General features: G+C 31.5%; 8 protein-coding genes and 1 pseudogene across 8 annotated transcripts in view; 7 read left to right on the plus strand and 2 right to left on the minus strand.

Annotated features, from left to right (window-relative positions):
* Nucleotides 1-3,139: 3,139 nt before the first annotated feature.
* LOC110625047 (30S ribosomal protein 2, chloroplastic) lies at nt 3,140-6,099 on the plus strand. Its single transcript, XM_021770543.2, has 4 exons — nt 3,140-3,567; nt 4,440-4,541; nt 4,666-4,965; nt 5,790-6,099. The coding sequence occupies exons 1-4, from the start codon at nt 3,235-3,237 to the stop codon at nt 5,826-5,828; spliced, it is 774 nt and encodes a 257-aa protein (XP_021626235.1). The 5' UTR covers nt 3,140-3,234; the 3' UTR covers nt 5,829-6,099.
* A 686-nt stretch (nt 6,100-6,785) lies between these two features.
* LOC110625048 (thioredoxin-like protein Clot) lies at nt 6,786-8,355 on the minus strand. The gene is made up of 2 exons (XM_021770545.2): nt 8,109-8,355; nt 6,786-7,191 (listed from the first exon to the last, which is right to left on the minus strand). Exons 1-2 carry the CDS (start codon nt 8,251-8,253, stop codon nt 6,938-6,940), a joined length of 399 nt encoding a protein of 132 aa, XP_021626237.1. The 5' UTR covers nt 8,254-8,355; the 3' UTR covers nt 6,786-6,937.
* An 18,723-nt stretch (nt 8,356-27,078) lies between these two features.
* On the plus strand, nt 27,079-30,447 carry LOC110624361 (S-adenosyl-L-methionine-dependent uroporphyrinogen III methyltransferase, chloroplastic). The gene is made up of 5 exons (XM_021769456.2): nt 27,079-27,780; nt 28,197-28,274; nt 28,365-28,434; nt 29,181-29,458; nt 29,923-30,447. Exons 1-5 carry the CDS (start codon nt 27,211-27,213, stop codon nt 30,070-30,072), a joined length of 1,146 nt encoding a protein of 381 aa, XP_021625148.2. The 5' UTR covers nt 27,079-27,210; the 3' UTR covers nt 30,073-30,447.
* Nucleotides 30,448-33,726: 3,279 nt separating this feature from the next.
* Nucleotides 33,727-39,016, plus strand: LOC110625046 (linoleate 13S-lipoxygenase 2-1, chloroplastic). Its single transcript, XM_021770542.2, has 9 exons — nt 33,727-34,173; nt 35,849-36,123; nt 36,235-36,472; nt 36,581-36,904; nt 36,987-37,072; nt 37,172-37,282; nt 37,379-37,680; nt 37,763-38,029; nt 38,115-39,016. Exons 1-9 carry the CDS (start codon nt 33,813-33,815, stop codon nt 38,872-38,874), a joined length of 2,724 nt encoding a protein of 907 aa, XP_021626234.1. The 5' UTR covers nt 33,727-33,812; the 3' UTR covers nt 38,875-39,016.
* A 3,007-nt stretch (nt 39,017-42,023) lies between these two features.
* Nucleotides 42,024-44,823, plus strand: LOC110624362 (annotated as a pseudogene).
* A 10,131-nt stretch (nt 44,824-54,954) lies between these two features.
* Nucleotides 54,955-58,604, plus strand: LOC110624569 (linoleate 13S-lipoxygenase 2-1, chloroplastic). The gene is made up of 9 exons (XM_021769766.2): nt 54,955-55,366; nt 55,454-55,731; nt 55,826-56,063; nt 56,143-56,457; nt 56,540-56,625; nt 56,722-56,838; nt 56,919-57,223; nt 57,331-57,597; nt 57,700-58,604. The coding sequence occupies exons 1-9, from the start codon at nt 55,003-55,005 to the stop codon at nt 58,457-58,459; spliced, it is 2,730 nt and encodes a 909-aa protein (XP_021625458.1). The 5' UTR covers nt 54,955-55,002; the 3' UTR covers nt 58,460-58,604.
* A 5,289-nt stretch (nt 58,605-63,893) lies between these two features.
* Nucleotides 63,894-67,584, plus strand: LOC110624547 (linoleate 13S-lipoxygenase 2-1, chloroplastic). The gene is made up of 9 exons (XM_021769742.2): nt 63,894-64,371; nt 64,458-64,732; nt 64,815-65,052; nt 65,134-65,448; nt 65,533-65,618; nt 65,719-65,835; nt 65,914-66,218; nt 66,332-66,598; nt 66,703-67,584. The coding sequence occupies exons 1-9, from the start codon at nt 64,008-64,010 to the stop codon at nt 67,460-67,462; spliced, it is 2,727 nt and encodes a 908-aa protein (XP_021625434.1). The 5' UTR covers nt 63,894-64,007; the 3' UTR covers nt 67,463-67,584.
* Nucleotides 67,500-68,878, plus strand: LOC110624363 (lipoxygenase 7, chloroplastic-like). The gene is made up of 3 exons (XM_043960751.1): nt 67,500-67,504; nt 68,294-68,560; nt 68,657-68,878. Exons 1-3 carry the CDS (start codon nt 67,500-67,502, stop codon nt 68,766-68,768), a joined length of 384 nt encoding a protein of 127 aa, XP_043816686.1. The 3' UTR covers nt 68,769-68,878.
* Nucleotides 68,879-70,343: 1,465 nt separating this feature from the next.
* Nucleotides 70,344-71,358, minus strand: part of LOC110624064 (O-fucosyltransferase 20) — a 4,495-nt gene continuing 3,480 nt past the window's right edge. Inside the window, exons 5-6 of the mRNA XM_021769139.2 lie at nt 71,296-71,358; nt 70,344-70,996 (exon numbers count right to left, since the gene is read on the minus strand). The exon at nt 71,296-71,358 is cut by the window's right edge and continues 196 nt beyond it. Of these exons, the coding sequence (XP_021624831.1) occupies nt 70,760-70,996; nt 71,296-71,358 (300 nt within the window). The 3' untranslated portion in view covers nt 70,344-70,759. The remainder of the gene's footprint in view (nt 70,997-71,295) is intronic.

Raw genomic sequence — 71,358 nt, forward strand, 5'->3', positions numbered from 1 at the left:
GTAGTTGTGACTTTTATAAGTGACTCATCGTCTTTCTGCTGCTAAATGGTTTGTTAAGAGTTTTTATGACGATTTTAGTATGGAATTAGTAAGGAATTGAACAATCTCTGGTTGTAAAAACTCTTCAAGATATTCGCAGTGAATATATACCGTTAATAGTCTTTTTTATTGAAACAAAAAGTTATGGTACATATATTAACAAAGAATTGTGTTGTTAGAGTTATAGTACATAATAATAGACTCAGTGGGACAAGCAAGAGGTTTATCATTATGGGAAAATGATTATGTTTTATTAACCACTCGTATAGTGTCCCAATGTTTTATCGATTGTATCGTATAAAAAGCTAATACAGACTATCAATAGCATATGACTTTTGTATATGGCTATACTGACAGAGGTAGCAAAGCTACTTTATGAATAGATTTATAGCGGCTTAATACATTGTCGAATCTTCTATGGTGCTGTATTGGGGACTTTAATGCCATTAGATGCCAATTTGATAAGGTAGAGGGTTGCGAAGTCCGATTTTCTCAAACAACAAGGTTTGATAACTTTATTCAATTTTATGCTCTTCTTGAATTGGCTTGGAAAGGTGCGTCTTTTACCTAGTTCAATAAGCATTTTGGTGATCAAAATTCAGCAATGTTTAGATTGTACTCTAGTTATTACAGTTTGGTTACAACACTTTCCTTATGCTCACGTCATTCATGAAACTTTATTGGAATCAGACCACCATCCCTTAATTTTGTTCCTTGACTCTGCTTTTACCACTAAGCATAAGTTTTTGTTTCGATTTGAATCTAAATGGCTAGCACACTCTCACTGCAGTGAAGTGATTCAGCAAGCCTGGACAACTCCTTATCGTGGTTTTTCTTTTGCTCGTAAGTTACAGGCATATCGATCTAAGCTTAGTGGTTAGCATCAAACTCATTTTAGTCGAACCAAGCATAACTTGCACGATCTTCAACAACAGTTGGAAGATATTTATGCTCGGCCTTCTGATCTCATAATACAACTATTGAGGCTCACTTGCTTGCTAAGATCCATGAATTATGGCATTGTGATGAGTTGTATTGGAAACAACGCTCTCGAATACAATGGTTGCAGGAAGGGGATAGAAATACCCGATTTTTCCACTTATCTACCATTCAATGTTGTCAGTATAATCATATTGAGCGCCTTCAGACACCATCAGGTGATTGGATAGAGTGAGTCGCGACTCTTCACTCTTTTATTAGAAATTACTTTTGCCAACTCTACACTGTTGGCTCTCTTTAGGGCTGTGATTAGGTTTTAAATCATATTCCTTCCTGGTTACTCCGGAGCTTAATGCAAAATTGTTACCTCCTATCTCTGATGAGGAAGTGCGTATGGCTGTCTTCAACTAGGAGGTAATAAAACACCAGGACCTAATGGTTTCTTTGGCGTTTTTTATCAGCATAATTGGTGTGTTGTGGGGTCATCTCTTTGTCGTGTTGTACATAGCTTTTATAAAACAGGTTATTTGCTTAAGGAGTTTACAAGATTAATATAGTCCTTATTCCGAAGTGCTATAATCCTATTGGAATTCACCGGTTTCAATCTATTAGCCTATGCAATTTTGTTTATAAGGTTATTTCGAAGATCATTATTAATAGGTTAAAGTCATGGATACATTCTCTCATCCCTGTAGATCAAACTGCTTTTGTCCTTAGTAGGGCTATTCAGGATAATCTTGTAATTGCTCATAAGGTATTTCATTGTCTAAAAACATCTAGAAGTCGATTGTATTCAATGGCTTTGAAACTTGACATCTATAAGGCTTATGACCAGGTGGACCGGTGCTTTTTGCATATAGTGCTTCTCAAAATGGGTTTTTCTACGTAATAGATACATATAATTTTGCTATGCATATTGACTGTTAGTTTTTCTATTTTAATTAATGATGTTCCTTCTTCTCCTTTTATCCCTTCTCAAGGTATCAGGTAAGGAGATCCTCAGTCGCCATATTTATTTTTGTTTACTCTTTCATACTTATTATCTTTAGCATATGCTTGAGGTCTCCTTCATGGCATTAAAGTATCTCGATATGCTCCAGTAATCACTGATATACTGTTTGCAGATGATCCTTTGTTGTTTGCACTAGCATCTCGAGATGAGGCGAGTGCTTTGTTGCACATATTATATCTTATACTGCTGCTACTGGTCAATCTATTAATTTTTAGAAGTTGCGTATCTTATTCAGTAATTGTACACCATTGAATTTGTGGCAGGATATTTTATCATGGTTTTCTACAAATGAGGTTGCTTCTTCTGATAGATATTTGGGCTTGTCAGTGTTGTTGGAACGATCGCATCAGCAAACTTTGGCAACAGTGGAGGATCGAATACGCTCAAAGACTTAGTCATGGAAGCATAAGCTACTATCACATGTTGGACGTGCTGCAATGCTTCCATTGATGTTGGCTGGTATCTCTACTTATTTAATGTCAGAGTGTAAACGTTATAAGAGATAATAATAAGGAATTCTCAGACTCTATATTAGAATGTGTTAACAACATCATCCCACTACAAGATCTTATTAATCGAGTATAGAAATAATAAAAAAACATATGTCCTAAGATTTTATATTCAGACTAATGAAGAGGACACCAAAGTCCTCTAAATAACATCTTTTGACTAAAATAGTCAATATTGATAAAGTATTATAAAGAGAGCCTTAAAGAAAATATTTTAATTTTATCATCTTTGATAGGAGAAGTATGAACGATGTTGAAAAGTATTAATTTGGCTTTTATTTTTGGTTTATCAACTATTATTTATGAAACAAATTTATAAATTTTGTATAATACTGTTAGATATTTTTCAGGTTCCTATCATGAAAAATGAAAATATCAGTGACATTTATATTGCATATTAGCTCCTATTTACAACAAATTTCATTTCGCTATCTTTCCTGCAACTTTTATTGCAATATTTTGCTGCATTAAACATTCTTGTAATGCAAGTTTTTTACTGTTAAATTTTTTTTTTCAGAATAAGTTAATTTTTTTTAAAATAATTATTTTTTAAAGTAGATATCAATTAAATATAAAGTTTTATAATTTCATTTTTATTTGAAAATAAAATAATTTTAAAATAAATTGTCACGTAGGATACTGAGATAATAAGATAAACCTCATCCTTCGTCCCCTCTCCCCGCCCCGCCTGTAAACCCCCTCCTCTTCCCTTTCCTCTTTGCACGAAAGCTAGATATGAAAATGACGACAATTGCATCTTTACCATCATCAATACCCACAACCTCAAAGTTGACTCTTTTAACAAACCCATCAAAACCCACTGTCCAAATCCTCAAGCAAACGAACCCTTTTCATAATTTCCCCAAGTTTACACATTTGCATATAGTTCTAAAACCCAGAGTCCTAAAGAGGTCCTTTGCAGTAGCAGAAGAGACAGCACCAGTTGCTCCGCTTGACCCTTCTTCGGAGGCTGCCAGGAGGCTGTACATTGGTAACATTCCAAGGACTCTGGATAACGAGGAGCTCAAAAAAATTGTTGAAGAACATGGTGCTGTGGAAAAAGCTGAGGTATTTGGTTATAACATGTTATTCTAATTGTTTTTTCGTAGAATAATATTATCTCAATTTGGTGGATTTTGTGTAAGAAATTATGAGTTTGGTCCTGGTGCTTTATGTTTTTGCCTTGATGTTGCTAGGATTGTGGACTGAATCTGTCAAATTGCTTTACTAATGATTTTTCTTTCTGTATTATTTTTCTGAAATATGAATTTAAAGAAAAACAGTGATTTTGAACTAATCTGTGTTCTCTCAGATGTATTTTTGTTATACTATAGATATGTTATTTTGTGGAAAAGAATTTAGGATTTTCTGTTTTGATTAATCCAAAAAATCAATGGGGTGTTATGTTTAGGAATGATAACCTAAAAATTTTGCGATTGTGTTAAAAATGTCTAATATCCAGTTCTTTGTAAATATCAAGTGCTAATTTGCTTTATGCTTTTATTTTTTCCATTAGTGGTTTAAAACCAGTAATGCTGGCAAAATTTGATAGAGATGCTTAAATGTCGTAATAAGAATGATTGGTATTTTACTTGTCCTTTGTTTATATATCTCTCGGCTACAACCTTTTTGTATGATTAGATAGAACAAATGATGCTGCTTCTCCAATTAGGTCTTAATTTGCTAGACCATTTCAATTTGTTTATATCTATGTAAGAAGAGATGCAAAGGGAAGGGATTATTATTATCATTTCAAGAATTCTAGTCATAATGGGTGAAATTTGAAGTTCCAAACCAAATTCCAACTTGACATGATAATTAGCAGGTAGTATTTCAGCGAGGATTGAGGTTCTAAATTCTGAATATATAATCTTGCCAAGATAGTCTGGTGATGAAAATTGAGATAATTCATTAATCATCTTCTCTTGTTTTCTTTATAGGTTATGTATGATAAGTACTCTGGTAGGAGCCGTCGATTTGCATTTGTAACAATGAAAACTGTTGAAGATGCAAATGCTGCAATCGAGAAACTGAATGGCACGGTAAGCTTTGTGTATATTAGAAGTACAAGAAGATATGATGTCATTGCTGATGATCGATTGCTTTGCTTCTTTAGATCGTTGCATAGCAATAGACTAACCAGATATATTTGGCTTTAATTTGCAGGAAATCGGAGGACGTGAGATTAAAGTAAACATTACAGAGAAACCTTTGCTATCAATTGATCTGTCCCTTCTCCAGGTTGAGGAATCTCAATTCATTGACAGTCCTCATAAAGTTTATGTTGGAAATCTTGCTAAAACAGTAACAACAGAAATGCTCAAGAACTTCTTTTCTGAGAAGGGAAAGGTTCTTAGTGCAAAAGTTTCAAGAGTTCCAGGGACCTCAAAATCTAGTGGATACGGGTTTGTTACATTCTCTTCGGATGAGGACGTAGAAGCTGCCATCTCATCTTTAAATAATTCTGTAAGTTTTTGCTGAGAGAGGTTAAATAGACGATTAAGCATGGAAATCTGTACACATGCACTCATATTCAGTTTGATAAATAAACTTGCAGTCATGCTTTCTTGTTTTTGCCATGGATTCATGCATGCTTCTCATTTTCACACACTTTGTCTTTTGATTTCTGTCAAATTGTGTTAGGAGACCCAGCCTCAACAAGATCCAGCTACAAGTGACAGCTAATGCTGCCACGTGTTGCTGCTAGGTTTCAATTGTCATTTTCTCAAGTTGTTAATTGTTGTCGTATTTTCAAGAGTATATTTTCAAGAGTCATGTAATTAGTGATTAAGCTATGTTCTTAGTAGTTAACCCATGATGTAAATAGTGTAAGTTAATGTTGCTTTTCCTTGGTGAAAAGAAGGAGATCCTTCATGTTGCTTAGTGATTCCCTGTTTTTAGGAGATGCTTATGTCTCCCTCTTATATTTAAGTGCAAAATCTCGATAAAAAGATTGAGAAAATTTTTCAAAATTTTTTGAGTATTTCAACTCAAGAGTTCAGCTTCTCTCTAGAGCATGTTCCATTGCAACCATAGGTTGCACAAAGAAAATTTCGTCATCAGAAAATTCCAGCAATATATCCATAACTCGATCCATTTTTAAGACCCTAACAAATTGCCATGTGTATTTTTCTTCCATAATATGCATTTTCCTTGTAGCATTTATGTGAATTAGTAGCTTCATCTACTGGCTGTTCACACATGGAGATGTTTGCTCACTTCTTTTCTTGTTGTCTATTTTGGTTATCATTCAGCTATTTCATTTCTCTGATGCTAAATTCTCATTGCAGTTGCTGGAAGGCCAACAAATTCGCGTAAACAAGACCTAATTTAGTTTGTAGCAACCTGGACATGGAGAACAGAGTACTTTGTGTCCATCACATTGAAATTTAAGGCAGTCTTTTGCTAATTAAATCTTTAGAAATGTACATTTCTCTGGTGACCATTATCATATGTTCTGTTTGTATCCTAGTTCTGTCATTGTTTTTGGCCAAAGTTCATTGCTTGAAAGCAAATTCACGCTTTAGAAAGTTGGAGCCTGAGAACTGGCTCTTATGTTTATAATGATGCTTCAAAATGAGGTAAACTATTCAAACTTTAGGGAGACTTAGCCTGTTTATGTGGGTTTTTGAGTTTAAATTAGTTGATTTGAGCTTAGTGAATCATGAACATGCCTGGTGTGGTTGGTGAAAAAAGCAGTTTTTTTTTTTGGCAAAGAAAAAACAGTTTGGTGAATTCCTAAGTTTTTTCGACATCAATTGACAATTGATACGTATTGGAAGGAACTCAGGATTTGAGTTGCAAGTTCATGCTTGATTATTTCTGCATTTAGCCGCATAAACAGTGCTCTTATCCCAAGTTCTCATCAATGAAATGATATGTTTTTAGTTTTCACATGTAATTACCATTTCAAAACAAAAGACATTAATACAGTTACAGTAAGAAATGCTTGCATGTTCTTCCCATCTTCTATATAGGAATTTAAGCACTTAGCTATTTGTGAGTTGCTCAAATTCAACTCAAAATAATAAATGCGAGTCGAGGTCAAGTAAGCATGACAAGTTGGTGACTCTGAGTTCATGCTCGATTGCTTTCACTGAAAGCACAGGCTACTAGCAAAAGCAAGATGCTTCTAAAGCTAGAATCCTCACTAAGCTTCTGTTTTTTCCCAAGTAATGAATTTTCTCAAACATCCCCTCTTATAACAAAGAGAGAACATTCTAGAATATCTCTAGCTGAGCAAGTAGTTTCGTTTTGCATTTTGAAATCGTCAACATAGTACCATCTTCACAGTCCAATAAGCTATAATCCATTGAAATATATCAGATTCATACATCTTTGATGCTTAAACTCAACATTATTAGCAAGCTTTGCTTACGAAACAGGCAAACAGTTCTACAGTATATAAGATTTCCAACTATCTTAGAGGAAGGATGACTTATTTGCTAGAAACAAGGGCATCAATTTTGTCCTCGAGGTGTGCTTCATAGTCCTCAAGGCGACCTTTGATTGCATCATTCTCCCAGCTGACTAGTGTAGGAACTCCAGTGAGCTTGAACTTTGAGTCCACCCTCCATGGATGCTGAGGATTTCTCCAGGTTGGTCTATCCCCAACATAAGCTCGCAGGAGTACAATGTTATCTGATGATGCTTCCAGCTTCTTGTTAATGACAGGTTCAGCTCTTACACAGTCTGGATAGAGATGTAAAAAGACAACAGATAATTTACATATTGCAATGAGTTCACCATTGTTGAGATCTTCAAACCAAGCACACTTAACAAAGCACAGAAATTTCATATTGCTTTCACGTCCTTCGAAAATGAAAATGCACTTCATTGATAAGATAACATCATGAAAGGGACTGTAGTGAAGTGAAAAGATCGAATCAAACAACATAGACTTACAACTAAAACATTAAACCATTGTTCATATCTCGAATCAAAACAAAGAACCAGGAAGGATCTACATTGTAAGGGGATTATAGTTTCACCAAACACACTTAGGTATCAACCTTGCAGCAATTTCATATCAACAGGCATCAATGAGCTTTAGCTCCGTGGTACTACAGCTTGGTCCAGAGTTCAGTGAAGTCCAAATGAATAAAGAAAGAAGGGTGCACACACCACATGCCATTCCAAATAAATATGCTTATTTCAACAATTGCACCACCTGCAGTTCGAACAGTTGCAGATACATCACACAGAGCACAAACTTCCACCTTGAAAGCAATTTCAAGAGGAATCTTAACTATCATTCCCCCTTTCAATTCCATTTGCTTCAACAGTGAGAGCAATCATCCAAGCAATTAGGGCACCAACTTATAAAATACCATCAATTCTTTAAACTCTATTCAAAGAAAACTCTATCTCACGAGCTTTTTTGCCCCTTTCAAGGGGCATAAACAAACAAACACCCATAAACATACAACACAGAATTATAGCTCAGTGAAGAGTATAACAAATAAATCCCAGCACAAAAGCAAAACCCATATAAAAAAAATTCAAAAGAAATAACTTTGACAGAAGTTATAATAATGAGTGATCTTTTTGATCCATTATGAACTAAAAGAGATATATTTTTTCCGCTATCAAAATAGGGAAGAACATACCGGGGCACCAGCTGAGATTAGTAGATGGGTCATTATCTGCCAAGAAAAGGATCAAATTAGCTTTGTTTTGTGGTGCCTCCGATTTGAACTTCTCAAACACGCCGTCGAAGGTTGATACGGTGGCATCCAGCAACTTCAGAGGCATTTTCTCGGTTTCGCAAAAGAAGGATAGATTAGTGAGAGGGAAAATGTACCTCAGCAGAAAATGAAGGCAAGAGATAAGAGAATGGGTCGTCGAAATGTCCGATATGCCATTCCGTGTGGAATTTATTTGTATTTATGCTACATTTGTTCCATAAAAAATTATTTTGCAAGAATTTTTTTTATATTTTTTTATATTTACAGTATTTAGAAAAAAAATTAATTAATAAAAAATATTTTATTGATTAAAATAAAAATTAAATTATTAACTAAAAAATTAAGTTGGAGATTTGTTGATACTTATTATGACATGGAGTTCACGCTTCACTAAAATATACCTAAATATAATTAGGTTCTAAGTCTTTAAAATAAGCTAATAAGTGATGCTTTATTATTAATAATAATTACTCTCTATTTTATAATTTTTATCTATTTTTTAAATTTTTTCTAGACTATAGTAATATATAAATTAAATATTATAATTTAATTTAATTTTATCTTATTTTTTAAAAAAATTTCTAAAATATCTCTTAATATTTAATAAAACTTAATATATTTAAGATGGTTATAATTGGACAATTAATAAAAAAAAATTATATTTCTTCACATGTGTGATGTTGTTGAAATTATATTGATGACGTGGCTGGAATGAAATTGTGTTGTGGTTGGCTAGAACTTGCAAGAGAGGAAACGTGAGGTGGTAGTGGGTGCCCACGACAACACTCCAGTGTTCAAGTCAGTATTTTGAAGAACAGAGAGAATGCAATAGATTATTTCAAATTTGAGTAGTGTTAGAGATAATATATCTTTGTCTTTGTAATTCTCTTCCTTTTATATTGTAAGAGGCAGAGATAAGTATGATATCTTTCTGATAATTCGATGGTAATGTGGCCGTCTGCTTGATATAGGACATCATCAGCCAACAAGTGGAAATACCATGATTACAGGATAATAGAGATATGTTGGATTGTCCTTGACAATGGTAACCTCGTGTCGAGGCTCACCTTGATGAGGGAAGGGTAAGTCTTTTGGTGATGACCCGTGTGTTTGCGGTGTCCGGATCTTGCTTTTTCGGAATAGACTGTCTTTCCTATGTGTTTGGTCCTTGTCACGTGGCCCTACATCATAGTGACAACTTGTGGCTTTCCTTGAGGAGATGTTATGTAACATCAAATGTCCTCCCGTTAGTTTTCGATTCTTTAGATTCGACGGAGGTATCTCTTATCGATGTCTGGGGCACGTGGCTCCTCAAGGTTAGTTTCTAGTTGCTCATGTCGTTTCGCCTAACTAGCCTTTCCATAATCACTGTTATGTTTATCATGCCGCATTTAAAACTCACTGTCAAAATCGTCCTATAAAAGCCCTTTATCTTCTTCAAATATTACTTTTGTTTTCTGTAATTTTTTAGAGAGATTTACTCCACAGCTTCCTTCCCACTTCTATTCCTTACAGTCTCACTTTTCTTACGATAATTTAGTTTTCCTTTTTCTTTAACATGAACAAGAACACTTCTTCTTCCCTTAGCAGGATTTCTGTCTCTAGTTCCTCTCCTGATGGCCCCATCCAAGCGCCACCCTTATTGTTCCTTTGAGGGAGGCTCTAGAGAATGAGGGTGGTCTACTCAGTGATACCCAGTCTGACTTCTTGGAGCGTGACATGGATCGTTTGCACGATACTTACCGTATTCCTCGAGAGTCTTTCTGAAATTTTGCTCCTTTTTCCTATTTCCGTGCTAATGACTTGATCCCTATCGAAGACACTATCATTGTCTTCGAAAAGCAGTTGAAAGCTGGCCTTCGCTTCCCCCTAGACCCTTTCTTCGTGGAGGTCCTCCGGTTTCACAAGCTTTTTATTGCCCAACTTCATCCCAATGGCTAGAGAATCTTGATGGCTTTTCAGTTTGTATATCTTAACAATCACATTGAACCTAGTGTAGCACTTTTCTTCTAGCTATACCAACTAGGTACTCATAAAAATGAGAAATTCTGGTACTTTAGTAGTTGAAAGCACTTGAACATTTTTTACCGGATGCCTTCTTATTTGAAGTAGTGAAAGAATAAATTTTTTGACCTCCATCATCAGATGCCGGGGGGTTTTGGGCATCTTCAAACCAGTTGACATTATTGGGTGGAGTTGAAAAGGGATGGGGTTCATCCGAGGAGAGAGCAGGACGAAACTTTAGCCTTTTTCCTAGCAATGGCTAAAGTCCTAAAGAAAATTGACATTGCCCAAGCAATGAGGAACACCATTTTATCCTAGCAGAGTCATCTACCGGCAAACCAAATCTGCGATTCTCACTTGCCCAATTTTTGCAGCCTTTCTGCAAGCATTCCCCTGGCTCGGGATTAGGGTACTTCTCTTTCTCTCTTTTTTATTTTTTGAACTGCTTTTCTTACTTACTTTTTCTTTTATTTGTAGATATGGTCAGGACAACCAGATTCACCGAGGCAGTACGTACTGCTTGTAAGGGCAAGACTGTTGCTGTTGGGGTTTCTAGTACTCCTGCTAAGCGTGCTCGCTCTTCAAAAATGGTGATTGTACTTCCTCCTCATGGTCCCCAACCTACGGCCGAGGAGTTGACACCCTTTCAGCTTAAATCTTTAGCCCCAGGTGCTTCTGCTTCTGTCCCAGCTCCTGAACTCTCTGTTGTTGTCCCTTCTCCCTTTGTTCCTGCCTTTACGAGCATGGAGGTCGAGTCTTCTTGGTCTACAGGCATTCAGCGCTTGGCCTTGGCACTAAACCGGGCGCCCTCACTCCTTGATGACCCTTCTCTAGGTCTCCTGCTAATCAAAAGCTCCCTAAGGCCCCTAGATCGTCGCCACTTTAATGAGATTGAGATGAAAGAGTTGTTTGTTAACGCCATTCATTCTGCACTTGAGGGTCCCTATATGGCCAAAGAGTGTTTTAAAGCCTTAAGTTGGGAGTTTGATGCGACTCATAGGGGGCTCTTGACTGAGGAATGTTCAAGCTTGAAGGCCCAAGTTGCCGAAGTTGAAGGCACTATGAAGGAGACCCTGGAGTCAGTGGACAAGCTTCAGGCTGATCTTGACGCTGCCCTTACTTCTAACTTGGGCCTTGAGGGTCAGGCTAAAGCTGTCAAGGATCAAGTGGCCCTATTGTAGTGCTAGGCCTTAGAGCTGCAAGCTCAAATTGAGGAGGCATGGGCTGCCTTTACCAAGGTTGCTAAGCTCGAGGTGGAACTTAAGGAGACAGTGGCCCAGGGTAGGGAGATGTTTATTCAAGGCCAGGATTCAGTGAGGAATGAGTTGATGAAGTGTTTTCCTTTTAAGAATTTCTCCTGGATAGATGACATCCTTTCTAAGGAAGAAAATGAGGGTGAAGAAGAGCATTTTGAAGATACTCTCACCGAAGAGGAGCGTGATGAAGATGTTGCCTCCAATCGAAATTGGGCAGATGAGAATTTCTCCTGTTAATGTAATAGATGTTGAAAATATCAATATAATGGAGACTTGGGCAGATGAGCCTAATGACCTTGCCCTTTTGTAACTTTTTATAATTTTAATGAGAATATTTTGCCCTTATTTTCGTTAAGCGTTTATACTTTCTGCAAATAACCTCTTTTGAAAAATTTGCTCAAAGGGCTACCACCCGTCCATGACGGTTGGTCACGGGTCTGTCTTGTGGCCATGAAATAAGAGACTTAGTGAATTTTCAGAATGGGACAAACACCCGGACATAAGGTACAGCTAATGCCCGCCCTATGGCCTGGGCATGAACTGCCTTAGGATTTTTCTATGCTAGTCTATTATCCAACCATAATCTCATCGATTTCCTACCTCATGGCCTTGATTAGTAGGTTCGACGCTTAAGTGGTCTGGCAGAAACTGCCTTGTGACCTTGTATGTGAAAACTGTCTTGTGACCTTAATTCGTGGGACCAATACTCGAGCAGTCTGGTGGAAATTGCCTAGCAAAAACTACCTTGTGGCCTTAATTCGTCGAACCAACGCTCGAATGGTTTGGAGGAAACCGCCTCGTGATCTATCCAGGCAAAAACTGCCTTGTGGCCTTGATTCGTGGGACCAACGCCTGAGTGGTCTAGTGGAAACCGCCTTGTGACTTAGCTTTGCGAAAACTGTCTTGTGACCTTGATTCATGGGACCAATGCTCGAATGGTCTAGCGAAAATTGCCTTATGACTTGGCCTGATGAAAACTGCTTTGTGGCCTTGATTTGTGGGACCAATGCTCGAGTGGTCTGGCAAAAATCGCCTTGTGACCTAGCTTGATGAAAACTGCCTTGTGGTCTTGATTTGTAGGACCAATGCCCAGTGGTCTAGCAAAAACCGCCTTGTGACCTAGCCTGGCAAAAACTTCATTGTGGCCTTGATTCATGGGACCAACGCCTGAGTTAATCTATTGTTCATTTTCACCAAATAACATAACATATGAAAATATCTTGTTAATTTTGTTATTAAAAGAATATCCTCCATTTAAATATGAGAATGGAAGCATTCGGTTCCCTCAAATGGCTGACAAAATGTAAAAAATACCAGAACTCCCATGAGATTTTGGCCGGACGACTCCCATGGGAGAATGTTTTCTAAGATATCTAAAAGTTTCCTACCAACCCGATAATTATGTTTGTAATCTGCGTACTTTTTCTACCCCTTGCCGCATCTTTTTTTTTATCATATGTATAACTCCTACGGGTTCTCTATCAGAAGTTGTCTTAGGGGTTGTTTGCTTGGGTTCAGATCTCTTTTCTTCTTTTTCCTTTCTTCTGAATTTTCAAAGGATGACATCCCTTATCAGTATTTCAATCTCGTGCTTTAGTGTCGGTTCCCTCAAACCGTCTTCTCGGGATTGAGTTTGGGCAGCCACTTGATTTCTTTATCATTTTTCCTGATCCACATTAAGACATGAGTTTATTAGTCATTTAGCCGAGTGTAATTCTTATACTTACTCTGTTCATCCTTGTAACGACCCGGAAGCCGATACCCCTCTGTAACGGCCCGAACCGCCACCGGCGCTAGGATCCAGATCGGCTTAAGGCCGCCGGGACCCGTAGCAAGCCAACATACATACTATTACCGGGTAAAATCCCATGCATGATCAAAAACTTTAATATAAAAACTTAGACATAAAACCTGAAATCTGAACATACACCAAGCTTGATCCGTATGCTACAACGTAACTATGAACATAAACCTTCCCATGCTAGAGCCCTCATCAAATGCTCTAACTGGGTCAACATTACATACATCAAGCCTGGTTCTCATCTCAACATAAAAACATTACATAACCATGCATCAACAGGGATTAACCAATCTATAGGGCCAAGCACACTCTAATCCAAAAACATTTACTCTACTATCAGTTACATACATTATCTTCTATTACATTACATCATCTTATATTGCATGTCCACTTCTAGAACTACTAAACTGAAACATAAACAAAGCCTTAACTCTTGAGACTTCCCGATCAACTTCAAACCTGCAACACTGGGGTTAGGGGAGAGGGGTGAGCTAAAAAGCCCAGTGAGTAGAAACATAGAAAACAGTTCATTAATTACATGCTCTCATGAAATGCGTCATAACACAAAGAAATCACATAACTGTCTCTGGTCCGTCTCGGGGCTCATGCTATTCCCCACGGAATGTTTTTAGAGAGTTCCTTTTTTGCTAGCATCCTTTACTCTCAAGGATCGGACATGACTTCAAAAATCCCTCTGTCGGTGCCCGGCTCCCCCAAAGGAGCTCGCATAGGCCTGTAACATACATGACAGGGTGCCCAGTCCACAGAGAGCTCACAAGGACTTTCCTACATGTACTTGTCCGGCTCTCAAAGGACTTACCCAAGACTCAATGACAGATATGGGCTATTGAAGTCGCCTTGGTCCAAACCTTCCTCCATCAACATCAAATAATGCAATGCGCCACCTTCGTGAACTAGTGCAAACAACCTACTACATATAATCATGATGCATGAACATGCTTCGGGCATTAGATTTCGTACATAAAAGATTAAGTTTAGTTCTACTCACCTCCTGGCAGACGCTGACTGACTCTGCAACTGCTAGCTCTACTGGCCTCCTCGGTCCCTCGGGTCCGATCCTACACAGGTGGACTCGAATGAGGTGCCAAACACATTCTAAATAACTCATAAACATCTCCCCAAAAACCCTCTAAAACATCACTTAAACATGCATAGAAAACAACCTTGAAAAGGCGGGACAGGGCACTTTCGGCGGCACCTTTGGCGGCCGAACCCTCCCTCCAGAGACGAAACTCGGGCACCTTCGGCGGCACCTTCGGCGGCCGAAAGTCCCACTCCAGAGACGAAAGTCAGGCACTTTCGGCGGCCGAATCCTTCCTTCGGCGGCCGAAAGTCCGCTTTCAAGCCAAAACTCAACTTTCGGGGGCAAGGTTAGGCGGCCAAACTATGCATTCAAAGGCAGGTTCGGCGGCCGAAGCCACTTTCGGCGGCCGAACCTGAGTTCTTCCCAGAAGGGCAGAACTCAGCTTCTCATGCATTCAAGCCTCCCAAACCTTTCAAACACCCAAAAACAAGCACTCAACCTTACCAAAACATGCATAAACCCTTAACCATGCACAAAGGAGCTTAATAGCTAGATTAAACTCCAAAACACACATCAAAACATACATAGATAGCTTATGACCCACATAGGCCAAAACCATCAAAACAACCCAAATCCTCACATACTCTTTCCCAATCATGCATACACTCTCCCACATGCATAACCTAGCCTAAACATTCAACATAGCATCATATAAACATACATTGGGCATAAAATCCACATAAATCCTAACATGCATATCTACCCATATACTACCATTAAAACCTCATAGAACCTCATTAAAACACAAGGAAAGCAAAGATCCTCACTTACCTCTTGAAGATCGAGGGTTTGTGTGACCCGAACCTTGGAGATGTGGAGGAAACTAGCTCCGGGGTCTCCAAGCTCCAAATCTTTGATCCAAGCTTAAAACTCTTCAAAATAACCATGGAACTCATGAAAACATGAAGGAGATGAAGAAAGAACATGAAAATGACCAAGGGAGGACAAAACTCACCTGAGCTCAAGAATGGGGAGAAAACTCGTGTAACGACCCGGAAACCGGACCGCTACCGGCGCTAGGATTCAGGTCGGCTTAAGGCCGCCAGAACCCGTAGCAAGCCAAACATACATCCTGTGAACCTGTTTAATCCCATACATGGTCAACAACATCCATAAAAATTAAAACTTTTCTTTCATTCAAACATTTCTTTGCCAAGCCTAGCCTGTGCATGCACAAACATAACATAAACCTCTCATTGGAGTCCTCATCAAATACTCCAATGAGGTAACATAACATAACATAGGCTTGGATTACATAGGCATCATAAAAACATTATATCTCATACAAGACCATGTGTACAGGGAATACAACAGACTCTAGTCAAGCACATTATTAAACTTACATTACATTACATCTCATACTTTTACATTACAAACAAACCATGTCCACAGCTAAGCTATTACATAAACTTCTCTTACTCTGCTGACTTCTCTATCTACTCTGCACCTGCAAGACTGGGGTTAGGGGAGAGGGGGTGAGCTATAAAGCCCAATGAGCAGAAACTAAAAACATTTGCTTTAATTCCTCCATTTTTAGGTATATTATTATTCATTTTATTATTATTATTATTATTCATTTTATTATTATTATTATTATTATTTATTTAACCTTTTCTTTTTCTTATTCATGCTTTCATGAAATGCAACACATCACAGCTAATCACATAAAGGATGGTATTGTCACCATTAGTCCTCAACATCTCCAAATGCCAGGGGCGTAGAATGGGCCTCACTGGTCTTTCTCTTACATAACATAACATTCTAAAGTGCCAGGGGCGTAGAATGGGCCTCGCTGGTCTTTCTCTTACATAGTGCCAGGGGCGTAGAATGGGCCTCGCTGGTCTTCCATAACATATCATCATAACATAACATCAGAGGACTATGGATCACCCAACAACCATCCACATCAACATCAATTTATGCAATGCAACATATTCGTGAATTCTAATGCAAACATCCTGAAATATTGCATGGCATAATGATGCATGGGCAATGCTTTATGATTCATTCATTTATTCATTTACTTTACTTTAAAACTTAAGGGGTTGTTCCACTCACCTGGTGACTGAAGCCTTAACAACGAACTCTGAACGACTATCTCACAACCGGGGGTCTCGGTTCCTCGGGTCCGAACCTACACAGGTGGACTCAAATGAGGCACCAAACAACAAGAACATAACTCTAAACATACCCTCAAAAACCTCCTAAAAACACCTCAAAACACTCCTAGGAAGCATGCAAGAAAAGGCTGGACAGGGCACTTTCGGCGGCACCTTCGGCGGCCGGAAGTCCCTCCAGAGCCGAAAGTCAGGCAGGTTCGGCGGCACCTTCGGCGGCCGAAACTCCCAGACAGAGACGAAACTCATGCATGTTCGGCGGCACCTTCGGCGGCCGAAAGTCTCGGACAGAGCCGAAACTCCCACTTTCGGGGGCAGGCTTCGGCAGCCTAAAGCTGCCTCCCAAGCTGGTTCGGCGGCCGAAAGTGCTTTCGGCTGCCGAACCTAGTTTCTGCAAAAGGGCAGAAACTTGGTTCTTCATGCCCATTTCAACCCCCTACACAACCAATCATGCATAATCCTATTCTTAAACATGCATACTCAAGCATACAAGCTCCTAGGGGCCTCAAACTAACTTAAACCCCAACTACAACACACAAGCAAGCTACATTGCTCAAGAACATGCACATCAAACCCATAAACATAACATAAACTTCCACAAGCCTACTCATGCATTTCTACCCCATAGATCTACTTAAAACTTACTTAAAACATATAAGGAGCTTAAGATCGGCTCTTACCTCTTGAAGATCGAGAGGGAGACGACCTAAACTTGGAGATCCACGAAAATGAGCTCCTGGGTTCCCAAAGCTCCAAAACTTGTTTCAAAAGTTCAAAACCTTCAATGCAAGCTTAAAACTCAAGAAAAATGGTGGGGATTTGAAGGAAGAACACTAGATTGGGGAGAGGGAGGTCGGAAGCTAGCTGTGGCCGAAAATGGGAGAAAGCTCGCCCATTTCAGCTAAGTGCCCCTTTTTATATTGGCTGGCCAGACCACGTTCGGGGGCCGAAAGTGCCTCCGCACGCATGCCATGTTCGGCGGCCGAACTTGACTTTCGGCGGCCGAACCTGGGTTTTCCTCCAAAGACTTTTCATGCAAAAACTCATTTAATTTTTCATACTTAAAACCATGAAATGCTTTAAAACATTTTATGAAAACATGTTTCTACCCTACTAGAGGCTTCCGACATCCGAGATTCCACAGGACGGTAGGAATTCCGATACCAGAGTCTAGCCGGGTATTACAACTCGCCCATTTTCGGTCTGAGGCCTTTTATAGGCGACCGGCTGAGCCACATTCGGCGGCCAAACCAGCACCCTAAAGTCCCCCATGTTCGGCGGCCGAACTTGAGGTTCGGCAGCCGAACCTGGTTTCTGCCCAACTCGACTTTCGGAAGCCAAAAGTCCATCCGAAACCATCCCATGTTCGGCGGCCGAACATCACCTTCGGCGGCCGAACCTGGGTTCTTCCTCCTTGGCCTTTTCTCTTCAAAACTCAATTTTCTTTCAATTAAAACCTTTAAAATCATTTGAAAATATTTTTAGAAAACACATTTTACCCCTCTAGAAGCCTCTGGCATCTTCAGAAATCCAGATTCCAATGGAGATTCCGCCGGAAGGCAAGAATCCCGATGCCGGATTCTAGCCGGGTATTACAATCCTTCTTTCGCAAGATGGGGTAGCTCCTGTGATCTCCTTAATGGGCTCGTCTCTCGGGCTTTTAACTTTGCTTCTGATTTGCCCTCTTGTCTTCTTTCAGTGTTTGGACCTTATCATCTAACCTTATATACTTCTAGGCCTTGTCTATTAACTGTTGGTACGTCGCGGCTGGATTTTTAATTAAGAAATCCATGAATTTGATATTGCGGGTTCCTTTCTTTAACGCCTCACATGCTATCTCATAATTTAACTCTTTCACCTGTATGGCTTTAGCATTGAAACGAGATATAAAACTCCTTAGAGATTCATCCTCTCCCTGGCGGACCTTCCATAGATCAGAGAAAAGTTTTTTGGGAGGTATGCAAGTAATAAATCTGGATTTGAATATCATAGCAAACTGTGTAAAGTTTTGAATTACACCTGGACTTAGGTGTTGGTATCATTTCTGAGCTAAACACGTGAGTGTTGATAGAAGCACTCGGTATAACACAAAGTCATTGACATCCTGAAACTGCATGGTCGTCCTGAAACTGCATGATCGTCCTGAAGATGGCCAGATTGCTTCTGGAGTCTGCCATTTTGTTGTACTTGTCTAAGTTACGCAGTTTGAACTTGGTGGGAAAAGTTTATGCTAATATCTCTTTTTAAAGAGGCGATACACCATTTAGACTAAAATCCTCTTCATGTTCCTTTTGGTATCTTTGTACAGCCCGTACTAACTTCCAATCCACTCCTTTTGGAGCTTCATCCAATTCATCTTCAGATTCAACCTTTCTTTTGGGCCTCAATTTGGCCACTTTTGTTTGGGCCCTTAAGATGTCTATAGAGGCTTCATTCCTTCTTTTAGGGTCCATCTTTAATGCCTCTTCCCGAGTCTTATACTATCTGAGTGTAGCCTGCAGCCTTTGGATATATTGGAGTATCTGTTCGTTGTTTAAATTATTGAGGTATGCTTCGTTAACCACTAAGGGCGTGTTTTCTCTGTTGTCCAATGTAGAGGAAACGATGACTCCCTCATTGGTAGCAATGTTTATAGCAGCTCTAGGACTACCAACAATTTTGAGAATGAAGGAAGAGAGAAGGAATAGGAAATTGATCGTAATCTAAATGAATAAAGGGGATTCAATGGATCTTTCGGCAACAGAACAAAATAATGTTGCTGAGATTAGATTAATGATGTGGTCGGAATGAAACTGTACTGTGATTGGCTAGAACCTGCAAGAAAGGAAATGTGAGGCGGTAGTGGATGCACACGGCAGCCACTCCAACACTTAATTTAGTATCTTGAAGAATATAGAGAATGTAATGAATTATTTAGAACTTGAGTAGTATTAGAGATAATATTCTTTTATCTCTATGATTCTCCTCCTTTTATACTGGAAGAGATAGAGATAAGTATGATATTTTTTGATAATTCAGTAATAATATAGTCGTCTGCTTGATATGGAATATCATCAGCTAACAGGTGGAAATCACACGATTACAAGCGTAATAGAGATACATTGAGCTGTCCTTGATAACAGTAATCCTAGAGGAAAGGACAGTCTTTTAGTAATGACCCGTGTGTTTGCGGTATTCAAATTTTATTTTTTTGAGATAGACCATCTTTTCTATATGTCTAGTCCTTACTGCATAGCTCTATATTGTAATGATAACTCGTGACTTTCCTTGGAAAGATGTTATGCAATATCTGTGTGAAAAAGTAAAAAGTAAAGTGAAGGAGGAGTGATGGCTAATGTTTTATTTTTTTAAAAGAATATGAATTTTTAATAATAATAATAATAATAATTTTCGTGATATAAATTTTATCTATTTTATTTTTTATATATTAAAAAAATAATTTTTTATTAATTTTTTAAATATATCAATTTTAAAAATATTAAATTTTATTAAATACTAAAAAATGTCTTTATAAATTTATTAGAAATAAAATAAAAATAAATAAGATTATAATAATTATTTTGCATGGTATTATAGTATAAAAAATAATTTTAAAATAATTAAAAAATAAAAAATAAATAAAAATTATAAAAGAGAGGAAGTAATAAATAAATAAATATCTACACTGTGTTATATGCACTAATATATATATATATATATATAGTCAAAATTTTGTCAATATTCATTCATTAGTATGGGTATTTCATTTTCTATTTCTCTTAATGTAAAATCTATATGAATTTATTTACCTATATAAATATTAAATATTATAAAAACTAAATCATTAAATAAGTCCATTCTATATAATTGAGTTACAATAAGAAAATAAATATGCTAATGTCGAGTAAAAAATAATTAATAAACATAATAGTAATACATAAAAAGCCCCATCATAAATTTAAAAATACAAAAAAAAAAAACAAAGTAAAAGTATTATTAAAAATAAATCTATTAAATTTTTTTTATATCATTATCAAATTTCAAAAATTATAACAAAATATTATTTAGAGATAATCAAATAAAAATAAAGAAAAAGCAAAGAGAGAGTTTAATAGAAGAGGTAAAAGGAAAGTGCTATGAAGTTTCTTTCCAATAACCTGGGTACCTGCCTCTGGTCAGACTTTGCAGAGTCCTGGAAATCTGGAATTTCTTTCCTTGCACATCAAACTTCCAATTCTCATCTCTCTCTCTCTCTCTCTTCTCTATAAATACACAGATTTGTTCTCACCTTCAGCTTCATCAAAAACTCCCTTTCTGAGCTAACATCACTGGTCCTCAAGCCCAAGAAAATGGTTCACTTGTCATCTGTTTTATTTAGTTGCTTTCTTCCTTCATCTTCTTCTTCTTCTTCTTCCCGAGTTGCAGATGATGCAGTACAAGTCTCCAGCATGAAAGCTCCTAATGCAGAAAATAAACCCAAAAGCAAATCAAAATCATCAACTGCTCCTATTGTGGTTTCTTACTTCCCTATCAACTCCTACTTGTCAAGGTTATAGTCTAGATATTTGGAGCACTCACCATGGAGCTTGTGAAAATTGGAGGATGAAAGGGAAAATAGCATTAATTTTTTATTCATGAAAATTCATTCTGATTTTGGGATTTCATCATATTCACAGTAGAATATACAAGATAAATTCGTTTCTATTTATTTGTTATTATTTTTCATAAATAATATTTGATATTTATTTGAACAACATAGACAGCCTGGTCAAGAAATAAAGCTATACAAAAAGGAAGCATCGAACAAAATAGTCGTCCTAAATGATACTAGCTATGTCTTAATTTGAACAACATAGACCAATTCCAAATTCATTGGAAAGTTACAAGCTCCTACGTAGACTACTATAAAAATGGATTTCAGATCATAACTGAAAATTAATGTTTTATACACTTAAATTGTAATACTAAATTAATAATAACAATTTGAAATTTACTGTTATAATATAGAACTATAATTTTTTTTTATAATAAGGTATTCCACTGAATTAACGTGGCATTCTTCACAAACTTGTTTGTTTGGTTGCTTTCTATTCTTATTATTATCACCCTTGTCATTGTCCGCTAGAATTAAATGGTATTCATTTCGAATTAAAAAAAAATATTAAATTAAATTAATTTAAAATTTTATTTTAATATTTTATTTATTTTCATTTGATTTAATTTTTAATTTAAAAAATTTTAATTATTTAAATTTAATTTGATTTTAATTAAAAAAAATAAAAAAATAAAAAATTATTAACAATACAAATCGATAAATCAAACTCAATTCAATCGAATTAAATTGATTTGATTTAATTTAATTTTTGATTAAAATTAATTTATTTTAATTTTTATAAATATTAAAATTTTAATTTTAAATTTAATTTTAAATCAAACCCAGCCATCGCCACTGTTATCAGTTATCTTGCTGAATCAACATAGCATAGCAAAATTGCAATGAAGTCAAAGTTGAATGGGCCCATATCCGCGAAGATGGGAAAACTGAGAGGTTTATATATATTCTAGCTCAAAAGTGGACTTACTTGCTCAACACGTTCATTACTTTTATAATAAAACTATTTTTTTATTAAGTTATATATTTAAAATTATTAAGTTGACTTTTTTAAATAGCTTTATTTAAAAAAAATTATTACATAACAAGTAGAATTATAATTATAGTAAGCTCTATATAAAATCTATTATAATTAATAATTATAATTTAGAGTGAATATTTCATCGATTAAATTTAAAATTAAATTAAATATAATAAATTTTAAATAAAAATAATTTAAATTGAACCCATATAATTCAACTTGATTTGATTTAATTTAATTGATTAAATTTTTTATTTTTTATATTATATTTTTAATATTTTTAAAATTTAATTAAAATATTTTAATCTCAATTATACTCTGATTTCTTAATATTATAAAAATAATATAAAATTATTCACTAATTAATTTAATTTGATTTTATTAATTTTTTTATCAAAATAAAATTAAATCAAAATAATTGAATTTTTTAAAAATGAAAATTAAATAAAAAAAATAAAAAATCAAACTATAATTTTAAATTATTTCAATTTGAACCGGTTATTCCAATCAATGATAAAACTAGTCGTTCCATAAAATTTCATTCTTGAATAATGAAAGTGTTGTGGAGCTTCTTGCTAAAGATCGGAATATCACTGTCATTAGTCAAAGCCTCCATTTGGTCAGACTTGTGCAGAATCCTCGAAACTGTAATTTCTTTCCTTGCACATCAAACTTCCAATTCTCATCTCTCTTTCTTTCTTCTCTATAAATACACAGATTTCCTCTCAGCTTCAGCTTCATCAATCAGAAACCATCTCCCGTTAAATTTCTCTCTTTCGTCAGCTCAAGAAAACCTCCCTCTCTAAGCTAACTCCATAGTTCCTCAAGACCAAGAAAATGGTTCACTTGTCAGCTGTTTTTTTCAGTTGCTTTGTTCCTTCGTCATCTTCTTCTTCGTCTTCCCGAGTTGCAGATGATGCAGCACAAGTCTCCAGCATGAAAGTGCCTAATGCAGAAAATAAACCCAAAAGCAAATCAAAGTCATCAAGTACTCCTATCGTGGTTTCTCACTTTCCTATCAACTCCTACTTGTCAAGGTTATAGTCTATATATAGTTGGAGTGCTTACCATGGCGATTGTGAAGATTGGAGGAGGAAATGGAAAATAGTATTAATTTGATTCATGAAGAATAATTTTCTCAGGAAAATTCATTCTTAATTTTGGGATTTCATCATATTTATGATATAATATACAAGATAAATTTTGTTTGTACTTATTTGATTATTGTTGTGAAGAAATAACACAGAATAAATCTTCATCTGCAAAAGTATTGGTATCAGAACAGGAATACAATTTATAGTTTTCAACTGCCTGAATAAAATTTTTATTGGAATATAAATTGAAACAAATTTAAAATTACACTATGTTATAAAATTTCATACTTCAAAAATTTTTTTCTAACCTTTTCTTTTAATTTTTATTATTGAATTTATAAAGGACAAAACTCGTGCGCACGAATTTAAATTAAAAAATTAATTTCAGTTTAAATCTATTGATTTATTTTTTTGTGCGTGAATAAATAAAACAATAAATTTTTTATTTTTTATTTATTTAATTTTTTTAAATTTTACCTACAAACGACCATTTTTTTTAAGTTAAAACAGTTTATAGCACATTTTCTAAATTTTCTAAATAAACTCTGATATACCTTCTAATTTTTCTAAATAAACTCTGATTTTTTTTTTAACAGCTGTAAATAGATTTCGTTTTCACTGTTCATACTCTTTATTATATTATTTTTATTTTTCTGTTGAATTATATTATAAAAAATTTACTATTCTAGTTTTAAATTATTTCATAGAAATCTATTTAATTATAAAAATTATCAAATAATTCTTAAATACAATTCCGCGCACAATTTAAACTACGCTTTTCTACTTCAAACCTACGCTTTTCTACTTCCATTCATAACATAAATAACTTTGATTAATAGCACTGAATTAAAACCCATGAGTACAAATGAAAATTTCAATGATGTAATTTACATGATGTTGACAATTTGCTGCCATGGACGCCTGGTGGTCAAGACATGAATCTACACAAAGGAAACAACAAACAAAATATGAAGGCTTTGGAGAAGATGCACGCATGCTTCTTTCACTATCAATCTTTGCTTTATCGTACTAAATGGTATTAGCTGTGTCCTAATTTCCACAGCATAGACCAACTCCAAATTCATCTGAAAGTTACGTTAAGAAAATTTTTAAACCGAGTTAAACTGAATTGTTATGAAACCGATAATTTATTTGAATTTTAGCAGCAGCCACGATTGACTTCATCCAAGCTGGAGGATAAGAAAAGGACGTACCTGAGACAAAAGTGGAGTTGCTTGCTCAACACGTCCATTACATCAAAAATATTTTGATTTTATTAAGTTATTTACTTAAATTTACATTTTTTAAAACATCTTTTAATTTCCTTTTTCTGCCGTGATGGAAATATCACTGTCATTAGTCAAAGTCTGCACCTGGTCAGGCTTTTCTGCAGAATCCTCGAAACCTTGAATTTATTTCCTTGCTCATCAAGCTTCCAATTCTCGTCTCTCTTTCTCTTCTCTATAAATACACAGATTTATTCACCTCCAGCCTCATAAATCAGAAACCAACCATCTCCCTTTAAATTTCTCTCTAAGCTAACTCCAAAGGTCCTCAATACCAAGAAGATGGTTCACTTGTCAGCTGTTTTCAGTTGCTTTGTTCCTCCTTCTTCTTCTTCTTCGTCTTCCCGAGTTGCAGATGATGCAGTACAAGCCTCAAGCATGAAAGCTGCCAATGCAGAGAATAAACCCAAAAGCAAATCGAAGTCATCTAGAGCTCCTATTGTGGTTTCTTACTTCCCTGTGAACTCTTACATGTCAAGGTTATAGTCTAAATATCTGGAGTACTTACCATGGCGATTGTGAAGATTGGAGGAGGAAATCGGATTTGGTTCATAAAGAATGTTAATTTTTTTTCTCATGAAAATTTCATTCTTAATTTGTGATTTCATTATGTTTATGATGGAATATACATGATTTCTTTGTTATTTATTTGATTATTTTTCACGAAGAAAAATACCTAGACTCTGAAAAATGGAAAATTATCGCAAATGGTGTTTGATGAACTCGTTCTTTCTCTAGTTTTTAGTTTAAGTTCTAATTAAAATTAATTATAAAAATAATTTTGAATTATTTTTGTGATAATATTTTAAAAAAATCATATTTAATAATGCACTTTTGAGATGAAACATATTTACCTCTGGCAAAAAAAAATTGTTTAAATAAATTAATTGAAATTTTCTATAAATATAATAATGATGAGCTATCTTATCTACACAAGCAATTTATGACCTAATTTACTTCATCTCATGTAATAATTAAAAAACAAAAAATTGTGAAATTAGAAAAACCAACTTGAGAAGGAAAACATTCTTTTTCTCTATATATAGGGACTTTTACAGCTAGCACAACTTCTAGCTCCCCTCTTATAAATAACTTAGAAATATTTCATCTTCCTAAAAAAATTAAAGAGCAGAAGACACAGAGGGGAGCAACAATGTCTATTTTCTCAGCAATTTTTTGCTGCTTGGCTCCTAAATATTCATCAAAAGTCTGCAACGACGAAGGAAGCTCTCGGGTAATACTTCCTCCCCAAGAAAATGATGATAGAAGAAGATCAAATCCATTATTATGGACAACATATTCAATTCCAATTGGTCATGCGTTCATGTTTATTTAATTTCATTGCATGGGTATGTGTTTTAATTAGCTATGTGCAGAAGACCTAGCTGTGATCATCATCATGATCATGCAAATGTATTTTGAGCTACCTATCTGTTTCTTCTGGTTGGTCTTTGAATCAGATCATTATGTGATGTTTCTTCATAATATGTTGTGTATGGAAGAAAATTTATAAACTAATAATACTATGATTCATTTGTATTTAAAAATTTATTACTTTGATTGTTCGAATGTATAATTTTTTTTAATTATTAAATATTTTTAAAAAATTAATTTGATATGACAATCGATAAATATTAATATGAGTAAATTTAATTCAGAATTAAGCGTTAAATTTAAAAAAAAAATGGAGATGGATCCATAAGATAGTTATAAAATTATGAAGTGTGCACGCATTAGGTGTGCTCAACAATATAGCCGTTGGCGTATAAACTATTTCTTCGTTTCACATAATGCGCATGATTTTATAATTTAAGTATTAATTATTAAAGAGATTAAAAAAATTGCATTAACAATCATTAATAAATCAACTTTAAAGTAGGTGGCTAAATGGGCTAATCTAATCAGACCCAGTGAGACCAACGGCTCTTCAAGCAACCCCCCACTTGGTCTGACCCACACCTTCAGGTTGGGTTGGGACAGGACCAGAATAGCTTTATCCAAGTCTAATTAGGCCTGTCCAAAAAATAATTAAAAATTAAGTTTTAAATGTAATATTATTTTATTATTTATATTATACAGGTAGATATATTTTGTACAATTTATTTCTTTAATTAAATAAATATTAATAATATTTATATTTTATATTTATTTATTTATTTTCATTTTATTTAATTTTATTTAAACTTTTTTACTTTTGAATTAAGATTGGATTTTTGATTGTTTGAAATTTAAATTTAATTATAACTGAAATCAAAACCGTAAAAATCATAATCATAATTGCTGTAAACCCAAATCAGACCGAAACAGTAAAAAAACCTCTATTCTTGGCCTTCGCCCTTGGGCCGCAGGCCGCAGGCCGCGCTCTCCTCGGCCAGCCTCAGCTTTTCATGATCCTCAGTTCTGCACTTCCGCGAAAGGACCCACGAACGACTTCAACTTGGCTTCAGCAAATCGCAAGTGGCGGCACCTCTCAGAAAAAAGACCGCCGAAGAATCGTATGCGTCTCTGTCTCTACCCAAGAGCAAAAGGGCACTTTTTCCTTCCCCAGTCCCCACCCACCCACCCACCCACCAAGGACTGTTTTCATTTTTTTTTTTTTTTCCCTCTTCTCTTTCTCTCTCTGTATACAAACGCATAAATGGTCTCTATTAACTCCCAAAGAACAAACCTTTTTCTGTCCCTTTGTGTGTGTGTGTATATATATATATATTCTCTTGATTTAATTCAGAGTTCACAATCTTATTGAACCATGGCTCTTGTGTACAAGCTGCCCTCGCTTTCTTCTTCTTCTTCTTCTTCTTCTTCTGCACAAAATTTAAAGCATTTCTTGTCAATCCCAAAAACCATATGCTCTTTACATTTCAAGAGTTCACCTTTCACAGAGAAACATTCAATTGAGATATACCAAAGAGACCACTGGCTTTACAAGGACCAGCCAGAGCTTTACCAGCACCAATCTTCTTCTTCTTCTTCTTCTTCTTCTTCTTCTTCGTGTCCTCTCCCATCCGATAAAGAGTCTATCAGGCAAAACGACATAGCTTTGCAGCTACCAGAGCTGAGGAAGCTACTTCAAGTGCTTAAGGAGAAGAGGGAGAATTGTGGTAAAAATGGAGAGAATTGTGGGCCAGGGAATGTGTACTTGGTAGGTACAGGACCAGGGGATCCAGAATTGTTGACGTTGAAGGCAGTGAGAGCAATACAAAAAGCTGATCTTTTGTTGTATGATAGGTTGGTGTCCAATGATGTTCTGGATTTGGTTGGTCCTGATGCTAGATTGCTTTACGTTGGCAAGACTGCTGGCTACCACAGCAGAACCCAGGTAAACTAAGAAAAAATTGCTGTTTGCTTTAATGACAATTTTATTTTTTCAATGCAAGTTTGGGTTTTTATTGATTTTGCAATGGATTTTGCTTTTTTTGTCCATTTTTCATTGCTTAAGTTCAGATTTTTGGGGCTCGCTGGAATTGGCTGTTTGGATTTTGTTAGGGGCTGTATTCTGGTTATATTCTTTTCAAAATTTTTCTCTCTTCATCAACTGGTCCAATTTCCTGTTAATAAATTTCAAATTTTCAATTTCTTTAAACTGGTTTTTGAGATTGTTTTAGCTGGATTACATCTTTAGTTAAGTATTTGATTGCTTGTGTGTATAATTCATTTCATGTTTCTTTAAATAATGGGATTGGGACTGTGTTGAAATGAGATTAGAAGTAGTTTTGTAATGGGGTTCATTTGCAGGAGGAGATACATGAGTTGCTTTTGAGTTTTGCTGAAGCAGGAGCTACTGTTGTGAGACTTAAAGGAGGGGATCCGCTGGTGAGTTTTTGTTATGAAAATTGCTTTACAAATGTAATATCATGTTCTTTCTAGTGGTGCTTTTTTGTAACTGAAGTTTGTGATTTCAAGGTATTTGGAAGAGGTGGAGAGGAGATGGATTTTCTACAACAGCAAGGAATTCAAGTGAAAGTTATTCCAGGTATGATTCTGTACTCTTGTTTGCCCAATTGTATTACCAAGTTTGGAAATCAGAAAGTGATAATAGAAATTTGGATGAAAATTCAGTGTTCAACTTTTGTAGAAGCAGCTATGAATTGGCATTGGTACTAAGTATACTAAGTTTGTTTGCATTCAACTTAACAAACTATTACAATGAGGTGACATTGCATTACCATCTTCGTTGTATATAAGATTCAGTAATGGCATTCAATTGCTATGGGAATCCACTAAGCCTTGACCTATTGTCACAATTTTCTTCCCTCACAGATTGTGCTGTTGAGAATTACCTTTCTAAATTGTTTAAGAGCATGTATAATTTGTCTGAAAGTGATGTCAGCCTTTTCTTTTGTTATGTTTCTCTTATGTTTTGCTAGTTATCTACTCCACTTGGTGGTGGAAACCCCCATAATTTTCCATACTGGAATTCTCTTAGTTTTTTGCTTGAACGGTGGATGGAATTGAGAAAGGTAATAGAAAAAGGTGTTGCCCCAATATGGCTTGGGGTTGATCAAATTAGATGAGAAATACACTGACGTCTAATCTGAAAGCTTTTCCATTTGATATATTGTGCTTTATTGAGATTTATCAGACGTATTATATCAACACTGCTTCTAAATGGCTTTGCGCTTGTTTTTGCCATCATGTTTGTGTGCAGCTAAACTTATGCTTTTGGAAGGAAAAAATTGCCCTGTTGTTGACTGTAATTTGCCATTGATTGATGTGCAGGTATTACTGCTGCTTCAGGGATTGCTGCAGAGTTGGGAATTCCATTAACACACCGAGGTGTTGCAAATAGTGTTAGATTTCTAACAGGACATTCAAGAAAAGGAGGAACAGATCCACTTTTTGTGGCAGAAAATGCAGCTGACCCTGATTCAACCTTGGTAGTTTATATGGGCTTGGCAACCCTCCCTTCTCTTGCCCTGAAGTTGATGCATCATGGTCTTCCACCAGATACACCAGCAGCTGCAGTGGAGCGAGGGACCACACCTCAGCAGCGTGTTGTAAGTCTGATCCTGATTATATACTTTAAGTATGCTGTAGAAAGCCAAAAGCAGATTTCGGATTTTGGAGTGCTCACATTTTTCTTACTTAACATATAAAATAGAAGAAAAGAAAAATAAGCATAATCACTTTGGACTAAAATTTATTTAACTAAGCTTTGATTTTAATTTTTGCTCATTGAGACCCTCCCATTTCTCATTGACCATAGGAAGAAGATCAGAAACATAGAATTGATTATCTGCAAATTTTGCTGCTTCTTTATTCCAGCCCCCATAGGATCATGGTTTGCCTTTTCATTGCTGTAATTTCACATTTGTGCAGTCTTATGGGCCTTAGAACATGGAGAACATCATTGACTATCATTAATTGGAAGCTTTTTGAGGCACATAAGTGGATAAAAACTGTGCCTATTTTGAACTTCTGATGCTGTCAACTAATAGTAGTTGCACCTGCAATTGTACAGGTTTTCGCTGAACTAAAAGATCTTACTGATGAAATTGCATCAGCTGAGTTGGTTTCGCCTACGCTGATAGTTATTGGGAAGGTTGTTGCACTTTCACCATTCTGGCCACATTCTTCGAAGGAAGAATCGTGTTTGATGGAGGTTGTATAGGAGAAGAAATTCACAGCATCTGCACATTGATATTGGGATTCAGTAGCTGCAATTCAGGGATTAGCTGTTACCTTTCTTTGAAGTTATACTAAGGAGATCTGTTAAGTTTCATTCCGGCAGAGTTCTGAGGTTTAAAGGATCTCATTCCATATGATAAGGAGATCTGTTTTAAGCATCTGGAAAATGGCTGCCATTTTTGTTTCTATTTTCTTGCAACTCGGTTGGCCTGAAAGGTCAAATTTTGAAACATGGGTCTGAATTTCAAATTGAAATAGATCAGTGTTGTAATTCTTTTTTGATGAGTTGAGGATATTGTATTAAAATCTTCCACTTTCCATGTCATTCTTGGTCATGTATCAATTGTTTTCTTGTTTTTATGGTAAGAATTTATCTGTTTAATTTAAAATAATTTAATATAAAAAAATAAAAATCATATAGTAAGGATTTATTTTATTTTGTTTTTGTCATGTAAATAGACCAAGCGAATGAGTCGGCAGTCATTGGAGCTTTTTTAATTAAGAATGAAATGATCAATACGGCATAGTTTAGGTCAAGAAGGATATGCTCACTTGGAGTTATAGCTATGGGCCGAGTCAGTACTCGTGTGGGCTTTACTAACAACACATCAAATTTGACATTCATACATGAAGATTTCTTGAGTTGATATTTCATAAAATAATAAGAGGAACTCAATTTTGAAATCTCTCGAGTCTTCTGTCTTCGACCTTTTGTCTAAATATGTATTTTAAAAAAAATTTTCTAAAATTAAATATATTAATTAGTTTTATTAGTTTGCATAAATAAATCTAAAAAATAAATATTGTGAAAAAAAATAGTAGTAATTATGAGCATAATTAATGTTAGGAAAAATTACTTTTTAATTCCTGAGATTTAATGTAATTAACACTTCTATTCATCTATTTTGACAACCTAACACTTTTTTTCTGTCCAAATTCGTAGTCCTATCCAAACTCAATGCCTCTTTACTGTAAATTCTTCTTTTTCTTCTTCTTTTTCTGTAAATTCTTCTTCTTCTTCTTTTTTTTCTTCTTCTTCATCATAACTCCTACCCTTTTTGCAGCTCTCTCAAATAATGCTTCAGAAAGAAGAAAGATGGAAAAAAGGAAAAAAAAAAAATCAACAATGTCAAAAGAAAATAGAGAAAATATGAGGAAGAACAAAGATGAAAAATAGAGAAAAAAAAATAAAAAATCAACGATGTCAAAAAGAAATAAAGAAAAAAATAGAGAAAATATAAGGAAGAAAAAAAATAAAAAAGAGAAAAAAAAATCAACAACGTGAAAAGGAAATAGGGAAAATACGAGGGAGAATAAAGATTAAAAAAAGAGGAGAATTAACGAGGGATAAAAGGAAATAAAGAAGATATAAAAGAGAAGAAAGATAGGAATTTCACATTGAGAGAAGTAGGGGTGGGCCGTATTCGGTTCAAACCGAAAAAATCGACCGAACCGAATCGATTTGAAATTTTGGTTTGATTTTTTATACATTTCGGTTCGGTTCAGTTTTTAATTTCAGAAATTTCGGTTATTTCTGTTCGGTTCGATTTTGATCAGAAAAAAACCGAAAAAATCAAACCGAACCGATTAGTGATAATAATATATTTTTTCAATAATATAGAGAAATTAAATTATATTAAAATTAAAATATTTTAATTAAATTTTAAAATATTAAAAATAAAGTGTAAAAAATAAAAAAATTATTAAAAATTGAAACCGATCAAATCGAACCGAATCAGACCGGTTCGGTTTGGTTTTTGATCAAAATCGATTCGGTTCGATTTTTATAAACACTACAATTTCGAAGTTCGGTTTATTCGGTTCGATTTTGAATCGAACCGACCGAATGCTCATCCCTAAAGAGAAAGGTATTTTTAGAAAAAATTATCACCTCTCACCTTTAATTCTTTGATCAAACGGTTTAAATGGACGAAAAGACTACAAAATTGGACAAAGTGAAAAACTTAAGTGTTGGGTTGTCAAAATAGAGAGATAAAAGTGTTAATTATGCTAAAATTTAGAGACTAAAAAGTAGTTTTTCGTTAATGTTAAAATGAGTTGAATGATTCAGTATCCGGCCTAATTAATTTACAACATCTACTTGAAGAAATTATTTTAATTTACAAAATGAAAGTCATGGGTTTGCAGTTTGCAACAATCAAAACCACGACAACTAAGGCGATTTTTATATTGGATAGGAGCCTTCACGTGCTCTTCACACACACGCACGTTACACGTATTAGATCAGAACAAAACAGAATTAACGAAACCAGTTCTCCTATCTTAACAATACTTCTCATATCGATAGATACTACAAATAATTTAAAATTTTCAGTTTATCGCTATCTTAAAACTCTATTAATTTTTATTCTCAAAACTTTTTTCAGAGTGATTATGGCGGCCGTCATCCGCGGTCATTGATTCTTTTTTTCGGTACGGCTGACCCGGCAACCGGAATTTTCCTAGAGCATCAGTTATTGTCATTTTGCACGTAAGTCAGGGGTAGCTTTCTTTATATATATATATGGCTACAGTAGTTCTATCCGCTTACGTGTGGACGGAAATTTTAGTTGTTGGATGACCACGTTGTGGAGATAAAGAGCAATTTTCTTTATAGTTCAACAATAATTTTAAGAAGTCAGCAAATATTTAAAGAAATTTTGTTTAATTGAATAATTAAAATAAAATTTCATTGTTATGATATTTACAGGTATTTTTATTTTTTATTTTTTTAGAATATATATGATTAAAAAATATTTTTCATCTATTTGAAAAACTAAAAATAAATATTAAAACTTACTAAATAGATAATTTTTCTTTTTGTATAAAGTGATTTAATTTAAATAAGCATAGTGCCAATAACTTTTTGAAATATCGACGTTGTAAAAAATTAGCAGAAAATAAATACGAAACCTCAAATTCAACGACGAATAGTTTTTCAAAAAGTATTTTTATAATTTCACTAATTAATGAAAACAATTTATTTTTATATTTTAAAAAATACATAATCTAATTTATCATTTTTATTAAATTAACTATTTAATTACTTCATCCATTTTCTAAGTTAATTATAAGTTTAAAGATTAAAAACTAATCAATGAATATAAATTATGAAAAATTTAAGGAGAAAAAGTTTAAAACAATGAAAATTCAGAAAAAAACAGTTTTGAAAATATTATTAGAGCAATATGATGAGTAAATAATATATTAGAAAAAAAATTATATAAAACTTATTATTTTTTAATTTGATAATTTATTTTTTAAAATTATATTAAAAAAGAAATGGTAAAACCAGACGAATACCTCAATGAAAACCTAATAATTTATGGTTGACTTATGATCACACAATTTAATTAAAAGTCAGAAAAAATTAACGTGATTGGTTGGTATCGGCAGCCATCAATCGACGGGTAGTTGGATAAAGAAAAACAACAATTTACTACTGAAGAGGGAAAATTTTCATCCACTCATATATTTCAATAAATAAATAATAAATAATTTAAAATATTCTCTTGTGGGATTCGCATGAGAAATTTCAAAAGAAACATGAAAGAATAGTACACGTTCTCCACAAGATGCAAATTAATATTAAAAAAATATATATTTCTCTACTTTCATATTATAAATTCACGTATTTATCTCCATCACCCCCCATTGCCATTTCGCAAACACATCTAGTTTTTCTTCTACATCATCATCGAGCTCTTGATTGGTTTTGAAAAAATGTTAAGCTCTCAGATTCAGAAGCTGAATTCAACAAAACTCTTTTCTCTTTTGCCACAAAAGCCTTCTCTTTGTAGCCATGGAAACACTTCTTGCTTCCCTACTTACTACAAGCAGCAGAAATGCTTCATATTCCCTAAGAAAAACTCAAGGCTTAGCGTCCGAGCTAGTATCATTGATAAGGCTATGTCAGATATAAACCATGACGGTGAAGCTGTTTCAGTTAAGGCCAATGTTACAGTTAAAGTTACAGTTGGTGGGCTCATTTCTAGTATTGGAATTACAAAGCCTCTTGAGGAGCTTACAGATATAATTGGGAAAAGTCTCCTTTTGGAGCTTGTTAGTGCAGAGCTTGATCCCAGTAAGTATTTGTTAATCGTTTCATGTATTTCCTTCTCGATTAATCTGGATTTACATTTATTTTTAATTGTTTAATACATACATGAGAGAATAAAGACGAGCATTTTGATTGTTGCGTATAAAATTAAACCGAATCGAATAAACTAAAAATTAAAATTTTAATATTTATATAAAATGAATCAAAGTGATTCTGGTTTGAAACTGAATCGAACTGAACCGATCTGATTCAATTTAATTCGATTTGATCGATTTGAATTTTTAATTAATTTTTTACCTTTTACATTTTATTTTTAGTATTTTAAAATTTAATTAAAATATTTTAACTTAATTTAATCTCTTTATGTTATTTGATTTATTTTTTTTTTTATCAAAACTAAACCGAATTGAAATATTCGAAATTTTTAAAATTAAAAATCAAATTGAATTAAAATAAATAAAAAATAAAATTAAAATTTTTAATTAATTTAATTCGATCAATTTTTTCGATTTAAATTAAATACGGCTCACTCTAAATACGAAGAATTTGCACCTTTGCTTAGTATCTTAAAATGAGAGCACTCACATGCACAATTTTTTCAGCTGTGATTTTTCTGTGTCGGTTTTTTGTAGGGTACAGAAGGTTAATTCTCTCAATAATGTCGTCAAATCTGAGTTATTGCTTTGGAGCACTCGTGTTCATTAAAAGATTTAATATTTAATAATACCTCTAGCTAGTCTTCTTCATTAAAAAATAATAAATAAAATAAAAGGAGAAAGAAGTAGCAACCTGTGTCATTCATCAACCTTTCATTATCTTTTGAATAGATGCCATCCAAGAAATATTTTGGTAAATTTTTAATGGCAGCTTATCCATTTAATTTAATTGAAGATTTATAATTTAGTTTCTGAATATTGTCATTATTAACAAGTCAGTTTCTATATTTTCAGAAACCTGTTAAAACATTTTTATCATTTTTCTCATTCAATAAAATAATTTTTTTCATCTATTTTTACCGTTAAAAATATAATAAAAAACTAAATTATTCTCTTATTTTTTTTTCTCCTCTCTTATTTCTTCTTCTTTATCGATTCTTCCTCATTTTCTTCTTCTTTTTTGGTTCTTTTTCTTCTTTAATTTTTCTTTTTTTTCTTCTTTTTTAAGGAGGGGGCATTCGTTTTAATAGATATAAGAAAAGATAAAAAACATTTTAATAAAATTTTAAAAATATAAGAACTGACTTGTTAATAATAGCAATATCCAAAAATTAAATAAAAATTTTTATTTGAGGACAAAATTGAATTTTAAAAATTTTCTTCCTCATCCTTTATCTATTTTTAATAGAAAAGAGAACGAAAGTATTATTTCATTGACGGAGATAAAAGATAAGAATGTTTTAATAGATTTCTAAAAATATAGGGATTGACTTATTAATAATAACAATATCCAGTGATTAAATAATAAATCTCTCTTTATTTTTATAATTGAACAAATTTTACATCCATTCAGATTTATATACACCCGACCAATAAATAAATAAAAATAAGCTAAAATTGTAGTAGTTCTCATATTTAATTGTATTTTATAACTAGCTGAATGCAGATATATCAGGTGAATGTATATTACTAAATTGTTATATAAAATTTTTAGGTTTATATTGAATGTTTGAAATACTCACTATATCCTAATTGTTGGACAGAAACGGGGCTAGAGAAAGATACAGTGAAGTCTTATGCTCATATACGTCTAGGAATTCGTAAGCCTGGTGAGGTGAAGTTAGAGGCAAAATTCAAGGTTCCAGATGGATTTGGTGAGATTGGAGCCATCTTGTTAGAGAACGAACATCGTAAGGAAATCTTCATAGGAAGCATAGAACTTGAAGGCTTTCCTAATGGTCCTGTCACTGTTTCGTGCAATTCTTGGGTTCATTCCAAACGGGATAATCCCAAGAAGAGAATTTTCTTCACCAATAAGGTCTTAGATATTAACTTTTTTCTTCAAAAATGCCCCTTTTATTTCAAATATTGACATACAATTTCCATTTATAAGTTTTTAACATTTAAAATCTTTTTTCTTGTAAATCAGTCATTCTTACCGATTGATACACCAAACGGATTGAAAAGGCTAAGAGAGGAAGAGTTGAAAAATCTACAAGGAAATGGACAAGGGGAGAGAAAGTCTTTTGAGAGGATATTTGACTATGATGTTTATAATGACCTTGCAAATCCAGATTCCACTGAAGATCTTGCAAGACCCGTTCTTGGTGGCAAAAAGTACCCATACCCTAGGCGTTGTAGGACAGGACGTCCTCGAACCAAAAAAGGTAACAAAAGTCCATATACGTCTAGAGCAATTCTTATCTACACCCGATTCATTGGATTCATTTTACCATATTTTAGGGTTCTGATTGAGAATTGCATGGTATTTGCAGACCCATTAACAGAATCAAGAAGCAGTGATTTTTATGTACCAAGAGATGAGGCCTTTGGAGAGTTGAAACAAGCAACATTTGGTGTAAACACAGTAAAATCTGTATTACATGCATTGCTGCCTACCATAGAGACTGCAATTGTTGATGATAAGCTTGGATTCCCACACTTCACTGCCATAGACAAGCTATTTGAAGACGGAGTTGAATTGCCTAAAGAAGTTAAGAAACCTTGGTACCTTCATACTCTATTACCAAGAGCTGTGAAAGCTGTTAAGGATACTAAAGATGAAATCCTGCGCTTTGAGACTCCTGAACTTTTTGATAGTATGGGTTTCTTAATTTCTTCCTTAGTTTTGAACAGATGTACGTAGAATTTCTCTCACATAATTAAATTTTCTTTTGACAGGAGACAAATTTTCTTGGTTTAGGGATGAAGAATTTTCTCGTCAAACTCTTGCCGGTCTCAATCCATATGGCATAGAGCTAGTTACGGTAAGGCTAACATCAATTTTGCCACTTAGTTCTTCCATCCATCTGCTTTTATTTGTCATTTGAATTTTACACGGTAAATTTGTGAATTTTCTAATGCAGGAATGGCCTCTAACAAGCAAACTTGACCCTGAGGTCTATGGTCCTCCTAAATCAGCTATCACAAAAGAAATAATTGAAAAAGAAATCAAAGGCTTCATGACAGTTGAAGAGGTATATACACTAGCAAACTGTTCGATACTCAATTGACTCAATTGAACTTTTCTTGTTTTGCACATAACATCTCCTTCAAAAATGGAGTTTTCGTAGGCTTTGAGGCAAAAAAGGTTGTTTATGTTAGATTATCATGATATTCTCTTACCATATGTGGCCAAAGTGAGGGCGCTTGAAGGCACCACATTGTATGGTTCAAGGACTCTATTCTTCCTCGTCAATGATAGCACATTGAGGCCTGTTGCTATCGAACTCACTCGCCCACCAATTGGTGGCCAACCACAATGGAAACAAGTGTTTACACCAAGCTTTGATGCCACTTCTTGTTGGCTATGGAGGATGGCTAAAGCACATGCCTTGGCTCATGACTCTGGCATCCACCAACTTGTCTCTCACTGGTAAAATTTCACGGGATCTTTCTTATGCTCATTGATTCCAACCCAAAAGCCTGAATAGACTTACGATTATGAATTTTTCCAGGCTGAGGACGCATTGCTGTGTAGAGCCATACATAATTGCAGCTCATCGACAACTCAGTGAAATGCACCCTATCTTTAGACTTTTACATCCTCATTTCCGATACACCATGGAAATCAATGCTCTTGCTCGAGAAAGTCTCATTAATGCAGGTGGAATCATTGAAAGCAGTTTCTCTCCTGGAAAATACTCCATGGAACTTAGCTCTGTTGCTTATGACAAGCTCTGGCGTTTTGACACAGAAGCATTGCCGGCTGACTTGATCAGCAGGTATACTGATTTTTTAATTTATTGCATGCATACTCCATGAGAGTTCATGCATGGAATTTTAGTTGATCGTTTACTAATTTTTCAGGGGAATGGCAGTTGAGGATCCAACAGCAAAACATGGCTTGAAGCTAACAATCGAAGACTACCCATTTGCCAATGATGGTCTGATGCTTTGGGAGGCAATTAAGCAATGGGTTACTGATTATGTGAACAACTACTACAAAGAAGAAAGCAAGGTCGTATCTGACAATGAGCTTCAAGCATGGTGGGAAGACGTCAGGACAAAAGGCCATGAAGACAAGAAAGATGAACCATGGTGGCCTGTCTTAAAAACCCAACAAGATTTAATCCAGGTCCTAACAACCATAATATGGGTAACTTCAGGTCATCATGCAGCTGTGAATTTTGGCCAGTATGTTTTTGGTGGGTACTTCCCCAATAGGCCAACGATCGCTAGAATCAATATGCCAACAGAAGAGCCAACAGAGTCTGAGTTTGAACTCTTCTTGAACAAACCAGAACTTACATTGTTAAAATGCTTCCCTTCACAGCAGCAAGCAACTAAAGTGATGGCCATTTTAGATGTTCTATCTAATCATTCACCTGATGAAGAATACATTGGAGATACATTGGAGTCATCTTGGGAAGCAGATCCTGTCATTAAAGCTGCATATGAAAGATTCAGGGCAAAGCTAATGGAGCTTGAAGCTACTATTGATGAGAGGAACAGTAATTCGAAGAACACAAATAGAGCTGGAGCTGGTGTTGTTCCTTATGAACTGATGAAGCCATTCTCTGAACCTGGGGTCACAGGGAAGGGAGTTCCTAACAGCATTTCAATCTAAGTTAATTCAATTATGGAAGCTCTTAACTCATGTTCTTGAATATGTGCTAATAAACTCTCAGATTATTGAAAAATTGGTTTGTATTTTAAAAAATAAACTTTCCTATGGTAAGTATAAGATTGAGTATTGATGATGTGAACAATTATGGAGCATTCTGATTGCAGAAGTCCATATTTGAACCCCTGTTACATTTGAATTTTAACAAATTTGGATTAGTATGTCTAAATTTTCTTCCGAATATTATTTATATAATAATAATAATAATTCTTAAATTTAGATAGAAACAAAATTAATTTGAGATTATATAATAGATAATTTTTAGATTAAATTTCACTTAATTTTAAAAATATCTATCAATCGAAATTTAATTTTTCAAAGGGAAAATTACTTTTTAATCCCTGAGGTTTAACGTAATTAACACTTCTGTCCCTCTATTTTGGCGACCCAATACTTAAGTCCCTCACTTTATTTTCTATCCAAATTCGTAGTCCTTCCGTCCAAAATAGCCATTTGGAACACGTGATGCCTCTTCTTCTTCTTCTTCTTCTTCTTCTTCTTCTTCTTTCTGCAACTTCTTCTTCTTCATCTTCTTCTTCTTCCTACCCTTTCTACAACTTCTTCTTTTTCTTTCTTCTTCTTTCTTCTTCTTCTTCTTACCCTTTCTGCAACTTCTTCTTCTTCTTCTTCTGCAACTTCTTCTTCTTCTGCATCTTCTTCTTCTTCCTACCCTTTCTGCAACTGGAGAAAACATGAAAGAGAAAAAAATTAGGGATTTCACATTGAGAGAAGGGTATTTTTGAAAAAATTATCATCTCTCACCTTTGACTCTTTGACCAAACGGTTTAAATGGACGGAAGGACTACGAATTTGGACGGAAGAGAAAGTGAGGGACTTAAGTGTTGGGTCGCCAAAATAGAGGGACAGAAGTGTTAATTACGTTAAACCTTAGGAACTAAAAAATAATTTTCCCTTTTTCAAATATAAATTTAAAAATACCCATCATAAAATTTTAATTACTATTTGAACAATTATTCACTGTTAAACGATAACGGTTAATATTATCAAATACGATTTTAATAATATTAATTATTGTAATAATTATTAATAATTTTAACCGTGATTCAACAAAGTAATTATTTTATAATTTATTAAGTTAAAATATTAAATATTATTTTGTGGACTATGATTTTTCTAAATTTCCTATTTCATATAAGTTGTCTATTTAAAGATGGACAAATGCATCCCTTGCTTTCTACCTTTACATAAAATATGAATTCACATACATTTTATTTTTATTTAATATATTATTTTTTAAAATATAACTATTTAATATCTATGTGTATTTATTAAAAATTAATTTTATTTAATATGTATTGTATGTTTTTGTACTTGTTATTTTTTTTATATATATTTTATATTTTTATATAATATAATATATTAATTTTCAAAAAACAGGCAAAAAAAATAAAGAAAGTTTTGAACTACATATTAAAATACAATCTAATTTTATTTAGAAAAACAATTAAATAGATATAAAAATTAAAAACAATATATCTAAATATCTAAGATATTAACAAAAGAAAAATTATAATGAATTACAGTATATATTATGATATAATGAATGGTAAAGATATGTTAATTTTATGTCTTTTTAAATTAAAATTGAAGACAATATGTTAATATATCAAATTCAATATATAATATGATTGATATGTAAATTACAATATTATATTAAAAATTAATTAAATAAATGGTATATAATATAGAAAATTAAATTGTAAATTATTTTATGTTATTATATATATATATTGAAGGCCATGAAGTTAAAAAAGTGAAAAATTTAATATTATTTAAATATTATGGAAATAAATTTTGAAAAATGATTTCTATTTTTCAAAAATTTGTTTTAAAAATTAATTTTTATATAAATAGAATTCTTAATTACTACTTAAATTAGTTTTTATATAATTTTATATATGACTATAAATAAAATTAAAATTTAAATAAGATTACAAATTTAAAATTTTTATGAATCCTAAAATTAATTCAAACAAGTGATATTTTAATGTAATTCTTAAATAAAATTAATTTTTTAATGAAATAATATAAATATTCGATTATATTAAGACTTATATTTTATTGTAGAAAATAAATATTCAATTTATTTATGTAGTTTAAAGATATTTAATTATATTAACACTTATATTTTATTATTAAAAATTTAAAAATTTTGAGATATTTTGTTCACATTAATTTCTTTTATCAAACCATTGTATAACATAAACTTGGGTTTGTCATTACTTCTTTTAACCATTTGTATATAATAAATTTTTATTATTTTTAGTTTGTAAAATATATTTAATTAATTTTATTAATCTAAAAATAATATTAAAAAAATTATTAAAGAGCATACATTTTCTATACCCAATAATCTTCTTAGCTTAAAGTGAAGACTATTGGGTTTAGGTAAGTTAATTTTATTGAAAAGAAAATTTTCTTTTTTAGTTAATTTTATTAAAAAGAAAATTCTTAATAACGATTATTAAAGAAAATAATCAATACGTTTATGATTTAGTTATTATAAAATTATATATATATAGTATAAATTAAAATAAATATAATATTAAAAATTCAAATCCGACCGAATCAAATAAACTAAAAATTGAAATTTTTATATTTATGAAAATCAAATCGAATTAATTTTAATTAGAAATTAAATTGAATCGAATCAGTTCGATTCAATTTGATTAATTTAAATTTTTAATAAATTTTTTATTTTTTACATTTTAATATTTTAAAATTTTATTGAAATATTTTAATTTTAATATGATCTAATCTCTCTAAATTATTGAAAATAATATACTATTATCACTAATCGATTCGATTCAATTCTACTTTTTTGATTTTTTTAATTAAAATAGAACTGAATTAAAATAATTGAAAATTTTAAAATTAAAAATCGAACCGAATCGAAATGAATAGTAAATCAAATTAAATTTTTAAATTAATTCGATTTACTCAATTTTTTTTATTTTAACCGAATATTAGGCGTCTTCCGGCAACATTTGCCTTGCCTACAAATAACAAGAGCCTCTTCGAAGTGAATTTGTATAATACTGATTCCCATCAACCTTTTGATCATTCTAAAAATGTTAAGCTCTCAGCTTCAGAACTTAAATTTTACAAAACCCTTTTCTCATTTACCACCAAAAACTTCTCTTGGTAGCCAAGAATTGAATTCCTTCCCTACTTACTGTAAGCAGCAGAAATGTTTCACTCGCACCAAAACAAGCTTTAGTGCAGTTGCTAGAGGCAGCAGTACCGCCATTGATAAGCTAATATCAACAGAAACACATTATGCAGAAGCTGCTCCAGTGAAGGCAACTATTATTGTTAATTTCCCGGTTGACACACTAAATGGATTGAAGGGACTGAGAGAGGAGGAGAAAGAAAATTTACGAGGATATGGACAAGGAAAGAGACGATCATTTGAGAGGATCTATGATTATGATGTATATAATGACCTTGGAGATCCAGACAACAGTGATGACCTTGCAAGACCTGTTCTTGGCGGTAAAAAGTACCCACATCCCGGCCAGACGTTGTAGAATTGGATGTCCTCCCACTGAATCGGGTAAATTTCAAGGCTTTTCTATCTTTTTGAATTGAGTTAGTTGCCTGAGACCAAAGGCTTTCCTAATTTTTAACAAATATTTCAACATATTTGTGGACCTTGTTAACCTCTATTAGTTTGAATGGCATGCAGACCCATTAACAGAATCAAGGAAGTAACATTTGGTTTAAATACACTCCAATCTCTATTACAAACTATAGTGCCCATGTTCGAGGCTAATATGGTGGAGAGAATCCAGCATTTCCAAACTTCACTACTATAGACCAACTGTTTAATGAAGGAATTCAACTGCCCAAATGTGGAAAACAAACTTCTGCCCTTGACTAACTATTACCAACAATAGTGAAGGGCTCTAAGGGGGCTAGAAATCTCTTGCAGTTTGAGTCTCCTCAGTTGTTTGATAGTACGGTCCTCTTTCTCCTTGTAATTTAAATTATGGGATGCAACTAGCATCTAGGGCATCTTCTGGGTGTACTCAATAATTTCAATTGTATATAAATTTTCTTGCAGAAGATAGATTTTCTTGGCTCAAGGATGAAGAATTTTCTCGTCAAACTCTTGCTGGTCTTAATCCATACTCTATAAGATTAGTGACAGTAAGACTATCAACCTCAATTGCTGAGTTAAAAAATGGATTCTCAACAAAGAAATTAAGAAGGAATAACAATTTTATGAATTTCTTCATGCAGGAACAAGAGTGGCCTCTAAAGAGTGAACTGGACCCTAAAATCTATGGCGCCCCTGAATCTTTGATCACAAAAGAAATAATTGAAAAAGAAATTGGAAATTTCATGACGGTTGAAGAGGTAAATCCAAAAAGTAGTTTCTTGTTTTACACCTAAACAAGTCCTTGATTGAAATTTGGTTTTATAATATTTATGCAGGCTTTAAAGCAGAAGAGGCTATTTATGTTGTATTTCCATGATCTAATATTGCCATTTGTGGCCAAAGTGAGGGAGCTTGAAGGCACCACATTATATGGTTCTAGGACTCTCTTCTTCCTCGCCAATGGAAGCACACTGAAGCCTATAGCTATCGAACTCACTCGCCCACAAATCGGTGACAACCCACAATGGAAGCAAGTGTTTACACCAGTATATGATAATTCCACTGCTGGTTGGCTATGGAGGTTGGCTAAAACACATGTCTTAGCTCATGACACTGGCATCCACCAACTTGTCTCACTGGTAAATATTTGACAGAGTCTTTCCTACGCTTATTGATGTCATTTAAGAAACACTGATCCCATTCAAAAAGCCTAACACTCACAAGTGTGATTTGTAATTTAATTTTTTAGGCTAAGGACACACGCCTCTGTAGAGCCATACATAATTGCAACTCATAGACAACTCAGTGAAATGCACCCTATATATAGACTCTTACATCCCCACTTCCGATTCATAATAGCAATCAATGCTTTTGCTCTAGGAGATCTCATTAATGGAGGTGGAATCATAGAAAATTCTTTTTCTCCTGGCAAGTATTCAATGGAGCCGAGCTCTGCTGTTTATGACAAGTTCTGGCGTTTTGATAAAGAAGCTTTGCCAGCTGACTTGATCAGAAGGTACTACATTAATATATAGTTGACTAGTTCTCGTATATGCTCCATGAGAGACATGCATGTACATGACAATTGCATTGTTGAAATTGTGTTGGTTAATTTTCAGGGGAATGGCAGTCGAAGATCAATCAGCAGAGCATGGTCTGAAGCTAGCTATCAAAGACTACTCATTTCCGAATGATGGTCTGATACTTTGGGATGCAATTAAGCAATGGGTTACTGATTATGTGAACTACTACTACCCAGAAGCAAACCAGGTCGCATTCGATAATGAACTTCAAGCATGGTGGGAAGAAATTAGATCTAAAGGCCATGAAGACAAGAAGGATGAGCCATGGTGGCCTGTTCTAAATACCCAACAAGATTTAATCCAGGTTTTAAGTACCATAATATGGGTAGCTTCAGGTCATCATGCAGCTGTGAACTTTGGCCAGTATGCGTATGCTGGATACTTTCCCAACAGGCCAACCATAGCTAGAACCAATATACCAACCGAGGATCCATGGAAGCAAGAGTTTAAAGAATTCTTAAAGGATCCAGTGGTCACATTATTGAAATGCTTCCCTTCAAAGCTGCAAGCAACTAAAATAATCGCTACTTTGCATATTTTATCGAGCCATTCACCCGATGAGGAATATATTGGACACTCATCGGACCCGTCATGGGAAGCTGATTCTACAATTAAGGCTGCATATGAAAAATTCAGAAATTAACAATGACAGTACGCCATTTTAATAAAGTTACATTTTGGTCCTTCCAATAATCATATTAAAATGTTGACTTGGCTGCTACTGCACTTTCTATTTTTTAGTTGCTGTTTTTATTTTCAATTGACTTATTCTACTGATTTTTAGTCGATATTTCCATTTTCTTAGTTAAGTTGTTAAACATGGAAGCATGTTCCATGGTTGAGCCGAAATGTAGGAATTTCAGTTTCTTTTTTGCTGTATTTAAGCACATAGCAGTAAATAAAATAATAATCTCATTCTGCTACATTCTTCTTCTTTTCTGTGTGTTCTATTTTTTCTCTAACAAATCAATTGATTCAACATTCTTTTTATAGTAAATATAAAGGATGTTAGAGGTTAAGAAAAATTGGATGGTTCATGACAATTGAAGAGGTAAATCTAGGAAATAATTTTATTATTTTGGGGCATTTTTTCAAATCATGCAAAAATAGAGATATATTTTCAAAAACATGCAGGATCCGAAAATATTTTGGGATTCTGTATGTCAACGCAGCGTGTTCGCCAGTCATACTGGCGAACATGCTTGTTCGACACCCATGGTGTCGAACAAGGAAGAGTTCGACACCATGGGTGGCGAACTCTGCCTTTCTGAGCTTGTTCGCCACTATGAATGGCGAACAAGCTCGTCCGGGCCACGGGAGTAGTGCAATCTGCTCCCGTGGCATGTCAGCTTGGCGGAAAGAATTTGTTCGTCACTTAAAGTGACGAACAATTGTGCTGAGTGGCATGTTCGCCACCCAAGGTGGCGAACATGCACAGAAAACTGAGAAAAAGTGTTGGCAAACACTTTTCTCATGCATGCCCGCTGAATGCCCCTGCACCCCTGCACCCCTGCACATGCATGCAGGGCTAGGCCTCCATGCATCAGCTCCTCCTCGGCAGAAGAGCTTTCTTTATTACAATAATTTTAAAATAAAAAATATAACTACTTTATTAAAATAATTTTAAAATAAAAAAATAAAATATATTAAATATTTTTAAAAAATAAAATATTATATTTTTAAATAATTATTAAATTTTATTATCTCTTAATTTATATTTACTTTAAAAATATTAAATTTTATTTTTAATGTATAATAAATTTAAATTTTTAAAAATAAAAAAATTTATATATAATATTTTAATAATAAAAATTTTTTTCATAAACTATTTAAATTTAAAAAATACTACATAATAAATTAGATAATTTAAATTTAAATATTATAATAATAATATTATTAAATAATATTAAAAATTGATTTTATAATAAAATTACAAATGAATTATTAATTGATTGATAATTAAAAAATATATAATTTTAAATATAAAAAATAATTTTAATATTAATATTTTTTAATTAATATCAATAAATAAATTTTAATTTAATATAATATTTTATTAATTTTTATAAATTTTTTAAATTTATATTTATTTTATATATTTAATTTTTATTTATCAAACAAATTTGTGGTATCACATGCAACTGAAGTATCACATGCATTGTGATACACATGCATGTGCATGCATTATGCATGCATGTGCATGCATGTGATATAAACAGAAAACTGTTCGCCGCTTATAGTGGCGAACACTTTTCCTCTTTCTGTGCATGTTCGCCACTCAAGGTGGCGAACATGCCACTCAGCACAATTGTTCGCCACTTTAAGTGGCGAACACGGGAGCAGATTGCACTGCTCCCGTGGCCCGGACGAGCTTGTTCGCCAGTCATAGTGGCGAACAAGCTCAGAAAGGCAGAGTTCGCCACCCATGGTGTCGAACTCTTCCTTCTTCGACACTATGGGTGTCGAACAAGCATGTTCGCCAGTCATACTGGCGAACACGCTGCGTTGACACACAGAATCCGAAAATATTTTCGGATTCTGCATGTTTTTGAAAATATTTCTCTATTTCTGCATGATTTGAAAAAATGCTCATTATTTTGCATCGAATCAAGACCTTGAAATTTGGATTTATAACATGTATCTATTTTTGCATGCAGGCTTTAAAGGAGAAGAGACTTTTTATGTTGGATTACCATGATTTGCTATTGCCATATGTGGCCAAAGTGAGGGAGCTTCAAGGCACCACAATATATGGCTCCAGGACTCTCTTCTTCCTCACCAATGAAGGCACACTGAAGCCTATAGCTATCCAACTCACTCGCCCACTGATCGGTGACAACCCACAATGGAAGCAAGTGTTTACGCCAAGATATGATGATTCCGCTGCTTGTTGGCTGTGGAGGTTGGTTAAAATACATGTCTTGACCTATGACTCTGTCATCCACCAACTTATCTCTTACAAATAGATTTGGTGCTGGAGTTATTCCTTATGAACTGTTGTACACTCTCTGGTTCTCGAGTCAAAGTCAGTAGTGGTAGATTCAGAAATTTTACTTAGAAGGGTCTAAATAAAAGATTTAAAATAATTAAATTATATAAAATAAATATATATTTAAAAATTTATAAAAAGATAATAAAATATTATAATTAAATTATAATTTATCTATTTTTAATTAATTAAAATATATTAATAATAATTTTATTTTTAATATTTATAAATATATCTTTTAATATAAATTAATGATTATTCTATTAATCACTAGAAAAACTCTTTTTACATTGTGACATTTAAACTATAAAAAAATAATATTAAAGTAACATAATAATTTATGATGAGCTGAAATTAAGAGAAAATGGAGTTTTACAATGGGTTCTGTAAAACTGGAAAACTTAGACCTAAAGAAGAATATTTCTCCTTTTATATATTTCCTTTACGTGCTAACAGAACGTATATCAGTGGATCACCTATCACTGCTACGTTGATTCGGACATACGAGGTAATCAAATCTCTGCCCTATGCGTAACGGCCTCTGATCCTCTTCACGCGCGTGTAAATGGATCCACAAGACAGATAAATGAGTCTTCCTTCTGGTTCTGAGCGGGGCCGGGAGATAGGAGCAAAGCTGAACCTAAAGGAGATCGACCCGAGGTGCAGTGAAGGCGAGGCTAGCCTGGTGGAGAAATTCAGAGGGGCCCGGTATCAAGGCTCGAAAGGGCCAGACCTGTTAGTGCAGAGGATGTGTGGGCTTCTGAGCGATGGGCCGCGATCGTGGGTTTGGCCCCTGACTGAGGTGAAAAAATCCAGCGGTCATCAATTTAATATAATATTTATTATAAAATCTATTTTATAAATTAAATTATTTAATCCATTAATTATAGAAATAATATTTTTCATTAAATTAAATTATATTTAAATATTTTTAAATTTAAATTATCTAATTTATTATTTATTTTTTTGAATCAATCTAATTTATTATTTATTAAATTTATATTTTTAAAATTAAATTACTTTTTAAATTTAAATAGTCCATAAAACTCAACAATTAATGAAACATTATTCATAAAATATTTTTATTTATAAAAAATTAATATTTATTTCTATGAATATAGATAGTCTAATAAATAATTTCAATTATATAAATAGATTAGAAATTAATTAAATAAAATAATTACTTTTTAATAATAAAAATAATATATAAAATTAAATTATGCACAATAAATGAATACTTTTAAAAAAAATTACTTATTGGAGTTAAAATTTAAAAAATAAAAAATAAATTTTTTAAATAAAAAAATAGAGAATTAGAGAAATAAAATAAAATAAACAATTAAAATTAAATGAACTAAATAATATTGAATGTAGATAATGATTTATTTGATAAAAAAATTAATTTTATAAAATACAAAATATTTTAATTAAATAATTTTAAAATAAAAATTAATAAATAAAATTTTTAAATATACAAAGGTTTAATAATTAATTTTTTTAAAACTATTTAAATATCTCTATATAATTTGAAAATTTTCAAGGGTCCATGGCCCACGCTAGGTCTGGCAGAGAAGGGTGTTCCCAATAGCATTTCAATATATTGCAATTATGTTCCTCTGCTGATCTTTAGTGCTTAGTTTTTGATAATGTATTACTAAGGTAGGTTTCTATGGATGAGTGTGTTTGGGATGAATCGTTTCATACTTTTCATTCTTAAACTCTTTTACTTTAAACGAAATAAATATTGCGTTGAAATAAATAATTGTATATTTTTCTTTCTAAAACTTTTTTATTTTGAGCGAGATAGATAATTTATCGTCGTAAATGAATGAATAAGATAGTTAGTAGATTTATTGTTTAATAAATAATAAATCAACCACTGCTATATTAATTAAGAACCTTAATTTCTAAAGAAATGAAAACTCAAGTTCCAGTACTTGTTCAACACACTTTTCACCATTTTCAACTTGACAAAATTTTCCATATGGTAAGATACTGGAGTAAATGAGTAAATTTTTTGGGGTTGATGAGATCAGCAAGAGAGTAAATGAATATTTTAGAATTGAGATTAATAAAGCAAAAAAGATGATAATACAATGGTTGTAATAAAAATAATGCATAGTATGTCCCACTTTAAACATATATTAAACCTAACATTTTCATTGTTAATTTTTAATATTTAGTTAACTTTTATGAAAATGTAATTATTTTACCCTTAAATTTTAAATTTTATAATCATAAAGAAAAATTCAAATAAATTTAATTTATCTATATCTTGAATTGATAAAAAATTGTTCCTAAACGTGAAGAATGCAAAAATTTTACTATTTTGGTGGTTGAAAAGTTGGACCATAACTCAATCACCTCACCTTCCTGAAAAAGGATTTACAGGTCACTTTTTGGCAAAGATGACAATCTTTTATTCGCTTCTTAGCCTCGGAAAGCGACCAGACGCTGCTCGCTTCTTTTGTTATTATATATAATTTGTTAATTTTATATTGTACAGTAAAAAATTATTATTATATTTTTATTTTTTTTAAATATTCACTAATTTATTTTTAATTCAAAATTATTTAATTAAATAATATAAATAATTTAAATCAGTTAACTATTCTGTTAATAAAATAACTGAATAATATGAAATAATATATGTTCAAAATATGTCGTGCATCATCACTAAATTACATCCTAAAGTCTTAATATAACTAGTAAAATTGGACCACTAAAATTTCATTTATAAAAAAATTTAATATAAGTATACAAAATAATAAAATACTCACCCCATGTTTTTTTTGAATTTCTCATAATATTTAATTACCGTTAAAAATATTATACAATAAAATTTATTACACCTATAATCATGAAATTTTTTATTTATTAATCGATACTAGTCAAATTTTTCTATAAGCAGAATTTATTTTTATATATTCTTAAACACTCTTTCATACTCGAGTCATTGTATTTATAATGATTTTTTTTTATAATTTATTGATTTGAGTGTCAGAATTACTATTTATAAACGGCAACCATCTCATTTCTTTTTTTGTAGGGTGACAGATTATTTTTAATTTTTTTTCGGTCATATCACTAAAAAAAATATATCACATTTTAATTGAGTAATTTTTACGTATTAATTAATTTTATAAAAATTTAAGAATTTAATAATAATTTACTATAATTTTAATATATTTATTGTATGTAAATTGTTTATTTTGTTTTTTGGCAAAGAAACTATTTTACTTATTTTATGAAAAATTGATATGTTGTTTTTTTTTTTTAAAATATTGGTTAGCATATTTTATGGTAATGTATCATTTTTGTTATTTTAGGTATGTTATTTTTTCTTACTATTCTAGGTAAAGTTGTAACATATACGATATTATATGTAATACTAGTTTTTGTTAAATATTAAAATAGATAATTTCGATTTCTTTTTATTATTAACACTCAATAAAAATAAAATTTTCATCACACTTTAATATTTATAAAAGATTTTTTAATTATTTATTTCATTAATTATATAATTTAATTTTAATAGTTATCCGATACATATTGATTAAAATCGCTTCAGCTAATTTTTAAAATTATAATGATTATTTTATTATTTTATAATTATTATTTTATAAATTTAAACTTTTATCTAACAATTTAATAATATGACTATTATTTTAATATTTTAAATAAGCATAAATTACCATTATATTATGATTGAGTTTTATTATCACTTTATTTTTCTTATATTTTTTAAAATTAAAATTTTTTATATAATAATTTAATATTATCAAAATCAATTTTATTTTAATAATTTTATTCCAAAATAATGAATTTAATATTTATATATATCTTAAAATTAAAAAAAATTATTACCTACTTTATATTTTATATATAATAATTAATAATATAAAGAATAACTTATTCTATGATAATATGACATCATTAAAATTATTAATTTTTTGTAATTATCTATATATAATTAATTTTTAGAAAATACTAAAATTGTTACCATTTATAATTAGGTAGATTATTAAAGATATAATCTATCATTTTAATCTATAGCTTTTATTTTATAAATGTGAGTTATTTTTTATTATTTTTAGAATTAATTAATATTTAAATGTGTTAGATGAATAATTTTATATCAACTTTTAATTTTTTAATATTCTCTTTATTTTTATTAGAAATTAAATTAATATGATTTTTTTTTTTGCAATTTATGAAGTTCACTTTGTTTTTTTAACAATTTGAATTTAATAAATTAAATTATAACTATTTTATTTGAACCGTAATTATAAAATCTTAATTTCTAATATATTAAATTGTTATTAGTATTATACATTTTATGAAATCAATTAATTTATAGGAATTTCTTATTTTTATTTTTTTTACTTGATTCGATAGCATAATGAAGTATTTTTTTAAAAAACAAATTATAATGAAAGTTAATTAAAAAGAATTTAAATATAAATAGAATTTAAATTTTTTAAATTCATATAAATTCTATAATTAATTTTAATAGCCAATAAAATTTTGCTTTTTATAGTTTAATATAAATAATTAAAGATATTTTTAAAATTCCTATTATTCCTTATCACCTTCCCACTTTTACATATATTATAGATTAATGGAACTTTAATATTTAACTTGTTTTGCATGTTTTTTTTTTTTTTTTTTTATCTTTTTCTCCTTAAAGGTAGTTAATTTCATTAAAAATTTCTTTTATTTTTTTACATTAATGAAATTTTAAAATGCTTTAGATAAGGTATGAAAAAATAGCAAATATAGTTATTATGAGTTCATGATGAAATTACATATTAACAAGATGAAATTTGTTCATCTTTTAGAGTGTGTGTATATAATTACTAATTTTTTGATATCTAATTCCAAAAATTAGGATTTACGGTGTGTGTAAATTTAGTCGGGACATATCATGTGTCTCTTCCTTTATTTCTTCTCTTTTTATCATCTAATGACGTATAATCAACACTCTGCTATAGTGTCATTTATTTATGTCACTCAGACTCATACGTATAGACGTGTCAGAATACATCTCTTTATCAGGTGGTTATTTAATTTTCTCGACACACATGTTAATAGAATTGCGAAGTAACTAGACTCTTACCTCTTATCATGTCACTATACTAGACTATTCTAGGATAGATCTGCATGTGTAATCAGTCCGGTCTGCTTCACGTCACCAGGCTGAGACACTCAATATTGAGTTGGTCTGCTTGAAAATGGCTTGATAGGTTTTGAATATGTGTTTTTGTCCAGAATTCGATCTCTCCTAAAAAACCAGGCGATATTGTGATTCTATAATGAGTTAATTTTCTAGAAAAATTAAGAATTTATATATATGTTAATATAATAAAGTTTAAAAAAAGTATGAAATTAATTAGAATATTAAATTAATATCTTTTCTTTTAATAATCTAATTAATTTCATACTTAATTCGTTATACAAAATATACAAATTCTAACTAGCTTATTCCTATAAAAATTAATTCATATATAAATCTAAAAAATGTAAAAATTACAAATGATTGTTAAAATAAATAATTTGACACTTTTATCGAGAATTTAATACTCTTAAATAAAATAAATATCATATTATACTTAAAAAATGATCTTATTAATGATTTCATTGAAAGTTACAATAATTATATTTACCAATTTTTTTAAATATTTTTTCTAAAGTATTTCAAATTACAATGATGAATAAAAATTAAGAAACTTTAAATAAAGTTGGTTACCTTCGAAGAAAAGAAAATCAAAAAATTTTGCAAAATAGATTACATGTTAAAGTTTCATTAATATTATATATAATAATACTGTAGGTGTTACAACTTTACATAAAATAGCAAAAAAAAAAACCTAAAAGAAAATCTCAAAAGTGATAAATGAATGTAAAATATATCAACTTTTCATAAAAATAATTAAATAATAACTTTGCATAAAAAATAACAAAAATAAGCTATTTACATATAACAATATATTAAAATTTATTGTATAATATTAAAATTAATAATTTTACATAAAATAATAAAATATATAAATAAAGAATAAAAAATTGAGAAAAAACTTATAAATATTTGAAGGATTTGAAGGAAAAATAATAAAATCAATAATGAGAGGACAAGAATTCACATTTGTCCGAATATGGAAAGATAAACTCTTCCATTTTTGAATTGGAGGTCTTTTATAAATAACTGGCAGGACCATCTTGAGAGGCCGAAAAAAGAATTCCCACGATAGTACCATATTCGACGGCCATCCTTCCAAAACATTTTTCTTTTTTTTAAAAAATTCTTCATCACAAAACCAATAGCAATAGTAAAATTATAAAATTTATTTTATAAAAAATTTATTTTATCTTTTTAAGAGGTTTCAACATCTGAGATTCTGAATTTCAATTGGGATTCCATCGGAAGATTAAAATTCCGACACTGAAATGTAACTGGGTATTAGTTAACTACTGGAATATTATATGAATTATCAATAAATGAATAAAAATATTATAATCAACAAATAAATATTAACTTTATATTTTCTTTTAAAATATATTAAAATTATAACTAACAAAATACACTTACTAAAAACTATATAAAATAAAAAAAAATATCAATCAATATTATTTTTCTTTAAATTAATAACATTTAAATTTTATTTAAAAATTAATACATCTTATTTATCTACTTTTTATTATCATTCACATTTTAATTTTTATCTATAAACAAAAATAAAATTAATGAATAAAATAATATTATTTTATTATTTCTAAAACGGGTAGTCATAAACTCGTTTGGTCCAACTCATGAGACTTGATATAAAAATGAATTGAATAAAAGAAAGCTCATTTTAAAAATGATCTTAAATATCTTGTTCAAATTCAAAAAACAAAACAGACAATTTCGAATTGTCTGTGTGGACTGACAGTATTATTTTATATGAACACTCAACATGCTCTATGAATATTTAATCTGTTTATCAAAACAGTGAATTTTGATGAATAATCGAATTTTACGATATTTTAATATTTTATTTTATGGATAAGGTCTTTGCGATCTCGTATCAGTTCATCAAATATTTATTACGTAACTCTTTTAAATTAATATTAATAGATGATTGTATTAAAAATAAAATAAAATAAAATAAAATTATAATAATAAATTTATATATTAATAGTAATATATAAAAAAATAATAAAAACAAAAATTATAAAACAGAAAAAAGTTGAAATTCACTTTTTCAAGTAATTATTTAACATTTTTCATTTTATTTATTAAAATATAATAATTAATTATTAATTAAAAATAATAAAAATAATATTTATTTCATTCTATAATTTTTATTTGTTTTATTTTTTATATATATTAAAAAATAATTTTTTGATTATACACCTTTTAAATATATTAAATTTTATTGAATATTATTAAAATATATTTTAAATATTTATTTTAAAAAATAATAATTAATATGAGATCATTTTGAAAATACATAAATTTAAATAATATTATAATGGTAAAAAATTTATATATTAATTATAATATAAAAATAAACCTAAATATTAATTTTCAAATAAAAAAAATTATAAAATAAAAAAAATAATATAACAAATATTTTTCAATCAATTTGTAATATTAATATTGCCTTCCTCGAGGGAAGACAAGTCCTACATGGTTTTGGAGAAACAAAAAAAAGTCCAAGAGGGTAGCTCCACGTGGCTTATTTAAAATGAAAAAACAAAACACGTTTCCCTCGCCTTTTGCCCCTGCCTTGCCTATAAATAGCCATACGTGCACCCTCTGTCAAATGAGTTCCATTCATTGATTTCAGTCAAGTCAACCTTCTGATCAAATCTAAAAGAAAAAGAAAAATATGTTGAGCTCTCAGATTCAGAACATAAATTTTGCAAAAACTTTCCGTCTTTTACCACCAAAACCTTCTATTGCTAGCCGAGGAAAGAATTCCTTCCCTACTTTTCATAAGCAGCTGAAGTGTTTCCCTCGTAACAAAACAAGCTTTAGTGTAGTTGCCAGTGTCAGTACCGCCATTGATAAGCCATTATCATCAGAAACATCTTATTCAGAAGCTGTTTCAGTTAAGGCAACTATTACTGTTAAAATAACACCTAAGTGGTTCATATCTAGTCTTGGTACTTTGACACAATCTGCTGATAAGATATTAGAAATCATTTGTAAAAATTTGCATTTGGAGCTTGTTAGCTCAGAGCTTGATCCAAGTAAGTTTTATTAAATTATCTTTTTTTTATGATGATAAATTTTTATTAGTTTGAAGTCTTGACTATGGCCTAATTATTCTTGGACAGAAACGGGGCTGGAGAAGGACACAATCAAATCTTACGATCAAACTGCTCTTGGGATCAGTAAGCTTGTTGTAGTGACGTTAGAGGCAAATTTCAATGTCCCAGAAGGGTTTGGTGAGATTGGAGCTGTATTGATAGAGAATGACTATGACAAGGAAATCTTTGTTGATAGCATAGTTCTTGAAGGCTTTCCAACTGGGGCTGCTGTTAATATTTCATGCAATTCTTGGGTTCATTCTCAAAATGATGACCCCAAGAAGAGGATATTCTTTACCACCACGGTTTTATATTCTTCTCCCTCAACTTATTTTTAGAGATTTTGACCCAAAAAAAGAAACTTATTGCCCATAACTTCGAATTTTTTTTGTGAATCAGTCATACTTACCTGTCGACACACCAGACGGATTGAAGAGGCTAAGAGAAGAAGAGTTGGAAAATCTACGAGGAAATGGAGAAGGGGAGAGGCAACCATTTGAGAGAATCTATGACTATGATGTATATAATGACCTTGGAGATCCAGATACCAGTGATGACCTTGCAAGACCTGTTCTTGGTGGCAAAGAGCATCCATACCCCAGGCGTTGCAGAACAGGACGTCCTCCTACCAAAAAGGGTAAAACTTTAAACACATTTATGCGGCTTTATTGATGGTGGGGTTTACATCTTTAAAGTAAAATTTGTGTCATTTGCAGACCCATTATCAGAATCAAGGAGCGATGATATATATGTACCTAGAGATGAGGCCTTTTCATGGTTGAAGCAAGCGTCATTTAGTTTAAATAAACTAAAAGCTCTATTTAACACGCTAATTCCCACATTAGAGGGTCTACTTGGAAAAGAGGAATTTTCAAGCTTCACTACTATAGACCAACTTTTTAAAGAAGGGATTGAATTGCCCAACGCTGGAAAACAGTCTTATGACACTGACACATTATTACCAGAAATGGTGAAGGCTTACAAGAAAATTGGAAGACTGCTGAAATTTGATTCTCCCCAGTTGTTTGATAGTATGGATCTCTTTTTCTTCTTAATTCTATCCACTGTGTGCACTTAATAACCTCCCTTATTAATAAAATTTTTGTCCGGTAGGTGATCGATTTTCTTGGCTCAAGGACGAAGAATTTTCTCGTCAAACTCTTGCTGGTCTTAATCCAATTTGCATAAGATTAGTTAGAGTAAGAGAATTAACCTCAATTCTTAAGTTAAACAGTAAATTTTCAACAAAGAATGAAGAAAGAGAACATTTATCTTTGAATGTTGCTATCATGCAGGAACAGGAATGGCCTCTAAAGAGTGAACTTGACCCTAAAATCTACGGCCCACCTGAATCTCTGATCACAAAAGAAGTAGTAGAAAAAGAAATTGGATGCTCCATGACAGTAGAAGAGGTAAATCCGAGAAATAATTTCCTGTTTTGCATCAATCAGGTCCTTGAAATTTGGGTTTATAAATAGGTTGTTGCATGTAGGCTTTAAAGAAGAAGAGGCTATTTATGTTGGATTACAATGATTTACTCTTGCCATATGTGGCCAAAGTGAGGGAGCTTGAGGACACCACATTATATGGTTCCAGGACTCTCTTCTTCCTCACTGATGAAGGCACACTCAAGCCTGTAGCTATCGAACTCACTCGCCCACAGATCGGTGACAAGCCACAATGGAAGCAAGTGTTTACACCAGTATATGATGATTCCACTGCTGGTTGGCTATGGAGGTTGGCTAAAACACATGTCGTAGCCCATGACTCTGGCATCCACCAACTTATCTCTCACTGGTAAAAATTCCACAAATTCTTTCTTATCCCCATTTGAAAAACACTTGATCCAATCCTATCTATAGACTCACAGTTATGAGTTCCTTTTTTTTTTTTTCCTTTTCCAGGTTGAGGACACACTGTTGTGTAGAGCCGTACGTACTTGCAAGTAATAGACAACTCAGTGAAATGCATCCAATCTATAGACTTTTACGTCCCCATTTCCGATTTACAATGGAAATTAATGCCTTTGCTCGAGGACAACTCATCAATGGAGGTGGAATCATAGAAAGCACTTTTTCTCCTGGCAAATACTCCATGGAGATCAGCTCTGTTATTTATGACAAGTTCTGGCGTTTTGATGAAGAAGCTTTGCCAGCTGACTTGATAAAAAGGTATTACATTAAATTTATGATTCACTAGTTCTCCTATATGTATACGCCATAAGAGATACAGATGGTCATCTAATCATTGAAATTCAATTGGTTACTTTTCAGGGGAATGGCAGTCGAGGATCAATCAGCAGAGCATGGTCTCAAGCTAACTATCAAAGACTATCCATTTGCCAACGATAGTCTCATACTTTGGGATGCAATTAAGCAATGGGTTACTGATTATGTGAACTACTACTATCCAGAAGCAAACCAGATCGCATCAGATAATGAACTTCAAGCATGGTGGGAAGAAGTTAGAACCAAAGGCCACGGAGACAAGAAGGACGAGCTATGGTGGCCTGTTCTGAATACCCAACAAGATCTAATCCAAGTTTTAAGTACCATAATATGGGTGGCTTCAGGTCATCATGCAGCTGTGAACTTTGGACAGTATGCTTATGCTGGATATTTTCCCAACAGGCCAACAATAGCTAGAACCAATATGCCAACAGAGGAACCATGGAAGACAGAGTTTAAAGATTTCTTGAAGAATCCAGTACGTGCATTGTTGAATTGCTTTCCTTCAAAGGTGCAAGCAACTAAAGTGATGTCTGTTTTGGATATTTTATCGAGCCATTCACCTGATGAGGAATATATTGGATACACATCGGACCTGTCGTGGGAAGCAGATTCCACGATTAAGGCTGCATATGAAAGATTCAGAAATACACTGAAGGAGCTTGAAGCTACTATTGATGTAAGAAACAAAGATTTGAATAATACAAATAGATTTGGTGCTGGAGTTGTTCCTTATGAACTCTTGAAGCCGCTCTCTGGTCCTGGGGTCACAGGGAAGGGTGTTCCCAATAGCATTTCAATCTAAGCTAGTTTTAATTAGCAAAAATGAAATAAAGAAAGAAACTCTGTAAGAATAAGTTGTATGAGGGAAGTATAAGAATAAGAATGATGAATGGATTTCCTAAGTAATATTTTTAATAGTTGAAATCAATTTGCATCTCTGTGCAAGTGATTGAGATATTTAAAAGTATGCTTAAGTGCTATTTACAATCTTGAGCTTTTAATTTTGATAGTTTCCCCTCCAAAACTAGGCCGTCGCCTTTCATTCTCTGGTGACTCTATGACTTGCATAAACAAAGGGTATTTAACTCTTAATTATAGTTAATGAGATCAAATTAAATAAGTTATAGATATGCGACTTGCACATAATCTAAGAGACGTTAAAAAGACGGTAGATCCATTCATCCTTTATTTCAATAGTTTCTTCTTCTTCATTATCATCCTTCAATGGCTTTCTTGGCATTCCTCTTCTTCTATAAGTTGGAACTTTTTCTTCTTCACCACCATTAACATGATCCTCATGTAAAGCAATAACAATATACTTCTTCCTTTTCCCTCTCCCCTTTCCCTCTTCTTCTATAAGTTGGAACTCTAGCTATAATAAGAAGAAAGACAATATGAAGAAGAGAGGCAGATTGTGAAAACTGTATGAAAGAAGAAAAAGAAAACCTTAAAACATAAATCACTCGACGGGAGGGATTAACAGGAATAAATGGTTTGAATTGAATACACTACATATATTTTCGCACTAAAAAATTTATTATAATTCTAAATCGAAGAAAAGTAAATATATATTAATTACATTTTTCAAGGGAAAGATTGTTTTCTTGTTTTTGCTATTGTAAATTTTTTTAAAAAAATATGAAATTAAAAAAAATAATTTATTTATTTAAACAATATCATGTTATTGAGGAAAGCCTAGAAAAGTGAATGCTGGATAAAAAGTAAGTGTGTATTTAATAATATTGGAGGATTTATGTTTTCTGTTTTTTCAAAACTAAAAATAGTTTTTTTTTAATCATTTCTTTCTTAAAAATTATTTTATAAAATAAGTAGTAAAATATTTCAATTAAATTTTAAAATATTAAAATAAAAATATAATATAAAAAATAACAAATTTATTAAAAAATTTAACCAATCAAATTAATTCGATTCAATTTAATTTAATTTAATTTATTTTTTATAAATATTAAAATTTTAATTTTTAATTTATTCAATTCCACTAAATTTTAAACTAAATCAAATACTCACCTATAATCAAGAAATTCATGAAGAACGAGCCTACTTTAAAGAGAATTAATGCAAATATAAAGAAGCAAAAAAAAATATTAACTATAAATAATAATTATTTTTATTAATTAATATTAAAATAAATAATTTAATATTTTTTAAATTAAAATTTTAATTTTTATAAATAAAATAAAAATTTATTGAAAATATTTTATTCGTTAATAGATCGACTCACACAAACAAATTTTATTTTTTGAAAAATATTAAAAGATCAAGTTGATTCACAATGAAATGAAAAGAACATTATTATTTTAATTTTTTTTATTAAAAATAAATTTTTACTCTATTATCCTTTTATGAATTTTCCTAAAATAATGTGTGATATTCAAATTAAAAATTCTCTATTTCATTAAGTGTTACGAGTTTCAAACTTCAATACTTAATTTTTCTCCCCCAATTTAATCACTCATTATTGTTGTTTTAACGTAATATATTTATATATTTACAATTGAAATTTTTAAAATTTAAAATTTATTTAAATTCAATAAATTATTATTATTATTATAATAAATAATTTAATTCTTCTAATTTAAAACTAATAATATTAAAAATTTATCTCACTTATATAATATTATAAATATTTTTTACTCTAAATAAATATTAGAATAAACAAAACAAATCATTACTATAAATATTAACTAAATTTTTTTAAAAATTATTTGAAATTTTCATTTATATTAATTTTTTTCACCACTATTTTTAAAGATACATTTATATTGCTTTCAAATATATAATAATTTATAGTACAAAAACTACTTCAATATTTATTTATTTTATTATAATGATTTTGTTATATTATAATTTAATTTCATAATGAAGCATTAAAATTATAATATTACAATATAAAATTAATTCATTCAGTTTTTAATTTATTAATTTTCCTTCTATAAATCAATGTATGGCAATAAAATTTTAAAATTTTCACTTTATATATATTATATATTATTTTGATAAACATTTTTCAAAATTTTAACTTTGTATTTATATATATATATATCTGAAATGTTGAATTTTTTAAATAATAAACCATCTTTCCCATAAATTTCAAATATACTTGTTAATTGTTAAAATAATTAAAAACATTATAGAAAATTCTATTGTTCTTCTATTTCCATGCATAAATAATTTTATAAAATAAATATAAATTATATAGTAGTAATGCTTTTATGTAAAAATATATTTATTTTATTTAATTAGATTGTAAAATGCAAAATATATAGCCTATATATATAAATTAAATTTCATAAAATTTATTTTTCTTAAAAAAATATTTAACTAATTTTCTTATAAAATTATGAAGTATATAGTTCCCCAATTTTTTAATACTATTTTTCATAATATTTTCAATAAAAAATTATTAATTCGGTAATTTCTTTAAAAATTATACATTCATTATTTATATATAAATTAGTTTAAAAAATAATTATTGCTTAATAATAGAATTTGAATTTCAAAGGGCCATTAATCTAATTAATTAAAAATTGAAATTTTCAATTTTTTATTTTAGTGAATCAAAATAAAGGTTGAAATATTAAATTACGTATTTGTGTAAATTTAAGGTGTTCTCCTACTCACTCATATATATACATATATATATATATATATATATATATATATATATATATATATATATATTATAGATGATTAATTTTATATTATACAATAATTTTAAAAGAAAATTACTATTAAATCATTGAATTTAAAAATAAATTCATTAATTTTTTTCTATTTCAAAATCATTCGATTAAAACATTTATTAATTTTATAAAATTAAATCATTGAAACTTAGCAGATTTATTTTAATATTAATTAAAATGATTAAAATAATATAAATATTTAAAATTATATAAATTAAATCATATATATAATTAAAATTATAAATATTAAATAATATTGATGTGATATAATAATCGGTCAAAGTAATTTATATTGTGACCATAAAATAGGATCATATAATAAAAATCTAATAAACTGATCCGCTCTCACAGATGCCTCACCCGCATAAAATAAAATTAAAACATCGTAATATCATGTGCATCACTAAAACTCATCATATTTTGAATAGGTTGAGATTTCATGAAAAATTACTGTAAATATAATCCAGCAAATTATCTTTATATCTATAATCGCAGAATCTCTTATCCATTAGTTAATACTAGTCGATTTCCAAGAGATTTTATAACCAACTCAAATTTCTTATAGTATAAAAGCTAATATAAACAGAGATTAATATGTATTTATACTAAATTATTCTGAATTTAAAATAATTCATTACATTCGTCAATTCTATTAATTTATTGATTTAGTATTGAAATGGCTGTCCGCGCCAATCACTTCATATCTTTCTCTTTTACCGTTTGACCAATCACAATTCAGTTCTATTTATAACTATATCAAATATAAATAATTTAAAGCAGATGATAAGTTTTTAAATATATAAACGTTTTCATGAGTGATTTTAAATTAGAAATGAACTAATTAATTTTATAAAAATTTAAAGATTTAATAATAATTTATACTAATTTTAATATATTGTAGTATGTAAATTGCTTATTTTATTTTTTTGCACAGAAATTATTTTATTAAAAAAAATTGATATGTTTGTTAATTTTTGTTTAAAATATAATTTATCATATTTAATGTTAATTTATCATTTACGTGATTTTAGCTAGGTATTTTATTTTATTTTTCTCATTATTTTAGATAAAGTTGTAACATGTACATTGTTATGTGTAATATTAATAAAACTTTAATATTTAATTTGTTTTGCATGTTTTTTTTCTACTTAAAGATAACTAGCTTTATTTAAAGTTGTTTATTTTTTTAGTAAGGAAATTTAAAATGCTTTAAATAGGATATGAAAAAAATAGCAAATATAGTTATTTTGAGTTCACGATGAAATTATTAACTAGTATGAAATTTGTTCATTTTTAGAAAGTACAAACTGTATATTCTGATTTTATAATGAATTAATTTTGATAGGAAAAAAATAGTTAGAATTTGTATATATTTTCATATAATAAAATAAAAAAATATGAAATTAATTAAAATATGAAATTAATACATTTTCTTTTATATTCTAATTAAATTTCATACTTTTATTATATGAACATACAAATTCTAATTAGCTTATTTTTATGAAAATTAATTCATCATAAAATCACAATATAATTTTTAATTATATGCGCACACTATTTAAAAAATAAAAGAAATTACTATTAAAATGAGTAATTAGATATTTTTTTTCGAATCGAGAGAGTTTAATAAAAATGAGAGAGTGAGTTAAGTGTTTAGAGAGAGAAGTGAGCATAGGAATATAAATAAATAAAATTATTCATGAATTATTTAAAAATTAATTGGATAAAAATTTAATTAAATTAAATTTATTTTTTAAATGATCTAAATTCAATCTCAATTGTTAAATTTGTTTAATAAATGATTTGAATTTAAATTTAATAATATTTAATTGATTAAAACTTTATAAATTCAACTCATTTTTAAATTTATAATTTCGACTCGGAAGTAAATTCGTTGAATACGCTTGTTTGTTATACTTGTGAGTAATCTTTTATACAGATTCAGTCTTATTTATAATATCGTTAAATAAGTTAATGAGTTAAATTATTTGTAATTTATTTAAATATTTATATTAATTTTATATTTTATAAATTTAAAATTATATTTATTTTAATTATAATTTTTTAAAAATAATACTATTTAAAATTGTAATATAATTATTAAAAAATATAATTATTTATTATTTAATATAAATTTATAATAAAAAAGCTAAATTAATGTTATGAAATTTGATATTATGTTCTTAATATAAAATAATAAATATTAAGTAATGTTATAAATATTTTTTTAGTAGAAAAAGTAATAAATATTCTCTAAATCATGATATAAGTAATATTATCTTAATACAAAATTAGAACACTGTAATAAAAACTTAAAGGAAGATAATTTTTCTTTGGATTTCAAGAAATTCAATTAATAAAAACATGTTCTTCTAATCTGAGTAATTATACTGTATAACAGTTATATTTAAATCTGATGATACATTCTATTTTCCGGTTCAGATTCTATTTCCCAGTTCGCGATCTCTATTGCAACAAAAAAACAGTTATATTACATACATAGGCAATTTTACGTGGTTAAATAAGCTAATAAGAATCCACCTTTTGCCCCTGTCTTGCCAATAAATAGCCAGACATGCACCCCCTGTCAAGTGTGTTCTAGATATCGATTTCCATCAACCTTCCGATCAAATCTGAAAAGAAAAAATGTTGAGCTCTCAGATTCAGAACCTAAATTTTACAAAAACCTTCCGTCTTTTACCACCAAAACCTTCTATTGCTAGCCGAGGAAAGAATTGCTTCCCTACTTTTCATAAGCAGCGGAAATGTTTCCCCCGTAACAAGACAAGCTTGAGTCTAGTTGCCAGTGTCAGTACCGGCATTGATAAGCCATTATTATCAGAAACACCTTATTCAGAAGCAGTTTCAGTTAAGGCAACTATTACTGTTAAAATAACACCTAGGTGGTTCATCTCTAGTCTTGGTACTTTGACACAATCTGCTGATAAGATATTAGAAATCATTTGTAAAAATTTGCATTTGGAGCTTGTTAGCTCAGAGCTTGATCCAAGTAAGTATTATTAAATTATCCTCTTTTTTTTTTTTTTTTTAATATTAGTTTAAAGTCTCGACTATGATCTAATCATTTTTGGACAGAAACTGGGCTGGAGAAGGATACAATCAAATCTTACAATCAAACTGCTCTTGGGATCAATAACCTTATTGTAGTGACGTTAGAGGCAAATTTCAATGTCCCAGAAGGGTTTGGTGAGATTGGAGCTGTATTGATAGAGAATGAACATGACAGGGAAATCTTTGTTGATAGCGTAGTTCTTGAAGGCTTTCCAACAGGGGCTGTTACTATTTCATGCAATTCTTGGGTTCAATCCAAAAATGATGACCCAAAGAAGAGGATATTCTTTACCACCACGGTTTTATGTTCTTCTTCCTTAACTTATTTTTAGAGATTTTAACCCAAAAAAGAAATTTATTATGATTTTTTTTTTGAATCAGTCATACTTACCTGTCGACACACCAAATGGATTGAAGAGACTAAGAGAGGAAGAGTTGGAAAATCTACGAGGAAATGGAGAAGGGGAGAGACAACCATTTGAGAGAATCTATGACTATGATGTATATAATGATCTTGGAGATCCAGATACCAGTGATGACCTTGCAAGACCTGTTCTTGGTGGCAAAGAGCATCCATATCCCAGGCGTTGCAGAACAGGACGTCCTCCTACCAAAACGGGTAAAATTTTAATCACATTTATGCGGGTTTTGTGCATTGCGGGGTTTACCTCTTTGGTAAAAGTTTGCTTGTTGTATGCAGACCCATTATCAGAATCAAGGAGCGATGATATATACGTGCCTAGAGATGAGGCCTTCTCATGGTTGAAGCAAGCATCATTTGGTTTAAATAAACTAAAAGCTCTATTTAGAACAATAGTTCCCATATTAGGGGGTCTATTTGGAAAAGAGGAATTTTCAAGCTTCACTAATATAGACCTACTTTTTAAAGAAGGGACTGAACTGCCCAACAGTGTAAAACAGTTTTATGACACTGACACGCTATTACCAGAAATAGTGAGGGCTTTCAAGAAAATTAAAAGACTCCTGAAATTTGATGCTCCCCAGTTGTTTGATAGTATGGCGCTCTCTTTTTCTTCTTAATTCTATCCACTGTGTGCACTTAATAACCTCTCTTATATATAAAATTTTTATCCGGTAGGTGATCGATTTTCTTGGCTCAAGGACGAAGAATTTTCTCGTCAAACTCTCGCTGGTCTTAATCCAATTTGCATAAGATTAGTTAGAGTAAGAGAATTAACCTCAATTCTTAAGTTAAACAATAAATTCTCAACAAAGAATGAAGGAAGAAAGAGAACATTAATCTTTGAATGTTGCTATCATGCAGGAACAGGAATGGCCTCTGAAGAGTGAACTTGACCCTAAAATCTACGGCCCACCTGAATCTTTGATCACAAAAGAAATAGTAGAAAAAGAAATTGGATGCTCCATGACAGTAGAAGAGGTAAGTCCGAGAAATAATTTCCTGTTTTGCATCAATCAATCCTTGAAATTTGGGTTTATAATATGTTTTTGCATGTAGGCTTTAAAGAAGAAGAGGCTATTTATATTGGATTACCATGATTTACTCTTGCCGTATGTGGCCAAAGTGAGGGAGCTTGAGGGCACCACATTATATGGTTCCAGGACTCTCTTCTTCCTCACTGATGAAGGCACACTGAAGCCTGTAGCTATCGAACTCACTCGCCCACAGATCGGTGACAAGCCACAATGGAAGCAAGTGTTTACACCAGTATATGATGATTCCACTGCTGGTTGGCTATGGAGGTTGGCTAAAACACATGTCGTAGCTCATGACTCTGGCATCCACCAACTTATCTCTCACTGGTAAAAATTCCACAAATTCTTTCTTATCCCCATTTGAAAAACACTTGATCCAATTCTATCTATAGACACAATTATGAGTTTCTCTTTATTTTTTTTTTCCCTTCTTTTTCCAGGTTGAGGACACACTGTTGTGTAGAGCCGTACGTAATTGCAAGTAATAGACAACTCAGTGAAATGCATCCAATATATAGACTTTTACGTCCCCATTTCCGATTTACAATGGAAATCAATGCTTTTGCTCGACTACAACTCATTAATGGAGGTGGAACCATAGAAAAAACTTTTTCTCCTGGCAAATACTCCATGGAGATCAGCTCTGTTATTTATGACAAGCTCTGGCGTTTTGATGAAGAAGCTTTGCCAGCTGACTTGATCAAAAGGTATTACATTAAATTTACAATTCACTAGTTCTCTTATAGATATATACACTATGAGAGATACACATGATCATCTAATCACTGAAATTGAATTGGTTACTTTTCAGGGGAATGGCAGTGGAGGATCAATCAGCAGAGCATGGTCTCAAGCTAACTATCAAAGACTACCCATTTGCCAACGATGGTCTGATACTTTGGGATGCAATTAAGCAATGGGTTACTGATTATGTGAACTACTATTACCCAGAAGCAAACCAGATCACATCTGATAATGAACTTCAAGCATGGTGGGAAGAAGTTAGAACAAAAGGCCATGGAGACAAGAAGGACGAGCTATGGTGGCCTGTTCTGAATACCCAACAAGATCTAATCCAAGTTTTAAGCAGCATAATATGGATAGCTTCAGGTCATCATGCAGCTGTGAACTTTGGACAGTATGGGTATGCTGGATATTTTCCCAACAGGCCAACAATAGCTAGAACCAATATGCCAACAGAGGAACCATGGAAGACAGAGTTTAAAGATTTCTTGAAGGATCCAGTACGTGCATTGTTGAATTGCTTTCCTTCAAAGCTGCAAGCAACTACTGTGATGTCTGTTTTGGATATTTTATCGAGCCATTCACCTGATGAGGAATATATTGGATACACATCAGAAGCGTCATGGGAAGCAAATTCTACGATTAAGGCTGCATATGAAAAATTCAGCAAGACAGTGAAGGAGCTTGAAGCTACAATTGATGAGAGAAACAAAGATTTGAAGAATAAAAATAGATTTGGTGCTGGAGTTGTTCCTTATGAACTGTTGAAGCCGCTCTCTGGTCCTGGTGTCACAGGGAAGGGTGTCCCCAATAGTATTTCAATCTGAGCTAGTTTTAATTTGCAAAAATAAAATAAAGAAATAAATGCTGTGAGAATAAGTTGTACGATGGAAGTATAAGAATAAGAATGATCAATGGATTTCCTAAGTAATATTTTTAATAGTTGAAATCAATTTGCATCTCTGTGAAAGTGAATGAGATATTTAAAAATTAAAATATTTAAAAATATTAATTTTTACAAAGAAAATTATTATTGAAAATAAAATATATAAAATTAAACAGTTCAAATATTATTCAAGTAGTAATTTAAATAGTTTAAAATTTATTTTAATCGGATATGGGTATTCACAATATTAATCTAATTTAATTAGGATATTATGATTTTAACGGCATTTTTAATTTTAAATCAAAGAAAATTAAAATTGTTTTGCTATTGTAAATATTTTTTAAAAATTAAAATTAATAAAGTAAATAAGTTATTTATTTAAATAATGCCATATTATTGAGGAAAGTCTAGAAAAATTAATATCGGATAAAAATTAATGTTTTTTTAAATGAAAATTAAAAATTGAGAGAATATAATTTTTTTTTTTGAAATGAAATCAGACATTGGAGGAGTAGAATTTTATTTTTTTTTAAATAGAAATTAAAAATTAGAGAGTAAAATATCAGATTTTTTAGATTTACTCAATTGAACTTATCACCGGATTAAATAAATATCTGAGTGCAAAAGAAAACTAATATTCTTAAAAGCTGAATATATACTTAATACTATTGGCCATCTATATTAATAATATTACTTAGTAAGTGACATGCATTGTTTGTATTTTATTTTATTATTTGAAAATATTTTTAAATTTTTATTTTTATTTTTCCAGGTTGAGGACACACTGCTGTGCAGAGCCATACGTAATTGCAGCAAATAGACAACTCAGTGAAAGGCATCCAATCTATAGACTTTTACGTCTCCATTTCCGATTCACAATGGAAATCAATGCTTTTGCTCGACAAGGACTTATCAATGCAGGGGGAACCATGGAAAGCACTTTTTCTCCTGGCAAATACTCCTTGGAGTTAAGCTCTGTTATTTATGACAAGCTCTGGCGTCTTGATGAAGAAGCTTTACCAGCTGACTTGATTAAAAGGTATTACATTAATTTATAATTCACTAGTTCTCTTATTACTCCATGAAAGATACACATGGTCATCTAATCATTCAAATGGAATTGGTTAATTTTCAGGGGAATGGCAGTCGAAGATCAATCAGCAGAGCATAGTCTGAAGCTAGCTATCAAAGACTACCTGTTATGGATCATAGAAAGTAAATATGTTAATATAGGGAGTAAATATTGATAAATAGATCAGTTGCTTAACTTTAGAATTGTATAATCATAAACTTAATTTTCCTTTCCGTTTAGATACCGCCTCTCATATATAAATAGATTGTAATCTCTGTTGTGAAATATAATAAATATTATCCTTCTACATGATATTAGTCTCACCGTAGAGATTTAAATTTTTTTAGAGATTTACGATTCTGTTCATTTTGGATTACCTATAAAGATAACATTTGGAGACTTAGAGCTATATTCATTTGGATTATCCATAAACACTGTTTATTTTAGCTTATCTATAAAGGGTAACATTTGGAGAATCAAGATTCTGTTCATTTGGGTTACCCGTAAAGGCTAACATTTGGAAATTTAGGGGTTACCCGTAAAGGCTAACATTTGGAAATTTAGGACTGTTCATCAGGATTACTCTATAAAAAATAATATTTAGAGATTAGGAACTCTATTAATTTGGATTACCTATAAAAAGTAACATTTGCAGACATCAGACACTGTTCATTGAGTACGGTTCATGGGTACTGTTCATCGGTTATTATTCACGAATATTGTTCAAAGGTTCTGTTCTTCTGATCCTTTATCTATTTTGATTGTTTTGGATTGATTGTCCTTATGGTTGAAATTGATTATATATATAACAAATTGGGCATGATTAACATTTATGCTCTAACTTGAAGGGGAGTTAGATTATAAGAAGTAAATATATTAATATATAAAGTAAATATTAATAGATGATTCAGTTGTTTAATTTTAGGATTGTATAATCATAAACTTGATTTTCCTTTCTGTTTAGATACCGTCTCTCATCTATAAATAGATTATAATTTCTATTATGAAATACAACAAATATGTATTTGGGAATGATGGTATGATACTTTGGGATGCAATTAAGCAATGGGTTACTGATTATGTGAACAACTACTACCCAAGAAGCAAGCCAGGTCGCATCTGATGATGAACTTCAAGCATGGTGGGAAGAAGTTAGAACTAAAGGCCATGAAGACAAGAAGGATGAGCCATGGTGGCCTGTTCTAAATACCCAACAAGATTTAATCAAGGTTTTAACTACCATAATATGGGTAGCTTCAGGTCGTCATGCAGCTGTGAACTTTGGACAGTATGCTTATGCTGGATACTTTCCCAACAGGCCAACAATAGCTAGAACCAATATGCCAATAGAGCCAATATGCCAATAGAGGAGCCATGGAAAACAGAGTCTAAAGATTTCGCACCAGTAAAATTCTGGATGTGAGGAGTGTGTTGAATTCCATATCGGTGGTGTAAAAAGGTAATGTGCCTCTTATATATAAGAATAAGAGTGTGTTGAATCCCACGGTGATATAAAGAGGTAATGTGCCTCTTATATATAAGAATAAGAACGATCGATGGATTGGTTTTATTTTTTCCCTCAATTTGATAGATAAGACTAAGTGTTATGAGTGAAGTATAAGAATAAGAAATTTTACAAATTAGTTGATTTCCAAACAAATTCCAAGTTATGTTGCTATTCTCTATTCAACTTTAGCAGCTGACACTGTAATAGAAATAGCATATAATGAACTTCACAGCTGATAGCACATGAATGGAAATATTATTCATTATACATATACACGTATGAATCTGTGGTACATAGATTTAGTACAAAGAATGAATTGGGTAAAAGAAAACAAAGCTAAAGAGGAAAAAATTGACCTATGAAGTGTAAAAAATTTTATCATTCTTCTTTATATTTACCTATATTAACTCTCATGTACAAGTAGATACATATAAGTAGGCGGATATTGATAAATAATGAGTTAACTTGGAAGAAAAGCACACCTGCCACACATGCGCTTCAAACAAGGTGCTCCTTTAAAACCATCATTGCCTGGAACATGTAAGTATCATATTACCAAAACAGCTCGGACTCAGAGGAATTTGTTCGATGAAATATCAATGTTCAGTTGAAGCAATCTGTTGCATTCTGATATGGGGTTGGCAATATTTGGCATTCAATCACAAAGAAAAATGGGTATGTGAATCCTTGCACATACATTCAGGAACAGGGTACTTGGTGACATCTCTTCCAGCTTTGCTACCCCTCAGTTCTGGTTGCCCCAAGGAGTCACGGTGCAAGTCCTTTATGATTCTATTGAACTCTGCTTCAGGTAGAGAAGAATTAAGAAAATAAGGAAGCATGTGTCTTTTGTTAGGGGTGATATATTTCTTGTGCCCTGCATATGCCCGTTGTCCCTGCACCAAGTGCACACTTCTGTTTAGGCAAATTTTTCAACACGAGCATGTTTGACATTGAGGTTAAAACTGCTTTGAAAGAACACCCTTTTAGATATTGTTGGAAATAGCTCTGAAATAGTTGTTATGAATAGAAAAATCGAAATTTAAATTAAATCAAACTTTAATGTCTCTAATAAACATTTTAAAAATAGTTATGTTCTCAGCAGCAGCTGAAACAGCAATGCTAAATGGACCTTAACAATGATTGGTAGTTACTCATACTAATTGATAATAAATGAGGTGATAGTGAGCTGTACCTGGATTGCATGACCCATATTTCCACCATGAGATGGCATGAAAACATTGCTCTTTTCCGAGAC

The sequence above is a fragment of the Manihot esculenta genome, chromosome 10 (assembly GCF_001659605.2).
Source record: "Manihot esculenta cultivar AM560-2 chromosome 10, M.esculenta_v8, whole genome shotgun sequence".
In the NCBI taxonomy this organism is placed as follows: Eukaryota; Viridiplantae; Streptophyta; class Magnoliopsida; order Malpighiales; family Euphorbiaceae; genus Manihot; species Manihot esculenta.

Excerpts from the sequence above, each read along its gene's own strand:
- LOC110625046 (XM_021770542.2), top strand. The coding sequence starts at position 33,813 with ATGTTAAGCTCTCAGATTCAGAAGCTGAATTCAACAAAACTCTTTTCT. Across the intron at positions 36,473-36,580 it reads ACGTCCTCGAACCAAAAAAG|ACCCATTAACAGAATCAAGA; the intron begins GTAACAAAAGTC and ends TGGTATTTGCAG. Across the intron at positions 37,283-37,378 it reads GCTTCATGACAGTTGAAGAG|GCTTTGAGGCAAAAAAGGTT; the intron begins GTATATACACTA and ends GAGTTTTCGTAG.
- LOC110624569 (XM_021769766.2), top strand. The coding sequence starts at position 55,003 with ATGTTGAGCTCTCAGATTCAGAACATAAATTTTGCAAAAACTTTCCGT. Across the intron at positions 55,367-55,453 it reads TAGCTCAGAGCTTGATCCAA|AAACGGGGCTGGAGAAGGAC; the intron begins GTAAGTTTTATT and ends ATTCTTGGACAG. Across the intron at positions 56,458-56,539 it reads TTCTCCCCAGTTGTTTGATA|GTGATCGATTTTCTTGGCTC; the intron begins GTATGGATCTCT and ends TTTGTCCGGTAG.
- LOC110624361 (XM_021769456.2), top strand. The coding sequence starts at position 27,211 with ATGGCTCTTGTGTACAAGCTGCCCTCGCTTTCTTCTTCTTCTTCTTCT. Across the intron at positions 28,435-29,180 it reads TCAAGTGAAAGTTATTCCAG|GTATTACTGCTGCTTCAGGG; the intron begins GTATGATTCTGT and ends ATTGATGTGCAG. Across the intron at positions 29,459-29,922 it reads CCACACCTCAGCAGCGTGTT|GTTTTCGCTGAACTAAAAGA; the intron begins GTAAGTCTGATC and ends GCAATTGTACAG.
- LOC110624547 (XM_021769742.2), top strand. The coding sequence starts at position 64,008 with ATGTTGAGCTCTCAGATTCAGAACCTAAATTTTACAAAAACCTTCCGT. Across the intron at positions 64,733-64,814 it reads GGATATTCTTTACCACCACG|TCATACTTACCTGTCGACAC; the intron begins GTTTTATGTTCT and ends TTTTTGAATCAG. Across the intron at positions 66,219-66,331 it reads CACCAACTTATCTCTCACTG|GTTGAGGACACACTGTTGTG; the intron begins GTAAAAATTCCA and ends TTCTTTTTCCAG.
- LOC110625048 (XM_021770545.2), bottom strand. The coding sequence starts at position 8,253 with ATGCCTCTGAAGTTGCTGGATGCCACCGTATCAACCTTCGACGGCGTG. Across the intron at positions 7,192-8,108 it reads TAATCTCAGCTGGTGCCCCG|ACTGTGTAAGAGCTGAACCT; the intron begins GTATGTTCTTCC and ends ATCTCTATCCAG.
- LOC110625047 (XM_021770543.2), top strand. The coding sequence starts at position 3,235 with ATGAAAATGACGACAATTGCATCTTTACCATCATCAATACCCACAACC. Across the intron at positions 3,568-4,439 it reads GTGCTGTGGAAAAAGCTGAG|GTTATGTATGATAAGTACTC; the intron begins GTATTTGGTTAT and ends TTTTCTTTATAG. Across the intron at positions 4,542-4,665 it reads TCGAGAAACTGAATGGCACG|GAAATCGGAGGACGTGAGAT; the intron begins GTAAGCTTTGTG and ends TTTAATTTGCAG.
- LOC110624363 (XM_043960751.1), top strand. Across the intron at positions 68,561-68,656 it reads CCAGCTGACTTGATTAAAAG|GGGAATGGCAGTCGAAGATC; the intron begins GTATTACATTAA and ends GTTAATTTTCAG.